At 36.2% G+C, this 52,500-nt stretch overlaps 10 protein-coding genes across 10 annotated transcripts in view; 6 read left to right on the plus strand and 4 right to left on the minus strand.

Moving 5' to 3' along the window:
• The first annotated feature begins 3,480 nt into the window (after positions 1-3,480).
• On the plus strand, positions 3,481-4,260 carry LOC128724331 (uncharacterized). Its single transcript, XM_053818060.1, has 3 exons — positions 3,481-3,760; positions 3,827-3,993; positions 4,066-4,260. The coding sequence occupies exons 1-3, from the start codon at positions 3,481-3,483 to the stop codon at positions 4,258-4,260; spliced, it is 642 nt and encodes a 213-aa protein (XP_053674035.1).
• A 4,674-nt stretch (positions 4,261-8,934) lies between these two features.
• Positions 8,935-16,414, minus strand: LOC128724333 (box C/D snoRNA protein 1). Its single transcript, XM_053818061.1, has 4 exons — positions 16,365-16,414; positions 15,308-16,296; positions 9,130-9,227; positions 8,935-8,982 (listed from the first exon to the last, which is right to left on the minus strand). Exons 1-4 carry the CDS (start codon positions 16,412-16,414, stop codon positions 8,935-8,937), a joined length of 1,185 nt encoding a protein of 394 aa, XP_053674036.1.
• Positions 9,892-11,844, plus strand: LOC128727246 (bifunctional methylenetetrahydrofolate dehydrogenase/cyclohydrolase, mitochondrial). The gene is made up of 4 exons (XM_053821137.1): positions 9,892-10,102; positions 10,668-10,842; positions 10,936-11,554; positions 11,630-11,844. Exons 1-4 carry the CDS (start codon positions 9,984-9,986, stop codon positions 11,773-11,775), a joined length of 1,059 nt encoding a protein of 352 aa, XP_053677112.1. The 5' UTR covers positions 9,892-9,983; the 3' UTR covers positions 11,776-11,844.
• On the plus strand, positions 12,850-14,375 carry LOC128727247 (vesicle-trafficking protein SEC22b). The gene is made up of 4 exons (XM_053821138.1): positions 12,850-13,011; positions 13,087-13,196; positions 13,255-13,510; positions 14,086-14,375. The coding sequence occupies exons 1-4, from the start codon at positions 12,937-12,939 to the stop codon at positions 14,278-14,280; spliced, it is 636 nt and encodes a 211-aa protein (XP_053677113.1). The 5' UTR covers positions 12,850-12,936; the 3' UTR covers positions 14,281-14,375.
• Positions 16,415-18,164: 1,750 nt separating the features above from the next.
• Positions 18,165-20,149, plus strand: LOC128724334 (folylpolyglutamate synthase, mitochondrial). Its single transcript, XM_053818062.1, has 5 exons — positions 18,165-18,254; positions 18,337-18,522; positions 18,584-19,081; positions 19,140-19,474; positions 19,546-20,149. Exons 1-5 carry the CDS (start codon positions 18,165-18,167, stop codon positions 19,964-19,966), a joined length of 1,530 nt encoding a protein of 509 aa, XP_053674037.1. The 3' UTR covers positions 19,967-20,149.
• Positions 20,150-20,938: 789 nt separating this feature from the next.
• LOC128723293 (serine/threonine-protein kinase PLK4) lies at positions 20,939-23,720 on the plus strand. The gene is made up of 5 exons (XM_053817018.1): positions 20,939-20,968; positions 21,149-21,244; positions 21,333-22,517; positions 22,608-23,133; positions 23,221-23,720. The coding sequence occupies exons 1-5, from the start codon at positions 20,939-20,941 to the stop codon at positions 23,511-23,513; spliced, it is 2,130 nt and encodes a 709-aa protein (XP_053672993.1). The 3' UTR covers positions 23,514-23,720.
• A 789-nt stretch (positions 23,721-24,509) lies between these two features.
• LOC128725577 (sperm-associated antigen 7 homolog) lies at positions 24,510-25,762 on the minus strand. The gene is made up of 4 exons (XM_053819331.1): positions 25,548-25,762; positions 25,321-25,477; positions 24,925-25,259; positions 24,510-24,857 (listed from the first exon to the last, which is right to left on the minus strand). Exons 1-4 carry the CDS (start codon positions 25,624-25,626, stop codon positions 24,748-24,750), a joined length of 681 nt encoding a protein of 226 aa, XP_053675306.1. The 5' UTR covers positions 25,627-25,762; the 3' UTR covers positions 24,510-24,747.
• Positions 25,763-27,541: 1,779 nt separating this feature from the next.
• On the minus strand, positions 27,542-39,291 carry LOC128724335 (uncharacterized). Its single transcript, XM_053818063.1, has 4 exons — positions 39,202-39,291; positions 38,825-39,136; positions 31,304-38,764; positions 27,542-29,648 (listed from the first exon to the last, which is right to left on the minus strand). The coding sequence occupies exons 1-4, from the start codon at positions 39,289-39,291 to the stop codon at positions 29,121-29,123; spliced, it is 8,391 nt and encodes a 2,796-aa protein (XP_053674038.1). The 3' UTR covers positions 27,542-29,120.
• Positions 39,292-44,594: 5,303 nt separating this feature from the next.
• On the minus strand, positions 44,595-46,689 carry LOC128725328 (charged multivesicular body protein 7). The gene is made up of 3 exons (XM_053819061.1): positions 46,647-46,689; positions 45,992-46,547; positions 44,595-45,932 (listed from the first exon to the last, which is right to left on the minus strand). The coding sequence occupies exons 2-3, from the start codon at positions 46,481-46,483 to the stop codon at positions 45,045-45,047; spliced, it is 1,380 nt and encodes a 459-aa protein (XP_053675036.1). The 5' UTR covers positions 46,484-46,547; positions 46,647-46,689; the 3' UTR covers positions 44,595-45,044.
• A 3,707-nt stretch (positions 46,690-50,396) lies between these two features.
• The window catches only part of LOC128726042 (barH-like 1 homeobox protein), a 7,539-nt gene continuing 5,435 nt past the window's right edge, over positions 50,397-52,500 (plus strand). The window contains exon 1 of the mRNA XM_053819825.1: positions 50,397-50,463. Coding sequence (XP_053675800.1) covers positions 50,397-50,463 — 67 coding nt within the window. The remainder of the gene's footprint in view (positions 50,464-52,500) is intronic.

Genomic DNA, 52,500 nt, shown 5'->3' on the forward strand with positions numbered 1-52,500 from the left:
CTACGGACTTTAAAAGTTGTGAAAATAATTGCCTAGTTTAGTATTCTCTACTAAATCTACTAACTGCTATTAGTCATTTCAATCCGCGTCTGGCATGGTTTATAGACGAAAGATTGGAATTGGAAAGATCTAGAATTAACTTAAGGACTGGGTTACACGGTGGTATTCTAATGAAATGATCAGCTGCCCAGAATGCTGGCGAGTCTAAGTCACGTCCATCCGTTGACGAAGACTCTAATGATGCTGAAAATAGTTTGTTTACACTTAATATATGTTTTAATGTTTTGGACATTCAGATCATTCAATCGTTGCTTCTCGAAGTGGACGGTTGTGGAGTCTATAAAGAAGTGGTCAACCTTTGAATATATTAGAAGTGACTCTTTGGAGAATTCAAATATAGAAGGCTACATCCTATTTTACAAAGAAGATGAAGAAGAAGCAGAAGGACATGCAATGACACCGCTGTGCGCGTCTTTCAATAAACAGAGGGTATCCGATGAATGAAGTCATGTTATGAGTAATTAATTTGGAGTAAAATCTCAATCTCGCAACTCTTGTAGAACTTATCGTGAAAAAAAAGGTTCCCAAATTATTACTTATTTAAAAAAAGCTACATTAAACGGAGGTTTTTATTTTTATTAGTGTTTTTTTTTATTTTGATATTTTTGTATTGAACAATATAAAGTTCTTAAATCAATTATTATAATAAAAATACCCATAAGCTAAATCGTTTAAATCCCAAATTGTATAACTCTTCAACACTGTTATAATTCTATACTGTTTCGTAATCGCTAAAAGTAGTTTCATTACCCAAACCCATTTCTAACGATCCATTTGGAAGAAAAAATGGTCAATTTATAAAACACTGTTATGTTTACTAAATTTCATTGATAATTTTCAATACAATTCAATGTCTATACAAGTCTATATAAAAAATACCATTAATCGAATTACCGTCTTAATTTAAGTTTTCACCAATTAGAACTCAAAGAGCCCATCATTGCAGGGTTTTCTCTTGTTCTTCCTCACACGCGGCGTCAACACATTTCCAAAGCTCATCCTCACTAAGCTGCTAAAATAATTTTGGACAGCGTCCGTGTCTCAAAGGAGTATGTGAATACTGGCACTGTTATTTTTTTGTATAGCTCCATTATCAATCACCGCGATATGTAGATTGGGTAAAAAAGTTGCTTCGGGCTGTACTATTATTAACAGCATAGTGACACAAGCGTCTTTCTTGGATTTTAAATCTACATCTCAAACGCATCGTCTTCGTCTCAAACGGCTCAGCAACCATTTTACCATTTTATCATTTTTTTAGCAACCAGCAACCATATTCTTGTTAAGGCTTTCTATGACTTGAATTTTTTCTTGTAGCCCGATAGTCAGTCCTGCGTATACGGGAGTCCAACGGATCTGTGAAGTGTTTTGCACTGCATGCTAAAGCTTGTGATTGTTTCTTATAGTTCACTTTAAACATTAGTCCAGTGGAGCCATTCTTTTAGTCCAGTGAGACAATTCTGGAACAAATAAGTAAATCTCAAAAATGTAAATCTCAAATGGCACGGCTCAAAAATTCAGTTACCTGTTTTTTCATGCACAACTCCGTAACATGACATGTGACTTAACTTCATTAGTTATTGATAGGGCTATGGGTATCGTTGGTAATTCATATGTACTTTATATATCACTTTCGAATAATTTGTTGCATGTTTGCTTGCTGTAGAATATAAACAATGTACCTTTTTTTTCATTGATTTTCATACGATAAAACGATGTGGAATCTTAGTTTGGTACACTGAATCTTAGAAGTAAACTGAAGACAACATAAAAATGTACAATGCCTTGCAACTAACCGACGTATAACTTTTCAGGTTTCACCACCAATAGGCAAATATTTGTCTTGCTACCTACATTAAATGTTACCATTAAATGTAAATACTTATCTCAATGTCAATGTCATGCTCCCCTATGTTATCCGAAATCTTCTTTAATTTTCCCCTTTTCAAACCTACGCCTACAATTTCTACTCCATGATCCGCTCTCTTTTCACATTTTTTCATCCATTCTTTCCATTTCATGTACTCTTCGCTTTCACTATTCCTCATTGTAAGAAGCTAGGTTAGCTTAAGTTAATTTTCGTAGGCTAATGAAAGACTTTTACAATGAAATCCAGCAAGAACCGACGAGAGGAGCATCTGGAGGAATGAGGAATGAAAACTGGCGAAATTCGAATTTATTTGGTACAAAAACTGATTTAAGATATGATACAGTAATTTGGGAAGAAAGGTCCTACAGCTACGAAGATTATAAAGGTTAATTTCGCCATGAAAAATGTGGAAGGGAGTTCGAAAAGGTATATAGTATAGAAGGTTTAGAGGTATAGAAATATAGAAAAATGTTTAACCGATTTACAGAACGCAGAGAAAAAAATTGGTGTAAGAAAATGGGGAAGAGTAAGTAGTGCCTTAGTATACTGATGAGAATAAGAAGAGCTAGAAAATAATGTAAACTAAGAAAAACTGGAAATTAATACGAAATTATCAAATAATAATAATAAAACAATAATTAGCTTAACCGGCTTAGCAACAAAATATTTGCCAAAATGAAGATCAGCAAAACTACAAAAGGATGGAAAAGTTATAGAAATTCGTAGTTAAATATTTTTTTTTAATTTCAAAACTTGATTTTCATCAACGTGTATTTAGCTTAGAAAAAAAAAGTGCAACTCCGAAAAGTAAATAAATTTGATCAAATTGACAAATGACTGATGAAAAAAATAGAAAAGTATCTTAAACTAAAGTATCCCTCAGTAAAGGAAAATCGATATCGGTTGCCATAACCTTGTGATATCATACTGATTTAGGCCTAGTCTTAAGTTGATACGCCACTGCCCAAAACCCTAAGCTTTTGTACCTTTAGTACATAATTTTACCACACCACCATTTAAATACAATACGTTCAAAAAATTCACGGTCATAGCCAGCGATAATTGAACTATTTTGTCACACTTTACTGAGAACAAACAATACTAACAAATGCAGAGTCTAACAGAAATGCAACGAACCTTAAAGAAGATCTTTAAACACAATACAGAACCAAGTACGACATGAAGCCATCAAGCCATTACACTGTATTTTAGTCGTTTTTTGCTTGTGTAGCGTGTACCACTCAATACACTTATACTTTTTTGGCCAGCCTCAGTTCTCAAACAAAAAATTAACCTTTTGTTTTGTCGACTGCCATGTACCAAAACAGCAAAGTATGGGCAATTATTATTCAGCCACTTCCAACATGTTCGATACCAATAATGTTTCATCTGATGTTATAAAGAGGGTAGTGTTTAACTAACTATAGATCAGTGTTTCACCAACCTAGGATCGAGTGTAGTCGATGCAAGAGTCTGGAAGTATATAAGAAATACGTTCGTGCTTATAGGCGAATCATTTGAAGCAGTTTATTCAACTAGCTAGCAGTGAAATGGCATTAATATGTGCCAGAAAGTTTTTAGACTTTTCAATACTAATATTAATAATGTTTGTGATGACTGTGCGAAGCATTGGAAATGTTCAACCAATTCCTTCCCGTGAGAGTGAACGATGGAAGGGCAGCGATTTACAAAAAACTGGTTCAAGTTCGTTGTTACCCGAATATTATGATCCTCCATATGGACATCGGAAAGATTTTATTACTTCTAGTTATGAGGACAAATATTCGAGTAATAATCCTGTATTTCCTAGCAAAACTAGGCAAGGATTCTGTATGTGTAATTTTACGTTTTCATAGGTATATTAACTCAATTACCTTTCTTCTTTTATTATTTAAGCGCCTTTTAGTAGTGGCAACTTTTATGCCCCAGTAGGGTCGTATGATCGAAGACCATTTATGGGTGTTACACGACCAATTGAATATGGTGTGCCAGATTTTGAAAATCATTATGACAACTCTCTACAAGGTCAAGGTTATGGCTTGAACCATTTATATGGTGCCAAAGTAAGTATTTACAAAGTATTTGCCAAAGTAAAGTTGATGTGAAATAAAACAAGACTTTGTTACGAAATGCAGGATTTTTCAAGATCGCTATGGATACCATTGGCTGGTGCTGCATTATTAGGAATAGCGGCAGCATTGGTTGCCAATCCCGTGTTATTACATTTTGGAGTAACTGCAGGGAAACGAAAACGCAGAGAAATCACAGAAAAGAATGCACATGATTTAGCATATCGTGCATACATACGACGTACAAGGCTTGTGCAATAGTATTCAAAATCATGAAAAAAAAAATACAACAGTATGTATGTAAATTAGGCTTTGTTTGAGTGGTACAGCATACATAAGTATGAAAACTGATATAAAATAAAAGATCCCCTTGCGTGTAATAAGTAGTGGAATAGATACGTTGAACATTTTACAATAAAACTACCATCGCAAATTTTAACAAAACCCTTTAAAAATACAAACGAATTTTACTTTTCGATGGATGAAAAGAAACACGACATGTTACAATGTATAAACACGAGGTTCACTGCATTGCAGTAAGAAAATTGGCGCTCTGTACAACATTTTCAAAAAAATCTAATTGTCTTCGTAAAAATCTAGCTCGACAGCCGAAGCCTTACCGTGCGGCACAAACACACGATAGTATTGGGTTCGAATCTCGACTGAGCCACCCCCGTACGCAGGACTGACTATCCAGCTACGTGAAAGTCATAGCAAGCCTTGGCTTAGCTTCGCAAGGCAGGCCTTGACCATACACCGGTTGTTGAGCCATTTGAGAAGAAGGATAGTTCCATCTTCAACCGTCGCGACAACTAAATTGAGTGAAGAGAAGTTTATTTAGCCTGTAGAATGAATTACTGCTGGTTGGCTGCCAGCACCGTAATTAGACTTTAATGTGCTATTGCTCGAGCTGGCTTTCGACCTAAGATAGGTGAAGTTTTCGAAGACTTTAAAGGTACATTCACTTATCTGTACTTCAGAGTCGCTGAAGCCGTAATATCATTATTTTGGTTCTTGATTTGCAACACGAGGTTTTCTGAAGCCTGTTCAATCCGTTTGTATACTTGTGCTACACAGGAGAACCGAAAACCAATCATGTCTATGTCGTCAGGGTATGCCAGAATCTTATAAATAAAAATGAATGTTTGTATATATATATTTATATATATATATATATATATATATATATATATATATATATATATATATATATATATATATATATATATATATATATATGTGCCTATGCGCGCGCTTCAATGGGGTTTCCACTGAACCGATTTGCACCAAACTTGCTACATAGGTGTATGATGGTCTCGGATTTAGGCATTTGATTTTTTTATTTTTTTAGAGCCCCCCAAAAGAGGTGCTCCCATACAACCCCAATTCGCGACTATTCATTTAAAAATACAAATGATGCCCAATTTGGTTGAAATCTGGTGCATAGACGTTTCATTACTTAAAACTTATACTGGTAAAATTTCAACCTCCTCAACGAACAACAAAGGGGGGCTCTCATACAACCCCCCCACCCCTCCAAAAAGTGAATATTATTCGCTTAAAATTATAAGTGATGCCCGATTTAGCTGAAATTTGATGCATAAACGTTTCATTACTAAAAACTAATACTCGCAAAATTTGAACCATCTCAATGGAGAACAAAGGGGGGCTCCCATACAAACTCCCCCTTCAAAAAATGAATATTATCCGCTTAAAACTATAGATGACGCCCGATTTGGCTGAAATTTCATACATAGATGTTTCATTATTTAAAACTAACACTGGCAAAATTTCAAATCTATAAATGATGTCCAATTTTTCTGAAATTTGGGAAACATATTTCTTTTTACATTCGGCAGAAGTATTCATAGCTTCATCCACCCTCGTGAGATAAAAAGGGGGGCTCCCATACAAATTTCCCCCGTCTAACAAATCTATAATGATTACTAAACAATACAAAAAACCACCGGTTTGACTAAAATTCGGGATGCCTGTATCTTTTTCAATTTTAAAAAGAATCCAAATCATCAGATACTCCGGCGGGGAACAAATGGGGGCTCCCATATAACCCCCTATCAAAGAAGGCAATATTATTCACTTAAAAATAAAAAACACAGATCTGGTCGAAATTTAGCACAAATGCATCTATTTATATTTTGTAAAAGAATCAAAAGTTTCGGCAGCCCCGATCAAGAAAAAAGGAAGGGCTTCTATACAACCACAAAAAAGGGGGCAAAAATACAACACAAAAACACAACCACAAAAAAGGGGGGCATAATACAAATGAAGACCGAAATATCCGCAATTCGACAAACATGTTTCTTTTAACTTTTTCGAGCAGAAGCTTAAGCTTCTGTTACCCCGAAAAAAAAACTTGCAAGTTCTATACCACTCGCTACCCTTATTATGAAACAATATGTAGGTCTATTAATGGCTATAAAAAATTCAAACGATGATCAAATTGTCTGAACATATTTTTATAAATCTGTTTGTAAAAGGCCTAACCCTCCTGCCCCCTCAGAGGATAAAAGAGTAGGGGGTCTTTCATACATTCCCTTTCACAGTAATTGAAAATCATTGAATACAAATGACATTGATTTAACCTAAATATTGCGTATGCATTTCTTAAAACTCTCTATACAATATGTGATGAAGTACAAGTTTCCCGGTTTGGTATATCTTTTCATCATAAAATATCACTGTGAAGTACATACGTCGTCGAAATCAACTAAAATTTTATCACTTAATAAAAAGACTTTCAAAATTCCTGTTCTACAAGCGGATAACCCTCTCCCTCTACTAAACACAGAAAAGATATTGAAAAATACATATGGCTTCCAATTCGATTGAAATACGGGACAAATGCTTCTTCCTATTCATAGTGCGACGAAAATTCATTTACGCCAGTGCGAAACAAAGAGAGGTTTCCAAAGAACCTCCTGTCTGTATCACAAAGAAAATAATTCGGTCATAGCAATAAAGCTTGGTCCGGATGGTTTTAGGTGAGGATGATTCTTTTCACACAAAATTTAAAAACAGAGCTCCCATACGAACTTTTCCTATTAGAGTATTGGAAAATATGGTTAAGAATAGCAATCATGTCCGATTTAAATGAAATGAGGCAAATTCCTTAAAGTGTCCATATTTACTGGAAAATTAGAATGGTGACGTTGCAGCTCTCCCGGGTGGAAGCAAATTGGTGGGGGGCATACAATACCTATTCGGAAAATTGGAATAAAATATGCCCAAAATAACAAATATCGTCTAATTTAACAACAACTTTTCATGTACGCCTTAACACAGTCTATGCAACAAGTAGCAAAATATCATATTCTCCAATGCGGAAACAGCGGTATGCAATCCTTATTTATTGAAATGTGCAAAAATCACTCATCGATACAAATGTTTTTTTTTATTCTTTCTAACGAGTGACTTTTACATTATGGACGGGAAAGGAATTGCCATTTCCAGAATAAAAGAAATTCACAAAAATGTAAAGACGTCAACAAACAGTTCAGTTTCCTGCAACATTTCTATCTTCTACCGTTTATTTAGACACTAAACTGCAATAAGAAACTCAACTCTTCTTCGCTCCACGCATGTTAAAATTTAAAAGTGTAAAATATTTTTCAACACATTGTTGTACACAACGCTATGCCCTTATTCAATAAGATTCAATTTTAATTTGTGTTGAGTTACGTTGGAAATGTGGTTGCTGTAATAAATTTAAATATGGATTTCAGAGCAGAATGTTTTCGAACATGGAGTGGCCTTTTGAAAGTAACAGCAATACAGATGAAATATAATAGAAATGGAAAATTGTTTGCAGGCAGCATCCGTGACGAAATAAGAATAAGTGATAGAATAGTAGACAGAATTTGATCGTCATACATGCTCAAAATGGAACCACATACTACTTTTCCTCATTTTTATGCAAATAAATTGATATGACGCAGCCAAGAAAAATGGTAGTGATAAAAAAGGATTTTCGAAAGAGTTTAAGCGGAAAACACTAGGCATAAAAAATAGGTTTTACTAAATTCATGACGTGAAAGATGCGAAAGATAAGGGAGGAAATTTTTGGTAAGAACGTGTTGGTCATACGAAGCGAAGATTATGAAGAGAAATGGTAGCGGTGACACAAAAAGAGAAGAAAGGGTTTGATAAATAATCCTTTCCTTGATAGCTAAGATGGTTTGAACGGTAGATTTGTTTAAAAAGGAGTGTAGGACAGTTTGAAAAAGCAACGTATAGCCAATTGGATAAGATGTGCCAAGATCAACAGAGAAAGATGAATTAAATGAAATAGAAAACCTTGAAAGACGAAGCTAGGAATCACGTAAAAACAATGGATACAACTAAATGAAAAAAAAAGATATACACACCAAAAATTGAACTACACCAGTATACGTAAAAATGACCCTTTATGTTTCCTAAAACTACGTCGACCCGAATGAAATCGGGTTTATCAGCTAGTCTAGAATAAAGTTTTTTGACTCACGTGACGAGAGTGCAGAAGCAAGCAGGATAAAAAACATCGACTAGAAACTAGATTTTATCATGGAACTTTGAATAGAATTCTTTGCTTCAGACAAAAGAAAACTTCATAATATAATTGATAATTTAAATTAAGTTAGAATTTAAATTAATAGACTTCATTGATGTTGAAAACAACCAAGTAGTGTGTAAGTATTTTTCTGAAACAGTGAACACAATTATCAATTTTTTAGCATAAAATCCCAAGAAACAACCTTTTTTTAAATCGTTTTAGACAACGTTTTTTCACAAAACACTAATAAAAACGGGTGATAAATTGTTGAAACATCATTCCAAAATCGAAGGACCAAAATTAATGCCGGTTAAATCATTTTCCGATCATCTGTTGGCGAAATGTCCATTCTCATCCCACTGTGAGCACACGAGACGGCGCCGATATTAAACTGTCAAAGTGAGCAGGAAAGCCGCTTTGTACGTTGACTGATACTGTGAAAAGATAAAGAAACATCACCGCATCAAAACAGCAAACATTCAATCTAGTGCGACTAGTAAGTGGATTTTATTGAATACATTAATCTATAGTACACATATCTGTAAAGTGTCAGTACAATTCAAAACGTTTAATCGCCTTACATATTTGGAGGTCAATGAATCTTTGATCCCAAAAGAGTAATAATCGCACAGTGCATTAACGATTATGCTTTCTGCTTTTCCCTTATTCCCAATCGTGTGTTGTGATTACGAGTATTGTGTTAGTAATTTGCCTCGTTTTGCGCACGTGTTTTCTCGCGCAATCAAAACACACAGTTGACCTACTGTTTTCATTTGGCTAGAAAAGCGCAATTTTATTTGTGCCGCATTGTCACGTGAAATAAGGAGTGTGTTTTTCATGCTAAAATATTACGATCGGTCAAGTTTAAAACATGGATTCAATGTTAAATCCGGTTATCTCTTTAATTTCAAGAACACTTGATAATTCATGGATTATAAGAAAACAAGACGAAATTCAATGCTAAATGGGGCTTTTGTTGTATATGCCACAAAACAGTAGATTAGAAAACATACAAATAGACTAGTTATTTACTATTACTCTTTTTCTCTCTTTCTCTGTTACCCTCTCTCTTTCTATCAAACATACTTTCTAAACTAAGGCGAGAACTATACTCGCTCTTCGAGATGTAATGACGTCTAGCGTAGATTTCAACATGTTATTGCATCGGCTAGTGACTTCTAGTTGGAAACTGCATGCTCTACAGTGTGTTTCCAATAACATGTGCGTCGCAACTCTAAGCGATAAAGAACAGACTATGACCACCAAAGCAAGATCTGATTGCCACAATGCCATTAAAATCGATCACCCGCTAGCTAGTATATTCAGTACAAGATCAGCATCAGTCATCGAAGACAGAACTAGATCGCGTAAAAAAAGCTTTCTAAGCGTGAAAGCTGAAAAACATATTTTTCACATTCGCAATAGAACGTTCAAAATGGTGCATACAATTTCTGGAACACCATGTATTAAATTGAATAATAACGATGCATCACCAAATACTTCGATAAATCGTTCGTATCACAGTTGTCACAGTTTGTCCGTTACGAATGGCAGGTAAGCCAATTGCATGTATTTGTCTTTAAAAAACATTCGGATTCAAAGTTATAATTTTTCGCATGTCTGGCAACCTTGGAGTCCCAAAATAGTAAAGAAATCATTGGTTTTTCTCTAAAAATTCCATTTTAATCACTAAAATCGGCTTCGAAATTATCAGTTATTTCTATGAATTTAATTCCAAAACTTCTGTTATCAAATGAATCGAAAATGAAAAATAACGAAACGATAACTATAGACAGTATACACACTTAAGAATTCCCACACTCTAGTTGATAGCGTGCTCTTCCTCTATTTACACCAAGTGCACCATCGTGCAACGTGATAGTGTCTATTCTCAAAAGAAATTTCACTTTAAATTTCTCATCGTAAGTTAAAGTCAATTGGACCAATACTGATTGTCTCTAAAGAGAATGTGATTGTATATGTAGAAGATTGAGCGGAGTGCTAACTGTTCCTAAAGTAGTTTGAAATCAATTATTGAGGTGATATGTGTGCGTGTTTTAATCGATTTGAAGACGAAATGATTGACTAAAACATGTTGTATCTCTATATTCGTATACAGTATACCTAGGATGGCTCAGTTGATCGATGGTAAGCAGATCGCGAGTGAAATACGAGACGAATTACGGGAAAAAGTTGTTAAATGGAAAGCACAAGGCTACCGTGCACCCCAGCTAACTGCCATATTGATTGGAGAAGATCCAGCCAGTGCTACGTACGTTAGCAACAAAATGAAGGTAATTTCAAAACCATGATTCGAGCTTATTGCGGTGCCTTGAAACACCCGTCGTGCTGTCCCATTTATAAAAAAAGGCTCTAATTATTACCAGGCGGCTGCAGATGTTGGGATTACCAGTAAAACAGAACGATACAACACGGATATAACTGAACAGGAACTGTTGGCTCGAATATACGAGTTAAACATCGATGATACTGTTGATGGGATTCTGATACAATTGCCGATACCTGATCATATTGATGAAAGAAAAATCTGCAACTCAGTATCATGCGATAAGGATGTGGATGGGTTTAACGAACGTAATATAGGACGTCTCTGCCTCGATATGAATACTTTAATTCCTTGTACACCGCTAGGTGTGCAAGAACTTCTGAAGCGAGCCAAAATCGAAACATTTGGCAAAAATGCTGTAGTTGTAGGCAGGTCGAAAAACGTTGGCATGCCGATAGCTATGCTGTTACATGCAGATGGACGAAATGACACATGTGCCATGGATGCTACAGTGACCATTTGTCATCGCTTCACTCCTCCTGATGAGCTTAAAAAGTTTTGTCTCTCAGCTGATATAATAGTTACAGCGACTGGTGTGCCATGTCTAATCAAGGCTGATATGGTTAAAGAAGGTGCTACCATTATCGATGTTGGGATCACAAGAGTATCGGATCCAATGACAGGGAAATCAAAACTTGTGGGTGATGTCGATTTCGATGGTACGTTTAAAATTAACGAAATCGATGAAACAGTTTAAATAATAATTGTTGAGTTTTTGTTCCTAATAATTTCAGAAGTACGTAAAGTAGCCAGTCATATAACCCCGGTACCTGGAGGTGTTGGCCCAATGACTGTTGCAATGTTGATGAAGAACACGATTATTGCTGCGATGAATTTAGCTAAGAAAAGAAATCAACTTGGAGTTGGTGAAAAAAAATAAACTTGTAGCATTTAATGCTATGTATGGTCCACCCAATTCATCATTGTCCTTTGATAGGAACTGTTATATATCCCATTTGATATATTAAATATAACATTTATAAACAAAAATATTTTACGATTCTGGTGTCTAGCTTAATGTTTCTTTCTGTATTAATCTGCGATTAGAATACCGATGATACTGTACTACTGCTTGCCAACCTTGATTAATATTAGGACCGGCAAAATGTCTTATTTGTCTTACAAACAGTAAATTATGTGTTGTTCATTAAATAGACAAGGCTTGGAATCTCGCAAGCTATTGATTTGCAATAAGACGGTAAACTAATTGCAAGAATTGCAATTTGCTTTAAGCTGTAAAATTTTGCTTTAGCTGTAAAATTCAGGGCTTGAATATTTGTAATAGTTTTTAAGGACAAAATTAACACTAAAACTAGCTGTCGTCATTCGAGATGCCGACATAGAGGCTACGAGAATGCCGACTAAAACTGAATACTTGCTAAAATTGGATAATGCCGACTGTTAGAGAAAAACGATAATCCGGACGAAAGACTGCGAACACTTAAAAAAGTATTATTTTAATAAAGAGTTCCCTCTTACCTAAAATACAAAAAAAAGTCAAAGTTTCATTTTTAGTTAATCAGGATGTATCCTATTCGACTTCCCTTTCTGTATTACAAAATATTTCGATGTGTTGGCCAATACAAAAAGCAGTAAAGTTTCAGCTTTCTAAAAGTGGATTTCCTGTACAAACCCCTTTTTAGAATACTGAAAAAATTGCCTAAAAATACAAATCATTTAGGGGTATGTTTACCATAATCTATGCATAGGTCCTCCAATGGACGTCGTTTCCATCTGCTGGTATTTGTACCAGCCTTTCGGTCATTGGAACGTCTTCATGTGGAATGTATGACCGGGAATGTTCGATAAAGGTCTAAACTTGTGTAATATGGTCTAAAAACGTAGTCTATGTGCCTTGCTCTTCTTTTGACAATTGCAATTTGTTTTCGCAGCTGACGTGGACGGAGGTTTGGATCTACCGCAAAACTTTGTTCAGTTCTCCGTAGATCTTTTATGTGTTTGAAATACAAAGAATTTAGGCGTGAAATAGTGAGTCTCGCGTCGTAAAATAACTACAAATAAAATACGAACCAGCTAAACCATGGCGCTTATGACAATGATCGCCCGTTTCGTTGATGGTCTTCCTTTAGTAGGTACAATGCAGGAAGACGAGCAGGTAAACATACAAAGCACTAGTAAATAATCTTTAACTTCAAAATAAATTATGATTTAATTGAATATAATATTACAGTCAGGAAGAAGTGTTTTAGAATATCAAAATCAGGCCAAACTGCTCTTCAGGAAACTTGGCCCAAATTCTCCAACGCGATGCAGCATAGAAACAGGCCCTTACTTGTTTCAGTAAGTATGACTGTTGGTTTTAAATGAATCAAATTTTCAACATTTTTTAATATTTCAGCTATTTGATCGAGCATGAAGTTTGTTACTTAGTTATGTGTGAAAAGATGTTTTCTAAACGAATTGCATTTAGTTATTTGGAAGACATTGCTCAAGAGTTCCACAATAATTATGGCCGTCGAGTAAACACAGTTACCAGGCCATACGCTTTTATTGAATTTGATATTTATATCCAGAAAGCTAGAAAATCCTTAACTGATCGGCGAAGAAATATCAATACAATCAACAATCAGTTACAAGACGTTCAGAGGATTATGGTATGTAAATTTATTCATCGTTTTAAAGATTCGATGTTAGTTTTTTGAAGTATTGCATATGTTTCAAGTAGAGATTTGTCTTGATCAGTTAGTTTTTGCACATAAGTTTTTCTAGCAAATAGATACACAATAACAGGTTTTATGACCCTGCGATTAAGAAAAAATGAGCAAATCATAAATGTGATTATATTACCTAAATGTAGGACTGTCTGAATACTATTTACTTCTATACAAATTAATGATATATTTTATTTAAGCTCTATCTGTTCTCTAAATTCTGTCTCTGTTCTGTTATAGAATACATGAAGCATGCAATTGATAATATGGAAAATAATTTTGTTTTGTGGAAAAAAATAATTTGTTAATAAATAAAGTTTGAACCAGGGATTATAAAATCTAAATATTTGCAGTGTAAATATAATTCGGATTGCATATGCATATGTTAAACTAAAAATGTACTCAATTTTGCTACTTATTTTTTACAAAACACAATACGAAATCTCACATGTAGTTTAAACTAGTAATTTACCAGGTTCGAATTTCATGTTATCTTGTTTTTTCAACATTTTTTGTAGGTTCAAAATATTGATGACGTATTACAACGGGGTACTGTATTATCAGAGCTCGATACGAAAACGCAAAATTTGTCAATGCTTTCGCAAAAATACAAAAAGGATGCATCATATTTAAATCGGAAATCATTATACGTGAAAGGCGCTGTTGCTGCAATTGTATTAGTTGTATTTGTATTATACTTTTGGGTTATTTAATATATATAAAAATGACGACGATTATCGTTTGAAAAGAAATGGTGATATATGAATATTGTTCTTAAACATTAGAAATTATTCTTTGTTTGGTTTATTGCGCGTACAAGGGGCATTATTTAATAATCCTAAACTTAAATAAAATCTTGTTTTGTCTTTGAAATAAAAAAAAAACATAATATGTACAGGCATGATCGCATTTCTTATAGACACCGTGTTACTTAAAGTCTTCCTACTCTAAAGTGCGGTTTTAATCCTCTCTTCAATCCATCGGGATAGCGGAAAATGGTTCAAAAATAGAAGTAATAAACGATTTGGCATCTAAATTTGCACATTCTTTATATTACTCTTTAGAATGTGTGGGGTTATTAAGAAAGTGAGAAGAAAGTAGTAAGTTGTTCGATAAGATGCAGGGTTTTAGGGATATATTTAAAAATAGTTGTTGACTATGCTGGTTAGGCATGCGAAAGAAGACAAAAAAATAGGAAGAGTAATATTGAGAACAACGGATTAAAGAGAAGCGGATGAAAACAGGTAGATTGTTTCAAATAATTGTGTATACCGCAAGGCACGTTATGTTATAAGTTTGTTATTTGGTTATAGTTGTTTGGTTCAATTATGTTAATCATTTATTTTGACACATTTTATATAATATCTAGAAATATTTGAGATTGTGCACAACTAATCAAATTCTGATTTTATTTAAATCCCAGGACAATTACAATAAAATAAAAACACATTTTTTATCAAGCATTAAGTTGTTTAAATTCAAATTATATTTCATTTTTGTTTACCAAATTCGCAATGTACATAATCAATTGAAAAGCCCTTACCCTTATCCAGAAACTTAACAAATTATCAAAATTTCATTCGCTTGTATTCGTAAACATTACAAAACGATATTTTCTTATCGTGCAGCAAAGAAATAACAACTTCTTTGTATTACGTAGCAGTACAATACCAACTATAATGATACAATGCTACATTTAAATTAACTAACTTGGTTTAACACGTTTGAACGAATCCATATCTTCTTCATTAGAATCGGATAGTTCAGCCAAAAAACCTTCATCGCTAAAAAGAAAATTTGAAGAATTTTCATGGGAGTGTGTATCATATTTCCGTTTCTCTACTTTAGTTTTATCGATTTCCATTTGATCGAATTGGTTTTCTATCAAACTCGTATGACTAACAGAAGGATCTTGTCGTGTGTCGTTTTCCTCATTTTCGTAATTATTATACTGACGCATTTCTGCCTCTATATCATCGTCACTATCTACAACATCGAATTGTGCCAACTGATCTTTTAACACTACGTATATCGTGGGAAACTCTACCACAATTTTATTTCGTAGTGACTCTCGAAGAGAATCATTTATGTTAAGCAGCGAACCTCGATTACGGCACTGTTTTATACCTTCTGCTTTAAGTAGCAAGTGAACTCCAGAGATGCTCGAGGCTTGATAGAATTCGAGCTTCGACGCACATGGAATTTTACTTTTTGCAGCAGGTTGCAAATATTTATCAACAACGTCGTATAACTTGCAAGTTTCGCTCACATTATCATCTGTAAACACAATTGTTTCATCCCCATTCGGGAAGCACCATTCGATTCGCCAAAAGATAGTTGCACTTTTGGCGTCTAGATGTGTTGTATTCTTTTGTCGTTTAGTGAAATTTTGCAATAGAAATTTTAATGTTGTTCCACGAGCTAATGCGGCTTGACGAAGGCGGACCATAGAATTCGGCAAATGCTTGTTATAACATGTAAACCGCTTTCGATTATCGCGTTTGCGAGCTTCGACGAATTGTGTACATTCTTCCAAGAAGTAATAATCGTTCATGAGATCCATTCTAGTCATTTTTACTAGAGGAATGTACTTTGTACGATCACGAATTCCATCACATTTTAGCTCACGTTTGTGTATATTAAGACACGCTAAACCACATGTTTTAACCTCGCATCGGGGGCACGTGTATTTAGCTTCCTTAATATTGCATGTCTCGCATGATCCTAACCTACAGATTGATTGAATGAATTAAACAGTAAATAATTTTGTTTGTGTTTAGTCAATAAAATAATTCACCTTATTTCGCAGGACAGCTGCTTTTCTTCGCATTCACTAACATCACTCATAATGACGGAAACAACTAAAGGCTCGTATTTAACATTAACATTAGTATTCTAGGTTATTCACAAATATGCCGGAAATAGTGTCGTAGTACTTGTCTTTTCTTCTTCTTCTTTTTGGTCGAGGTTTATTCACGATCGTAATGCCGAAAACTAGTTTCTTTTACCTTTCTGTAACAATCCGTGGCTAGAAGTATCAGCAATTGTTGACAAAAATGGCGCAAACAAATGACGGTGATAGTTTTGTTCGAAATGTCAATTCAATTTCGAATGCGAGAGCTGTACAGCATCCAGTATATCCCATAGAAACATCGTTGGAACATAAGCATGTTGCTTCACTCTGAATTACCATCGCTCTCATCATTGCGTTGATTTAGATCAGTTTTCACGAATGTTTTTGCTCTATTACTATGACTACAATTATTATGCCGCTGACTGGCTTCTAGTCTATTAATGAACATAATTTTATTCAAGTTTATAAGGAAGCTTCCGTCTCGTTCCATTTTGCATGTATCACTTAACTTAATATCATAAATTTTAGGTCTTGAACCTTGTTTTGCAATGCTGCCCAATTTTGTTTTGTGCCTGGCAGCAGCATTTAATCATTGAGCAGCATAATCACTGATACACTCAGATACACTCAGTGTTGTAGTTATCACTTCCCGAGCATTATTGCGACGTTGAAGATTTCTGTGAAACTTGCTTTTGCAACAAACAAGTGGGTTTTGAACCTTAGATGCTATTAGTACTTTCTTCTCTTTGATATTAACAATGACTCGCAACAGAGTGTTTAAAAACTGATGATGAATTGGAGAAGCAGCTTCTTCTTAAAGAACATGAATGATAATCATGTGAAGAATCGGATCCCTTGTGTAATATATATTTGAACCTATTAAGCCTATAACATTGTTAAAATGTCACATTGTTACAATTACAATGCCTACAAGTTACCCTAAAAATTTGAAGAAATGGATATGTTTTTGGTATCATGGAAAACTCATAGTACGTATGCAGCGCCTGTGTAATATAGATTTGTACCTATAACACCAGTAACCTTTAAGAATTTACTTAAATTTGTGCTAACTTTGCGCCCGTCCTACCAGTTAAGTTTGACCAGCTTGACCAAATTAGATTCTTTCTTCGCAATTTCATTTCATTTTTTCAGCGTGCCCGTTTGGAGAAATTCAGCGTGTTTGCATTTATTTTATTTCGCCATTATGTTTTTTATATATGGACATTCACTCAAATCGATAGAAACATTGATTTCATACAGCATGAAGTCTTATAATAACATTCCCCGTTCGATTCCGTACAATCTGTAACCAAGCCATAACGCTCTTTCGGGAGATACAGCATGAGTTGGCTACCAATCCGTGGAACGTTTGAACTTACCCTCAGTGCGAGTGTTTGACAGCTTTTTCAATTCACCATATATAAACATTCGATTTCAACATAGATAGTTGTTTACATTCTCCCAATAATAACGAAGAAAACCGCGCTGATAAGACAGCACATATATACTTTTGTTTGACTTACATCTACGAGTAGCGAGTTGTGGTAAGAGAGCAGTGAATATGAATTATGACAACTTTATGCTATTATAGTCTTTCTTTCTGCGTTTTATTAATGTTTTATATTTTATGCAGACCGGTATACGATTGCTTGATTCATGCTGTACTTCATGTTGCGGTTGGCAAACATAGCTAGATATCGTGGTGTCATGGTAGAATCTTCTGTTGCGAAGGTAGAGTCAATAATGTTACCCCAAGCTTCTGGCATTAGAGAACAACAATTTTCCACTATGCGAGAATCGAACGAGTTAAAGAACCTTGAACAGAATTACGAGGTAAGATTTTTTTCAATTTATTTGATGATTTAAATTTTAATAAAAGCATCTTACCCTGCATTACATGCGATCATTTTATCAGAATGCCATTCTAGCATTAAACCGCCTGCAGTCAAACTTTAGTGTCCTTAAAGATTCAATTGCAAAGAAACACCAGAATGAAAACAAGCATATTAGCGATACAATAAAGTATCTTGAACGTGTGGACATTTCTCTAGATATGCTAGACAAATTACCGGCAATACACATATCAGGAACTAAGGGAAAGGTAATAACATTCACATAAAGAAAAAAATCAGTTATTAATTATTTTTAATTGTTGTTGGTAGGGTTCAACATGTGCTATGGTAGAATCGATTTTAAGAGCGAGTGGATATCGCACTGGTTTCTTCAGTTCACCACATTTAGTGTCTGTTACAGAACGCATTCGTTTAAATGGTATACCAATGTCAAAGAACTTATTTTCCGAACATTTTTGGAGAATCTATAACGCAATATCAGCATCCCGAGACCACATTAATGATGTACCGTCATATTTCTGTTTTCTCACTATATTGGCGTTTGATGTGTTCTTACGAGAAAAGGTTGATGTTTGTGTGATTGAAGTAGGCATTGGGGGTCGATATGACTGTACGAATGTCCTACGGAAGACGTCTACAATAGGTATATCGTCGCTAGGATTGGAACACACCAAATTGCTAGGAAGCACGCTGGAGGACATTGCTTGGCAAAAGGCAGGTATCATTAAACCAGGATCGGAGGTTTTTACGGTAATACAACCATCGCAGTGCATAGCAGTTATCGAAAAAGAGTGCCGCAAAATGCAGGTAATATTGAAGATAATGTGTATTATTTTGATTACCAACTTATTTTTCTTTCAAACAGAGCAAATTACACATAACACCTTCTCAATTGGCAGAATACCAGTGGAATCCGAAACATATGATATTGACAAACACTAGCAAAGTTTTTGAGCTTAATACATCCCTAGCTATTCAGATTGCTACAAACTGGATACAAAAAACCTGCCCTAAATTTCAACCGAAACCCGAAACGATGGTGATATCAAAAGAGATTGCTTACGGAATTAACAATTGTTTTTGGCCTGGAAGGTTACAGCAAATATCGCAAGATAGCTCAAAAACCCTGTATCTCGATGGGGCTCATACTGTGGAAAGTATTGTTATATGCGGTGACTGGTTTCGTTCACAGTCCGATAGGTAAGCTTAATATCTTTTAAAATTATATAGCAGAGATTGCACGAATATCTACTAGGTATTTCGTTTTTTAGTAAACACAAACGTCTGCTAATTTTTAATACAACCGGTGAGAGAGATTCCAGCCAATTGCTATCTACACTTTCACGGATGATACAATTTGATGCAGCATTCTTTGTTCCAAATGTGCCATCTTCCGCTGGAGTGTGGGCTGATGCCATAAACCACAATTTTCCACTTGAGTTACAGTTGCAGCGATGCAAGCAGAATTGTGCCATATGGGTTGATACATTAAAAAATATGCATGCATACGTGCATGATTCAATCGAATCTGTATTTGAACAAATTGAACGCGAGACTCTACATGTAGAGGAACCATGCGATATTTTGATAACCGGTTCTATTCATTTAATAGGCGCAACTTTTACAGCACTGAAATTGGAAAAGTACGTTTACCCATCTACTTTACAGAATCCACAGAACATACCTAGTTAGCTTCATACAGTATATGCAGAACCTCAAACTTAGAACATGTGCAGTTGAATAAGTAAATCGGCTGTATAATTAAGAAGCTTTATACAAATTATAACACAACTTCGACAATTCCTAGTACACAAAAGAGATAAAAAATACATATGTTGTGACCTTGTCATGTTACATATAATTATATAGTGTCTAAATGCCTAAAAATAAATATTTTTCAAATAACCGGTGAACGTTGTACAGTTATTTTGTTTTTTTTTACAGATATCTTTATCAACATCGTATACTAGGATCTGGTTTGACGTGAAGAAATCAGTCCCATAAGCTTCCACACCTGACTCTCTAGCTCTGGGTTGTAAGAACACAGCCTGATCTTTCAAGCGTAGATCGTTGGCGGTTACAAAGGTTATTTACATTAACACCGCATTAAAAGGAGAAAGAACCTGTGAGAACACGTTATTGAATATAAATACTAGAAATTGTTCCTAAGATAGGTAATTCATATTTATTACGATACATGTAATTTTAGTTATTTTTCAATTTATGTATTTTATTTATACCGTTTTTATTTTAGACCTATTTTTTTACTTATCTTTTTTTTAAATGATCTTTACTTAATATTTTAATGTTATCTGATCAATTATTTATTTATTTTGTCGAGCATTACTGGGAGACCGTACACTGCCCATTAGTATTTGCTTTATCACACAAAATAATTCATTTTCAAAGTATTCATATTGAATCTTCCAACGAAATGTTCTAAAAACGTCTAAAAATGAAAGCTGCGTATCCATTGTTTGACAGAACAACTGTCAAAATAACCACAAAAATTCGAAGCTGTATTGTTTAACGTAAATTTTGTATCTCAAGCGTTCCTCAAGCGGGAGCTTGACAGCTTGTTTACAAAATCTTTCCAGCCTATTCGTACTTTTATTTTTTCGGATTTGTGAGAACAGTATACGCGACAACGCCTATTTTAGAAACATGTTTGGAGTTCTTGGCAATAAGATAGAGGTATGTGTCTTTCCCTGGCATATGAGGAAGTGGATGTTTGTTTTACAACATTGCCGAGACAGGCATATGGCTTGGCCGTTTTTCATTCAATAAAACATTTTTAGAGAGCTTGGTGGCTGGTAAATAATACTAAGAATAACTCAGTTCCCATTTTAACTACTTTTATTTTGGTTTTTACAGAACTATGAAGTGTATGAGATCCTCGGTAAAGGAGGGTTTGGGTGCGTTTATCGTGCAAGATGTATAATTTCTGGGGAAATAGTTGCTATCAAAATGGTCAGTATTTGAATCCAACCAATTATTACGATGGGTTGGACATAAATAAACTTATTTTCGTCGATTTTTCTTTATTCCTAAATTATAGATTTCCAAGCAAGCAATGCACTCCTCCGGAATGACCAATCGTGTTCGACAAGAAGTAGCCATACATTCTAAACTGAAGCACCCATCTATATTAGAGTTGTATACATTTTTCGAAGATTATGATTACGTGTACTTGGTACTGGAACTGGCAGAAAATGGTGAATTACAACATTATTTACGCAAAAGAATGGCCCCTTTCAGCGAGCATGAAGCTTCGTTAATATTACGAAAAATAGTTGATGGATTGTTGTACTTGCATTCACATAAAATCCTTCATCGTGATATATCGTTATCAAATCTATTGCTGACTAAGGACATGAGTATCAAAATTGCTGATTTTGGTCTCGCTACCGAATTAGATCGAGCAGATGATAAGCAGTACACCCTTTGTGGAACTCCTAACTATATTTCTCCCGAGGTAGCATCGCGTGTTCCGCACGGTTTACCAGCGGATGTATGGGGCTTAGGATGCATTTTGTACACTCTCTTGGCTGGAAAGTCACCATTCGATACGAACGAAGTGAAATCTACTCTAGAAAGAGTGGTTATGTCCAAATTTATTATGCCAACTAACCTTTCACCAGATGCCTGCAACCTTATTGAAAGGTTACTAAAGAAAAATCCCAGTGAACGAATTAAACTTGAGGAAGTGCTTGGACATCCATTTCTTTCTCGATATGAGCACGGATCAAATATCAATCCCTCCAGCGTTAGTAGAAAAAAGTTCTCCGGGGTCGATAGCGCATTGGGGACCATCTCCAGTGGAGGCTTTCCTAATTTTTTAAATGTTCAATCACAATTGACGACAGAAAACATGAGATACATTAACCAGACAGAAGAACAACTCATTAATAGACAGTATGCATTTGGTCAACAAGTTCGGGAAAAAGCTCACCAGTACAAAGCCGAAAGTGGAATATTTGGATCAACCAAATCGGATGCGGAATCACGTATATCATTCTTGGATAAATTCAACAGTATCGAATTAATGGAGAAATATAACATTACTAAAGAATATCGAAATGGACAAGTCACTCACGCATCAACGCAGTTACAGCCATCAACTCCGTCAACCGATTTTTATACGTTACGCAGTAAAAGCAAAGAGTTAGCCGTACTCAATAGCAATGCTACACACGATATTTTGCCAAATCGTCAGCAGTTTTCAGCAACACAAACAGTTTCTGTAAAAAATGTAAGCTTAATTTTGTAAACTATTCAACATTTAGATACCTCGTTTTATTTATCACTGACTGACGGTTTATCACATTTGCAGGAATTACAAAACATACACATGAACAGCGAACATACGAAGGGTGATGCAAGCCATACTAAGAACGGGAGCAAAAACCAAGTAGGAAAGCATATTCAACTACCAAGCAGATTGGATACTCTGCGCTTATTGCCCACTAGACACCGTACGAAACATGTTATCCTGACTATTACATCCGAAGGCAGTGAGGTTGTGTTGGAATTTCTAAAAACAAAAGGTCGACTACAGGAAGATCGTGTTGTGGAAGTGTGCCGTATATCAGGTGACGGAATAAGATTTATGCTATATCAGCCAGCGGGCAGCCGCGGGGTACCCATAAAAGACGAACCTCCAGATTTACCGACAAGAGGCGTTGATGCAATATATAACTACGAGGATATTCCAGAAAAGCATTGGAAAAAGTACGTCTATGCCGCTAGATTCGTGCAGATGGTGAAGGCAAAAACTCCAAAAATTACATTGTACAGCGAAAAAGCCAAGTGTCAATTAATGGAAACCATGAAAGATTATGAAGTAGTTTTCTATGATGGTTAGTGATACGAATTGCTGCAGCAATAGTTACAATGCATATAGATATATTACATTATTCTTTTTCTATCATCATGTGTTCTTGTAGGTAGCAAAATGGTGCAGTCCTCAATGGATAATGAGATGAAGATGTTCGATATAAATGGAAAAGTGTATCGTGGAAAAGCAACAATATCAACTGAAAGCGTAATTAAACTCGAACATTTCCAACAGACATATGAACATTGCTGCATGATCGACAAAATGCTTTCTACCGTTGGTCACAGTGGCACAACGTTTCCGATTATTATCGGGAGACGACCGACAACTTCTACCACTGGTACTCCAGTAGCAAAAGGAATTTTTAACTATCGCTTCAACTCGTTTAATGTACATACATGATTAAAATGATTTATTTTATTATGAGTTGCAGTAACCGGTTTTACGTCTATTTTAATCGTCTACAAATTATCAAAATGCATTGACTGCTTATTAAATGAATGGGATTGATAACAAATTGAAACAAACTGTCACTACCATACAGTATAATTAAGTTTTTACGAACAGTGTTCTTGCATTATACTGACATGGATTATTGCAATATGTTTTAAACTCTCAGTTTCGATAGGGTTATTGGGAAAACATATTTTATCGTACTATTTATGGATATACTGTTTTTACGATTTAAATATATGTAAAAAAATGAAATAAATATGAATGTTTGTATATTTATAAGTATATTTTACACAGATAAATTTACCTATAACCATAAATCTCAATAAAAGGGAAATAACTAAACTTTCACTGGGCCAAATGTATGGAAAAACACACTTATTCACATATACATTATTCACTTTGGCCTGAAATTCACAATCATGAACATATGTACGCATGATGTGTGGCGCCTTTTATTCTACGTACACTGTTCGGTTTATCGAAGCTTTACGCGAAATGCGGTGTAGCCGCGTGTATCGGCACAGCATGGTTGCATTTACGTCCGAACTTTTGAAACGGCTTTACACGTCCAACTCCATACAAAAAATGCCATTCAGCCAAGAGAGGCTGAAAATTTATGATCGGGTGCAAGAAACGTTCACGACGAATATTCATAGGCTGATGTGTTTCACATTTCATGTTTCTTCCAACTTCTCTCCTACGGCTTTCCAGATGCCATCCAACTGCTCCCCTTTTCTTTTCTTTGCCCATACTTGCAAACAACCACAAAAAAAGCATTTTCTCTAGAGTTAGTCAAAAAGCACCGGTCATCAAAACGTATTTCTCTACAATCAATGTGATGTAAATGTTGCAGTTCCTGCACCACGCTTTTCTTTTGAAGCTAGTAACTTTTCTGTCATGAGTTAGCATTGGATAATTGACAAATTCTAGCTTTTGGTCCTGAATTAATGAAGTACTATATTTTATTTACGAAATAATCTTAATTCAGATATTTGTAAGTAATATCGGGTATACACAGTAATGCGCCATTTGAAGATTTCTTCCGGTTCTAACCATAACCACTTTGTTGTTCTTATTACCGCAACAAATCATCCACCAGGTAATTAGTGACATGTTTTCCATCATCACATCATAGTGTGAATTCGATAGAAATAATGGTAATTTTGGAATTTTTCAGACGCTAATTTTTTTCAGTAATATCAATATGCTCAAGTTTTTGTCTCTTCTTTGCTTTGATATCTGCCATCGTTTGCTCGATTGACCTTAAATCTTTTTTATTGTCACTTGGAACTGCAAACATTGAATACTTGAGTTAATATAGTCAATTAATGAGAACGGTAATGTAAAGCTTGCTTACCGTAACCGTATGACCGGTTAGCCTCAGTTTTTCCCGCATCCTGACAATTCGTGAAAAGATGAACGTACTTTTGTTGGTAATTAAAACTTGGGGATTCTTCCACGATATTTTTTTTAAATATTCTCTCTTGCTGATTTTCAGACTGCTTCAATTTCAGCAACTGGCGTTGTTCGGCGTACTGTTTCGCAGTGTCTTTGTTCCAAACATCCCCGTTTTTCCGAGCGTTCATTTCATCTTCGCATGGCGAATGCTCTTTTTTGTACACTACAATATATCGATCAACATCCAGCCCAAAGCTCATACTGATAAGTCCAGCCGTCTCTGCAACATCATGGCTACAAAAAGTGTATCAATTAAAATATGAACTCTGTACCAGCAGCGGTTGTTTGAGCATACACGATAGATCGGTGTACTTGATCTAATGGTTGAAATTCCATAAATTTTCGTGCGTTATCTTTTATCAGACGGCCTAAGCGCTCCTCAACGTATATCCGGAAAGAATTTAATTCCTCTCGTTGACGATTTTTAATATTCTGATAAGCTCTCTTCTGATCTTAAATGAAAAATCGATAATGAAACAATACATTGCATGCGGTTTTTTATACCCAAACAAATCCTCTTACTCTCATATGTGTCTTTTTCTTTCTTGTCTCTTGTAGGAGGTTTATCCATAGAACCTAATATCGATCCCAACAGATCCATTGCCGAACAGAATCGAATGTGTACGAATAACTGATGAAACTGCGATTTTGATAAACAAAATTTAACAGATATGAGGTCTAGATACGATTTGATAATAATGCAAATCGCCGCTCAAACCTATGTTGAATGATTGATAATTATCTCAAGCCAGCATATAGCATCGTAGATTTTTACATTAAAAAACGTTTTTAATACTACGAAAACACTGGTGGAGCTCAAGTTTTTCGCAAAACAAGATTCTCTTTGTTTTGTATATAGCTAAACATTCCGTTAACACAATTTCACCCAAACACTTCTTAATAGAACATCATTAGCATACTTGATCAAAATAAAGAGAGGCTGGAAGGGAATAAATTCTACTCTGTTGAAAACAAGATGACATAAAGTTGTTTTCCACGCCGCCATATTGGAATATATTTTGACGGCTATGTTACCATCAAACGTTTTTTTTTTCAATAGAAATCATCAAAGATTTAATACAATTGAAAGCATTTTTTTGGAATGGTTTTCATAGAAGTTATTGAATACATATACGCATTCGGAAACATTTTTTTTAAATAAGCATTTCTGTAAATTGCATCGCATCATATTCATAACTTTTTCTGTACAAACGCAAATGGTCAGCTGAAAAACTCATGTCAGCTGATCAACAGAAATCGTGCAGTTACGTGCACGAATATGTCAATACTACATCGAACTAGCTTGAATTTTTTAAATATATTTGCCATTCTCATCGCAGGAAGAATTTATGTACAATATGATGATAATGACGATATTTTCAGGGAGCGATAATTAGTTAATTTAATAGCTTTACATACTGGCTGTTAATTACATCTCTAGAGCTATTCAAATTTAACAACGCAAAACTAAACTATAACATAAGATAAGCGTAGGTAAGAGCCGCTTTCGAGAGGAAAAAGCTCCTCAAGCCCCGAAGTGGCGCATATGCGAGTAAAACAATGGAAGAAGCGCAACAGCGACGAATTGTTAATAACTGGTATTTTAATGTTAGACTGAGTTCGACAGAATACGGATAATATGTTACTTTCCGAATCGGATCCTCCAACCCAGCGTTCACTCAACCGCTAGTGGTTTAGTTTTAGCTAAAGACCTGATAAGTAACCATGCAGATGTGTAGAGATTACCGAAAAAAAAATCGTAAGCCTATATTAATCAAACCACAGCATTCAATGTATAGAGTACATTCTGTTCAGTTACATCGATGGTAATTTAAATTTCCAATTTTGGTACCAAGTAGATGTAGCATCATCCATAATAAAATCGGTATCATTATAGGTAGATAGTAAAAGTACACATGTGCGCTTAATCCTTCCAACTGAAGGTTGTACTAGTTGCATTCTTCGCTAGTATCTGAGACGTTTGCAACAACACGCTTTATATACAATACTAAAGTTGTTTGTATTATTGAATATCACTAATATCAAATGATATTTGGGTTTTCGAGCGAAGATTTAACATTTTCTAATGCAACAAATTGTGTAGAAGCTCAAACAGGAGGGTAACGAACGCGGGGGTTGTAAAAGCAATTTAAAAAAATCCAATCGGATGATACGGGATGGCTTTTACATTAAAGTTAAGTTATTCTTGACGGACGGTTTGACACTAAATAATCGTTTTCTTAATGGGTGATTCGTCTGGTCTATTATTAGTGTCGATATAAATTCTTATAATTATAAACTTTAAATAACACGAATACTATTAAAACGAAACTATAATAGAATGAACTAATAGAGAATAATGTTTCTTTTCATTGAAATTCAAACAATAAATTCAACAGGCGTTATCCTGAAGGAGCTTCCAGAAGGAATTCGGAACACAATCTAGCCAGTGATGTTTTCCTCATACATCGTATAAATTCGTCTGACTGTAAAGCTTTAGTTGGAGTAATTTCCAGTATTCTTGAGAAATTTATTTTTTCTGTCTATTCGTCATTGACTGTATACGTGAAATATTAAAATGTAGCATTTTGTTCAATTAACTAAAAATATACGCGGTTTAAATCGTTGTTATTTTATTTTTCCAATATATTTGATGTTTTGTATATTATTAGCTATTCATTGTGTCTCACCGTACACGTTTCGTTACTTGGTTACTTTATAACATTTCATGTTCGAGAATGTCTACTAAGTTCCTTAAACAGAGAAAGCTACCATCTTGCTGTCATTTAGAATGATTGTGGTACTACATCTTTTCCACAAGAATTGAGTTCGATCACGCACGCATGTAATTTCACTATGGCGAACGTGATATTACTAAAAGTAGCAAATTTTAAAGAAAACTGATGCTCACGTCGTGCGTGTTATAACACATACCTAAAATCGTGAGGAGATTGAAATTAAAACAATATCTAACCACAATCCTAGAGTAACGGTACGGTATGACGACATTGTGTGTTATATTTGCTTCATATAAATATTCGAAATAACTAGATGCTATGAATATTGTTAAGATAAGCTCGTGCTCGAGCTATCGTTACATGAATTCAATTCAACATTTGTTGAGCTCCAGTTTTTGAAAGTGGATGTGGCTGTTGTTCATCCTTTAGAACTTGTAATTAACCGCCTTACTTTAGCTTATTGGTAATTGGTAGCTATATTCATAGTATCCAATTCATAAAAAGCATGTTATTTTTCTATAAATTTGTATCGGCATTGTGAAATGTGTAGTGAATTGCCAATTGCCTTTTAACTATTCCATGCATCTGCGAACCACTGCACTGCTATACCTTATTTTGTCCCTGTTTTCCACAGAACATTGTGCAACATTTTCAACATACGACACTTCGACTTTATATAGGATAAATATTTGTGGAACAATATTTCCCGCAACCGTAGAACCATTTCTTCTGGTAGCACGACAACTAGCTTCAGAACATGTCAAAAGTTCCTTGCTGATGTTTCATCCAAAGCAGCTTCCAAATCTGTTGCCAAATTGCCATGAACTTGAGTTCACACGGAATGAATTTCTCAACTTCTATATTGGTAGTCATTTTAAAGTGAAGCTCAGTTTTACCGATGTTTTCACTACTCTCTCGTTCAGCATCTTACAGCAAATCAGTGAATTTTTCGTTTCTATTCAGTAGATTATGGAGGCAAATAGTGGTTACTAGACGGATATTAGACGGTCAAATTATGGACAAAACAATCGAAGCTTTCTTTAGAGATAAAAACAAACACCTGTAATATCTTCTGGTAAATCAAAACACGAGTAATAATGAGCATATATTTAAATATGCCAATGTTTTGAAAAACCTTTATGTAGTCAAAACTAAGAAAATGATTGCTACGAGATATAGCCGTGCAACATATGCTGCGCTTTCTAAACAATTCATATCAAGTCAAGGTAATCATAACTTAAGCACGTATAGAATATTTTAGTCATCGCATATCCATTCAGAACCAATCATCGTCATAGACATATTCACTATTTGTATCCTCGTTCAATCGTGAAGTGTTGCGCATGAATCTAGCTAATTAGCCACGATTACCACCGTAATAGTGTTTGCCTGAATTGTTTACACCCTGCCCGACATTGTTACCTCCGCCGGATTGTTGACCACTGCAATTACCGGTACCTTGTTGACCGTGGCCTATTGGTCGATTGGATCGTTGCTGATGATGTTGTAAACCTTGAACCTGTACGTGTGAAAAGTTCGTAGGTCGTTGAATTGGAGATGGATATCGTTGCGTTCCAGCAACACCAGATCCTTGAATTTGTACAGGCCCTCGGCCACTACTGCTTCCAGTACTGCCATTCGCACCGTTGCCAACAATAACTGCACTTCCAGTTCCGGTAGTATTAGCGCTACAACCAACTAGCTGATTGTGTCCCTGATTAGAGGACATCATGTTACGATTATGGTTCGCTGAGTGCTGATTTCCTTGCGGCTGTTGCTGACCTCCGGGCACAGTTGATAACAACGTTTGTTGTTGAGATGTGACTGACTGTTGTTGATTAGATATCTGTTGTTGATGTTGCATTAGTTGGTTCTGCAGATCCCACTAAAATACATAAAAATTATTAAAATATATTAAAGAACTAGTTAATTATAATTAAGTACAAATCGATCACAACAGCACATGGCGAAAATTTAATAGTTTATGGATAAACTATGTATAATCAAAATAATTAAAAAGCTCTCAAATTTAGAGTTTTGAACAATAATTGTAAGTGATTTAAATATAGTAATAAAAATTGTAATACCAGGGTTAAATTCACAAAAATTGAAAAGAATCAAATTCACTATATTTCAGTAAAACATGTTTCAGAATGGCAAAAATAGATCACTACATGTGATCATTTTTTCTTTGTGAGAAATAACCAATACTACTAGCATAATCAAATGAAAAATAATTAAAATGAGGGACAGGGTGCTGATCAACTCATTTGAAATAAGTAACTAGATGAAATTAAAAGCAAAGATAGCCAGCCATTAGTGCTTTTATAAGAAAAACGAACAAAATGCTTAAACAAGATTAAAAAATGAAAGAATTTAGAAAAATGTACATCTTATTGAATTGAAAACATTTCGATCTCGAGTTTGTGCTCATTAACTTTTTGATATAATCTATTATTGGAAATAATGCTGATAATTATGCATTTATCTTTGCTGTATTCGGTAACTTACATCTACATTTACTTAGCTTGCTTTGGTAAGTTATTATTCTACGATTATCGATGTAAGTGTTTAAGAACGATAAAATAATGAAAAATACGTAGGTTTTTTTAAACAAATCAATGTCGTTAATGAATAAATCAATTTTTTTACTACGGATGGATTTAACTCTAAATTAAGGCGCTATCTAGGATGTAATAAATGCTGTAAATTGATATTTTTTGTTGAACTTTTTGTAACGAAGATCATACGAAATCAAAAACATACCCTATAAAGATACTAATAGTTACTTGCATATAAATGCTATGCTATGCAGGAAATGGAGTTAGAGCTCAAATATTAGAGTTACGTTCAACAAGAAGATAAGCATTTCTAAACCACAAAAAATGAAAAATGATTAGAGAATTAGCTAGCAACACCCTCAACAAACCGACATACTAAGTGTACAACGAAATAAAATCCTAGAGCACGTTTAGATATATTTTATTCAAGTAATAGTGTGTGTTCCATTTTCTATTCAAATAGTAAAAGTATAACACAGAGATGTAATATAGGTATAAGGCTTCAATATCATTAATATTGAAACGCGGTGAGCCGTTTGACACGAATGCTCTACATTTGAATGATAAATTGATCTCAGGAACTGTATAGCACTTACACACAAAACATGTATGTAAGAAGTTCCAGAGGAAAGGAAACGTCGAAAAGAGAAAATACGGGCGGATGATAATAAACAATGATATAAGGAGAAACGCATACAACTCAAGGGTCTTATTATTATTTATCAATGCAAAAAACTAAAGCAAAAATATGACTATAATAATACGACGTTCCTAAGCATTAGCCTACGAATATAATTTGCCATTTTAGTACAGCACCAATCAAGAAACACGGATTAAAAATTCAATAGCTTCACTAACAGCTGCTTCTGATTATGTTTGTCTTGTCTTACTAGATCTAATCTAACTAACATTCACGCATGTAGCATCATAATAGAGCCATAGCCATAGGCTACTTATGATAGAATGTATAATAACTCACTGTATCCTGCTGCTGTTGCTGTTGTTGCTGCTGGATGTGAGATGATTGTGGAGATTGGTTTGATTTAATATATGCAGCAGCAGTTGCGCTCGACTGCTGTGAGCTATTGTTCGGAGCACCTCGATATTGTTGTTGGCCCATCGTCGGATTGGTAGCGGTTAGAAGCGGTGAACTTAAAAATTGAGAACTATAACTAGGCATCTGCTGCTGTGGCGGTGGAGGCTGAGGCGCGTTGGAAGGATTTTGTCCTCCGTGACCTCCAAACATATTTGCAGCGGCCACAGCTCCTGCCGGTATACCAAACGCATTTTGCGCAGCTGCACCTGCTGCACCAGCCGAGCCGAAGAATGCGTTCTGACCACCAGCAGAGTTTGAGTAGTAACTAGCAGCCGTGTTTTGCATCGGTGCAGGCGGGAACATGTTAAGATATTGCTGTGCGTACGGTGGCTGTCCAACTGAGCCCCCACTTGGTTTTGGCTGCCCAATCGCACCAATCTGTTGTGTCGAAGATTTTACCGAAGAAGACATAAGGGAGCTGTTGCTTGACGAAATTAACATCGTATTTGGATTGCCCATCTGAGTTGACTGATTGTACGGTGACTGAACAGAACCCATGCGAAACTGAGAGGAGAGACTCTGAAACATTTCGGGCGTAGGCCCCGTTTGCATATTAGCTGGTGTAGGAGTCATGTACGCGTTGTATGGAGCTCCTGTACCAGATGTACCGTAGTGACCTGGAAACTGTGAAAACTGCGAACGACCACTAGGTTCGATTTGGAATGCGTTATAAAGACCAGCCTGGGAAGTAAGGGCTGCAGGCGAATTGTACAGGACAGCTGGCGGTGATGGAATCGCTGATACACCATATTGGGCCGGATAAAATGGATGCGGCGCAGATGGAATCGAGCTACTCTGCATCTGTGGCGGTGGCGGCGATAGTCCCAAACCGCTCGATTGATGCATACCGCTTACACTAACACCACTTCCCTGCTGGGTCGGTTTAACCTTGCATACGTTAACGTTGTTTGCAGCAACGGCGGCTGCTAACACATCCGTGGCCTGGTGTTTATTTAAGCTCATTGTGACGGCTGCCGCCCCTTGATGCTGCACATTAACGGATGAAACATGTTGTTGCGCTTGCTGTTGTTGATGTTGAACTTGAAGCGGTTGTTGATGATGCGATTGCTGTAGTTGTTGTTGATGTTGTACAGGAAGCTGTTGCAGCTGCTGTTGATGTTGCCCCTGTTTTTGCGATTGATGTTGTTGCTGGTGCGGTTGCGAATGTGCTGACGGCGGTGGCTGTTGCGGTTGTGACTGTTGCTGCGTTTGTTGCTGTGACTGTTGTTGCGACATTTGTGGAGGCGGTTGTTGCGGTTGCTGTTGTGATTTCATTTGCGCCTGTGATTGCGACTGTAACTGCGCTTGTACATGCTGTTGCGATTGCGCATGTGACTGCGATTGTGGAGACTGTTGTTGCGATTGCTGCAGATGTTGTGGCTGATCCGGATGTTGCTGCTGCTGACGCGGCTGATGCAATTGTTGCGTATGTTGTTGTTGCAAGGAGTGCTGTGCTTGCTGTTGATGCTGTTGGAGCTGTTTTTGCGTTTGACGCTGTTGTGACTGCTGCGATTCCTGAAGATGCTGTTGCTGTCGTTGAGCTTTTGATTCATGCTGATGCTGATGAATTTGCTTCTGTTGCGCCTTAGCAGCCTGTTGTTGTTGGAGGGGTTGCGAATGATGATGACTTAAACCATACACACCGTTAGAACCATCGTTACAATCGGTGGCGAGGGTTGTTCCAGCTGTCATGTCACAACCGTCAGCTGATGCTACTGAGTTCGGCACATTGCATACATTGGTTGAACTGTTAAAATGATCTACTAGAGCATCTGAATCCGCACCGAAAGCAGCTCCATAAGTAGAATTAGCACCGTGTGTTTGATGCGAATGGTGGCCGCTTCCTCCAGCATGCGGATGCTGATACTGTGCCAGATGTGGTTGATGATGTGAGCCTGGCACGAAATTTGATTTTAAATGGACATTGTTGCCACCTCCACTATTCCCAGTGCCACCAACAGAATAATCATTAGTCACACTAACATTGCAAGCAACATTACTTCCGACGCCTGGTTGCTCTGGTACAGTTGGCATTTCCCAAACTTTCTTTACACTCGCTATTTTCATATTTAAATCAACAGTAGACGGTGAGATCATGTTTTGCACCGAAACTGGGCCTCCTACATGACTACCACCACTCTCCACATCGATTGATTTCGACAAACACAAACTGCTCGATACTGATGATTGTTGCTTGACACCTTTGTCACCATCAATCAGATGACTAATATCAGTTTCAAAAGCGTACGATTTCATATCTTTTTCGTAATCATCCCCCTTTTGGAAGGAAATTCCATGTAAAGAGTTTGATATAACACTACAAGACGTCTGTGGTTGCTTCGAAACACCCGTCGATAAAACATTTCTCTGGGTATTACTTACAATCGTTTGCGGGAAACTATTATCAACTGATGACGTTGAAGCCACAGGGCGATGAACAGAAGAATTTGATGCAAGCGGTTTAATAACTGATCCTACGGTACCCGAAGAGGACTTTTCGCTGATCGAACCAGAGCTTACTTTCAAACCAACATTAACGGCGCTGTTGCTAGTAGTTTGCTGACGTCTAACCGTCGCATTAGTAGTTCCGCTGGTATTGCTACTATCTCCAAGCACTGCACTAGGACCTCCCGTACCTAACGCAGATACCGTTGTGCCAGATTTGTAGTTCGTGTTTTCAAAGATAATTGTGTTGACCGGTGGAGTATTGCCGTCCAGATGATGCTTATCATTATCAGTCTTGGCGCTTACTGAGGAAGAAACAACGGCCAGTTTATCCATTACAGCCTGCTGTGATGACAACTGATGTTCTACACACACTCCTTCTCCTTCCGTGGACGAAATTGAAGAAGGTGTACACAGAACTGTAGCTGACATATTTGTATTATCTGAAATATTCGACAATGCCACTGTGGGGCCTGTTTGATTGGAATTGGATCCTCCCGGTGAAACTAAACTTTCGCCACTAGAATCAGTGCTGTTGAGTCTTACTCGTTGACCTCGTGTAATAGGAGCCTGTTTTGATAAGCGTGAAGGCATATGGTTGCTGGAACCCACTCTATAACCTCCACCACCAGAACTGCTTCCGATAATATTGGAGACATTCGCATTGCCTCTGTACACCACAGAGCCGTCTTGGTTAGTGGTATTGACACTTACATTCGCCCCAGTTGAAGAGTTTATGTTCTTTGGCTGTTGCTGAGTTGTCAAGGAGCTACCGCTTTTCGCATTTACCAACGTATTTATGCCGCCTTTAGATCGCATCTTATCATCTTTATGAGTACCATAAGATAATTTATTAGAATCATTCGCGCAGCTGTCCTTCAAAGGATTATCATCTGCAATACTCGATCTGTTTCTTGTTTTGTGAGACACTCCTTTGTCATCACTGGAATGAGATTCATCCTTAAGAATGTCCATCATCGTGTTTGATTTTCGATCTACAAGCATCGCAACAGATTTTGCTTGATCATTACTTTGTTGCAAAACATCTTCAGTTCCTTTGCTCCCTATATTTGTTGAAAAAGGTCTGATATTTTTATTTCGATCATCCCCAGCAGTTGATGTAATGGCAATGCTGCTGTTTATACTGTCACCGTCAGAGTGGTGTTTCATGTCTTTATCATCAATGCAGCTCGTGCCGCTTCCGAACGGGCTTTTGGACTTTGGTGGACCATATCCTTCAATTTTTTTACAAACATTTGCACCGCTATCAATTGAAGATCCTCCACAACCATCAATCGTAGGTGGTTGTTTTTGTCGAATGATAGCGCTTGATGAAGTTACAACACTGGTTCCAGCGCTACCGCCGCCTCGGCCCCGACGGGATGGTTCTCCACGTGGAACAAATCCTTCCTTAGTAATGCCAATGTTAATAGTACCAACTGTCGTTGTTTGTATTCCACCAGCCGCAGAAGATGAGTTATTATAAGATGTTTGATGGGGAAGCAAATTTTGCTTAGATTGTTCTTCTAGTCCTTCTTCTGATATTTCAGACTCACTCCAGCAATCTTGATTGTAGCCACGAGTCCCTCCGCCAATTCTACCACCACCACGGGATCGATTCCAATTGGTGTTACCGCCTCTATTGGATACACCGCCTGGGCCTTCTCCACGATGATATCCACCAGAATAGCTACTTCCGCGAATCCCGGAACGAGCATCATGATTTCGATTTTCTCGTGAGTGTGCTTGCTGATTTGACGCAATTGCTTTCTTTTTCCCACTTTGCTGACCTGGCTGTATTACCGCAGATATGGACGATGCATGCTTATCATCTAATTCTTTTCCGCTGAATGAATTCGAAACGACCAAAGCATCTGTAGCAGCCGATTTCGGAGAGCTATCCATTCGTGAAACGTCATTTTGGAAATCATTCGAACATGCTTCTACATTTTCTACGTTATGCTCTACAGTTGCAGCAGAATATTCCTCTGTTTGACGTAATTTTCCTTTTTCTAAACCACATTTTTTAGATTGATCATCTATGTCATCCCACATCCTCGCATTACCACCAACGACATTACCCCCCATATTAGCAATTGCATCCGACGATGGCAGTACCTTAGCCTTTTCGCTTTCTTTGTCCTTTTGTTTGATAGATTCACGATCTATGTTTTTCAGGCCACCATGACTACTAGTACCTTGAACGTCGTCGTGTAGTGTAGACGTATGTAAAGGTGTTGTTTCTTTGACGCGTTGCAATATTTGCTTCGGATGCTCGCAATCTGTACGAGGCGGGGTATCACGTAGTTTTTCACTGCCACTGAACGAAGCAGGTGATGATGCTGAAGAACCCTTTCCTGTATCTTTGTCGCAGGATATTTCTCTGGAATAATTTCCAGAATTGCCAATGTTACTACCAGAATTGCGCGCCGAAGATTGATTATAGAGATGGGAATGTTGTCCATGATGGTGATGATTATCATCACTGGAGCCACTAATCTTTCGATTACCCGATTCCGATAAACTACGAGTCAGAGGCGTAATGCGTTCCCCACTGACTTGCTTCATATGATTGTGGTTGGCAGAGTCTGAATTTCCACTGCTTACTGTATTGATTTGATCCACTTCGGCAGTATCCAGGCGAGATTTCATAACCTCCCGTTGAAGATGCTCACGGTTCTCAAATTGTTGACGCTGGCGTTCATCTCGCTCTCGAACAGAAGAGCTACGTGAACTGGTTGTTACACTGTCCACTACACCGGCTGCTGTTGCACTACGGCGTGACCCACCCGCCATATTATTTGCTGCATTTTTTCCGTAGCTCTGTGGGTTATGCATAAATCGTGGATCATATTGCTGTGCAAAAGGAAGCCCACTTTTCATTTCACCACCAGCATTAGTTGATGACACAGTAGCGTTACTGGCAGAGCTCATGCGAGATACAGACTGGGGGACAGTTGAATTATTATTTGTATTTGCATTGGCAGCCAATAGGTTCGTTCCAGATGTATTTCTTTCCAATTTACGCTTCTGGAATCTCGGTGGTAAATTTGACTGGAACGTCTTCGAAAATCCTGGCATGTCCCAATTACTACTAGAACTACCGCTGATAATACTAGAATCACGATCGTGCCGTGAACTACCACCAGCAATAAATTCATAGCGGACTTCCTTCACATCGATTCGTTCATCGCTTTTTCCTCGTATTTTAACAGATATAGTACGTTCGCCAGCCTTTTCCATTATGCTGTCTTCCTGTAATTTGCCAGATGGAGATGTTGTTATATTTGCAATAGATGCAGCAGTAGCATTTATATTATTAGTTATGTCGTTATTGCTTTGATTGGTGTCCACCACATCATCAGCTTTTTTCCGGCTAAGTTTTTGTTCCAGTTCTTGCAACTTTCTAGCTGCAGCCTGCTTACGTTCCAATTCTCGTCTTTGATCCTCTTCACGACGCTGCTTTAAGCGCTCTTTTGCCTCAGCCGCATCGAGAGCTCCTAGGCTCACGACATTTGTGGTAATTAAACCACCATCGCCAGATCCAACAGCCCTTCCACCATATCCATTCGATTGCGCCAAGTCACGATCCTGATCATGACCATGATCCCGATCTCTATCGGTAATACGATCACGTCCACTGTCACGGTCGCGTATCACTATACGTTCATGGCTGCCAAACCTCTCTTGATCGCGATCTTTCACTTCGTCGATAGCTGACGTTTTCATTTCTGTTTTCGGAACAGAAATCTCATTTTCCTTAGTTGAAATTGTCGTAGAATTCAGCTCCGATTCATCATCAGAAAATTCCAACTTCTGATTATAATCAAATTCATAATCTTTAGCCCAACCCTCATCCTTCGCGATTGCTTCCAACCTTTGAAGTTCTTCGTCTCGTATGATCGGCCGAACCACCACCTGTTCTTGTTCAGCCAAAGAACCCACACCATATGGTAGCATGGTATTACGATTATCATCATGTATTCCGCCTGGGCTGCTAGTTTCGCTGCTGCCAGTGGCGTTAGCCCCTGTAGAAACTCGTGTATGTCCCATAGAAACGGTGTTTCCATTACCACCAGCCATTGTGTTTCGGTTAGCATATCGTGGTGGTTGGGCACTGCCACCACCTCGTCGGTTTCCATACTGATGATGATCGTTATATGCTCCACCGCCACCTCTTTCGGAGCCTCCAGCACCAGGATTGCCGCTGGTACCAATACCAGCCTTGCCACCAACACGAGCTCTGCCGGACGAAGCTATACCAGAAGCAGTATTGCTTCCACGGTTGCTTTGCTGCTGCTGGGATGAACCTTGTGATGAATTCTGTGCAAAGTGATTTGATATTTGGGCAACATTTCCAACGGTGTTTCCATTTCCGCTGCTCCCAATACTGGTGTTGCTGTGATTTACGATGGAATTGAACCCACCGATGCCGCTGTTTTTGTTGTTGCTCTTGGTACCAGAAGATACATTGTTGTTTCGAGAATCGTGCGGCGACGATGTTGATGCAGCTGAAAAGTGAGATAACTGCGTTTGGGAAGTTTGTCCCGTAGTCGAGGAAAATCCTTCGTTTCCGCTTCCTGTCGAGCCGCTTTCGTTTCCTCGTTGCATAAACGGAGGCAATAATGCCCTGAATTGTGGGGGCAATGGGGCAGTTTGTGAAGGTATCGAAGTATAAGTATTCGACCCAATCTGATCGCTCGCACCTTCTACCATCTCCGTTGTATTGCTGGAACCAGCTAGTCGACCAGCCTGACCTTGTTGATGAATCCAATTCGCAGCATCGGTTTGTGGTCTCAAAACTAGTTGAGACGCACTGGGGTAGTGGTCTTGGTAATTTTGTGCTTTGTTGGCATTTGAACCAAATGTACCAGTCGCATCCAGCAGTGGGAACTCGTTCTAAAACAAAAATAAGATGTTCAGTTTTGTTGTTAATGTTTACTTTTTGTCATAATATACCGTATTCCATGTTGATTCAGAATTTTTTGAGTTATGTAGAGATGCTTGCTGTTGAGAATTCTTATTAGCAATTGAAGTAGTTGAAGATGGAATTGCTTTGTTTGCAGGATGACTTGGGCTATTGATAACGTTTTGACCGTCGGTTTGTTCACCAGACCAACTGGCAAGCTGGTCAGTAGGATTGCTAACTTCGGCCTTCAAGGATGGAAGATTCGCCGGTGCTCGACGGGCCGACGGCACCTTCCCCAAACTTTGCATACCATGTTTACGCGGAACTGCACTCTTTTGGGTAGACGGCTCCAAAGATTCACCCTAGAAATATGAAGATCTTTAGCACTGGTAGATCATACATGCTTCTGCTAACTTATGTTTCTTACTCGACTAGTTATGTACAGCTTGTTGATATCTAATGCTGCGAATTTGGGTTTGGCGTTACGCTCTCCCCTAGTTCCTCCCAAGGCGCTCATACTGCCAGAGAATCTTCATCAGCGAAGAATATACTTTTCGTTATGTTCGACGGTTTTGTAATGACGATACAATACAACAGTTGGTTTACTTTCGTCAAATTAATTATTTATTACCGAGCTGTTTTGTTAACTTCTGTGAATGCACACAATATACTGGATATACCACAATGGTTAGAAAATACACTGTTCTGTAAAACAAAGAAAAATAAACTACTTAAGATTGATATTCAAAAATTAAACAGAATGAAAATCAATTATTTTCTAATTGTTCCAGACAAATAACATAGTAAAAATACGACGCATACAATTTAGTCTAATCATCAAACTTTTTTGATCGGCATCTGAGACGGTCACCCACACGCGTTTTGTATGTATGTTTGTTTGCTGCAACACATATACAAATATTAACTTTAACGACGCATTTCCCAGTAAAACTTAAGCCACGTCTTGCATAGCATGTCACTTAGCACAGTAACTTTGTAAAAGGTCGATCAGTGCTCAAAAATTGCACAACCAATGCCACTGCCATCTAGCATTGATAAGACCCGAAAAGTAAGTCATTCGGCTGCTGAAACATAACAAGCTTTAGTTCTTCCATCATAGAATACAGCCACATACCATAGAATAGCCAAAATCAACCTATGACGCTTTTTTTAAATGTCGCTCAAACCTATCAAAAAAAGACTATGACCAAAGCCATATGCCAGGTGATGGTGCTTAGCAAACTGTCAAGCCACCACCAAAGCTATTCGTCTTTAGGATGGATTAGCCCAGTTCCTTTTTAACTTATCACTACAAAGAATCAATCCAAGATCCAAGAATGAATTCGTCTATCGTCAATATTATAATCCAGATCTTGGAAGACGGCAAAGTATATCGGGTTGGAGATGGCACCACTAGCGGCCTTGCTAACAAATGCAATTGCAAATCTACGCGGGGATGATGTACAGAATGTACATGATGTAGTCGTCAAAAACTACATTACCTACATTGGGTCAAAGATCAACTGCGACAACAGTATTGAATCACGTGCGCATCTCAGATGTTGGCTTTCTCTAAACCTGAGGAGATCTTCTTAGCTGTGTCGAAACGTAAGATGCTTTGAAGGATTTTTGGCCCAGTATGTATGTAGAAGGCACCATCACGACGGGCTCTATTAGATGTAAGATAGCCTCACTATTGTGCAGCGAATTTGACATGCTCCGGTGGATTGGTCATTAGAATGGCACAGGACGACCCAGCCCGTGAAGTCTAGGTATGACTGTCCGCATGGACAGAGAAGACGTCATAGACCTAAACTGAGACAGAGTAATGTCGTATATGCATTCCCCAAAAGACCCTTGATACATAAGATTTTCCTAGAATTCATTTAATGGCCATTCCAATTTATCTTCTGTCAAACTGTTTCTCCTCTTTCTCCGGAAACCTATTTTATACATACATACTACCCCCCTGTAATAAGTCATATTCTACTACGTCAATAAATTTTGCTAAGACAACCTATAGTTTTTTGCTGATTCTCGCCCACCGACTTTTACCGTTTTCCATATTTCTCTCACCCGAACTTAAACTTTTCTGATGTAATTCTAAACCGTAGTAAAATTTATCGCTATAGGTTAAAAAAACTCGGAATATTACCAAAGACCTGAATTCTATCTCAACCTTTTTACAATCCCAATAATTCAACATCATTTAGCAATTATCAATATGTTTCCGCTGTTTTTTCATATATTTACTTCCACATCTTTATTCCCTCTCAGACACGCCTCCCAACAGGGAGGGCAACTTGCCCTTCTCTATTTTTCGTCTCTGTGGCTACTATTTTCTAATACATTACTTCATTCATTTTCAATCCTCACGCGCTTTTCCTATCATCAATATCTCAAAATTTCATTCTTTTTTAGTAGCACAAAAACCGTATATATAAACTAAATATATCCCTTATAAAAAAATTCAAACATTTTGCTACACTCATTCAATAAGAATTCCAATTAATTCCAACTTATGGTAGGTTATTTATAAAATCAATATCATTTTAAAGATAAATGATAAATCATTCAAAAAGCAACTTTTAAAGTTCCTCGGACATCGTGTGAAGCTTTGTTCTCACATAGTTAGCTAGCATCTTCGATGGAGAGTGTGCTGTTCCTATAAACTGTGAGGTAGGGACTATGGTTTGGCTTTTTCATTTCATCCATTGAAATTAATCAACACCCGACCTCCTGTATGTTCTCTTCAAACATACCAGCCAAACATAAATATCAAAACCTTTCAGAAAGTGATGTGCAGAATTAATTGTTAACCACAAAACAAACTGCTTTAATGAGCTGATAAGCATTATCCATCTCTATCGAGACTGTTGCACAAGACCGACGATTAACGGTAAGAGAATTTATTGCAATGGTTTCTGATATGCCTTAAACTACTGTTAATAAGATTTCAACATGTGTTCGTGAGTTGACTAAAGTCAGTAACAAAGAAAATCATTCAGCTTATTGTCAAATTTGAAAACACTTCTTTGATAAACCACCTTGCAGGCGATTTTGCATCGCGTAATTTTCATCTTTTTCGGTCCTTCAAATCCATCAACATTGTACCCCGGGCAATCAATAAATTAGCACCATCAGGAGATTGTTCTTATTTACCGAAAAGTAAATGGAATACGTAATGCGAATCCGAAACGACGATTATGTTAAAAAACTTTAAAAAATCACTTCTGGCACTATAGTTCTTGTAATAAAGTCTCATTTAATATGAAAAATCGACCCTAATTTACGAACATCCATTGTTCTCGACGACCTAATGGTCTGGTTGAGTTAGTGTTGTAAAAGAATTACAATTTTACTTTGGCGCATATTGGACCGAGACATCTTGCACCACGTGTGCTCGTACGATCAGAATCAGTGTGCAGAATACTTTTTCATCAATCAAAACATTAATCAAAACAAACAATTTCGTTTTTTTTCACAAAAATATAAAAATTATTTCACACTTTACACTCTGAAATCACATAAACCTAAATGAAATTAAATATCACCACTCTAGCATGAAAATAATGAAAACAAAATTCAACATCACAATATCGCGTATGATCAAGCTGCAAGTCTGTAAATATTTTAAAAATTATGTTAGAAATTTAAATTTTTGATGAAATTAATTCAAGACACATTTTACACTAGTTCACACATAATATTAAGGATTGTGAAAGCAATAAAAGAATTTCAAAATCTGCAGTAGGCATTGCAATTTGATTCGTTTAATAAATTGATCGATTTCTTAGAATATTGTCCAACACTACTAGAACAAAAAGAGACCTAATTTGTCTCTTTCATCCCTACTTTATTGATTCACACTACTACACCACCGCTACAGGCATTGGTAGACATGACAGAAGGGAAAACTTTCAACAGTACGAAAAAAGAGATAGAAGCTCTGCCGACGCGTGCCGTACTCTTTATTTCATTCGTATTTTACTCCAAACCGAGCAAAATGAACGCGCATAAAATTTTTGTTCGTGAGTGGCTTTTAGATGTGTAAGTGATTGCAACTTAAAAAAAGAAAGTGCCAGCAAACACACGCATACTAACTGCTCAAAATCACGTAGTTCTGTTTTAATCATAAGTACATATTTTTTAAGCTGTTACTTACCTATATTTCCCAAATTATGCCGGTCGTGAGTAGTAAAAATCCGTTTTTGCAGTCACTTTCACAGAATTGCTACTTTTGAAACAGTAAGGTATGACTGGTTAAGCTGTAATAGCCTAATGTGAAAGGCCAACTTTGCCTCTTTTAACGACTATAGCGAGTAGCATGTACCCAATGGTGGCCAGTTACAGTCAACTGTCAAAGATGGAACAAAGAATAAAAATGGCTTACTGAAAATATACGACGCAGGCTGTGCCAGTAAATGTTCGATGTAGCTGATTCTTGAGTTCATAAAAGACATAATAACTTCAGTTCCAGTTTATGATTTAAGATGAAAAAAGAACAATATTTCTGAAAATGGTTGTCGATACTATCGTTCACATATCGTTTTAAGAAGAAACAGGCATTTTCGGCAAGACGTACATCGTGTTTTCAAGAGCAAAAAAATAAGAAAAAATGCCACACGCACTCACTACCTCACTCACACACGCACGCATAACAGAATTCATTCACATACACACAACCACACACTAGTAAAAATTCGCTTGATGGCGGAACTGAAATCACCGTTCACAAAAAATTTTTGGTCGCCAATAACCAATATAATCGTACACGATGAAACAACAATCCTACTACCATTTCAGTTTGGGTAATGATTTCCAAAAGTTCAAATAATAGATCATAGAAACTCAAGAACGATGGCTTGGATAGTACCATATAAGAACTCTTGCCAACGTACGCTAGAGGTGAGCATAACGCAAAATGTACGATTACATACTTTACCAATGCTGCGACAACACTTCACTATTATTCAATGAACCGGCTGAGCGGGAAAGTATAGTTTGGAAATAAGTCTTCCTATTCCAAATTGCCTCGAAACTACACGCTTTCAACAGCTTTTCTAGCAGCACGAATCGCAAAATTTCTAAAATGGCGTCTAGTGAAGTGCAAAAGTCCATCGAATGCAAGTCCGGGCTATGAATTACACCTTGACAGATAGTCATCATTGGTGAAGTATTTTATTGACGTTTCTCGACCGCTGTCATAATTGAAATTGTTTCATCTAGACAAGAATAAATTTAAACAGTATATGTTACTCTAATAAATAATATTGTTAACAAAGTAATTCTACCCTAATTAGTAACTCGTTTCCCACCTGTGAAAAAGTTATTATTTCATAAAGTATACATACAAGACAAATTATTTATAGTAAAATAATTGTATCCACAGGTCACTTGCATGCAATTTGATGGAGTATTCCTGTAATAGTCCGAGTTTCTTCCAGCAGTCTGTCATGTGACCCTTAACAAACGATCAACCTCCATACTAACGGTTACCTAATGATATTTGAATCTTAACTCTACTTATTTTATGCGATGCAAACGGCTTAATATGGGGTGAATTTGGTTGAATAGGCTGGCTGAAAGTTGGTCCACATCAATAGAAATATCGATTTTCTATCGAATGATATGAAATACCCTGATTTTTATCAATATGCATTTGTGTGATGCAACCCACAGCTGGATTTTTTACTCTTTACAGTAAATAAACACTCAACTTAAAAATGAGAACAAAGAAATTGAATGACGATGTATGGATTTCAAAAAAATGTTTCTCTTGAAAACAAATTTTATTTTTTTTTTCAAATAATTCTGCAGATCCTGTGACTTGTAGACTTCTTTCTTTGAATGTGCTCATGAGTTTTCATTGAAAAGATTAGGTGTGTTATTAATTATTTGTATAGTGTGATATTTAGGCCGCTAATAGAACATAGACCCGGACAACATCGTGTAAACTAGCTAGTTTACAAAACTAATTACAATTGTCAGAAAATGTGTGTTATAAAACTTCAAAGGGAGAAAATGTATCGCAACCGCAATGCTTTGTTGACTGGGTACACCAGTAATGCCTCATACTGGGTGACATGGGTAAATGAGTCTACGATTCTAAATGATACCACTGAGGATGAGTTAACCAGTCTAGTAGCGCAATGCACACTTTTTCTCCCTACCTGTTCAGTTGAAGAAAGGAGTATAATTTTTGTGCTTCATCCTCTATTTGTTCGTCTCCTCTATCTATCTTCTATCCTCTATCTCTCTCTATAAACATTACATTTTCTGATCGACTAATTTATGAACCTCGGATGAATCAACTCTTAACGCTGCAAGTCGTTTTTCGATTTGCTCATCGAAATCTTCCTTCTTTGATGAAGGTATTGCTGGGTCTATGATAGGCATTGTAGGCGATGGAAGCTTGCCTGTTACGTCGATTTTATTTTCTGCAAGCTTCATGTCGATTAAATCACCTAGTTCTTGTTCTAGCTCCAATTCATCTACGTCGTTCACAGACACTGCACCGATCATTGTAAGCACCTCATCGTGTTGCGTTAAAACTTCTTTCATTTCAGCCAATGTTTCGTCGACATGTTCTAGTGTTATCCCTGCATTTTCGAAGGCTTTTTTCAACATTGTTGAACCTAATTTGTATGCTTCTAATACATTTTTATCCGATTGAATATTATGAATTTTGAATAACATTTCTTGTAAATTTTCCAAAGCGCTGATTTTTTGTTGCATGTTTTTTTCTAACATATGTTTCTTTTTTAAAGATGTTTTTGCCATCTGTTTTTGACCATTTCTGACATATTCACGAGCCTGTGTCATAGTTTGATTAATATTACTTTCAATGGCGTTTATATCTTTCATTAACTGCAATTCGCTTAATTCCAGTTCAAATATAGATTGTTCGATCTGTGTTATTGGCTGAGCGACTGCACTAGGTGAAGCAAATTTTATCAATACCGTTTTATTTTCACCATGCTTGACTGTCTCGATGGTCAAACGGTTGCTCTGGGATAACAAGATTAATGCAGGTTGCAATCCGGTCTTCATTAATTTAGATGATTGATTGATCAGATTGGATAACTCATCCAAACTCATCACTTTATTGTACAATTTGTTATTGTTTACAATCTCTTCTACCATATTTGCGTGAAGCTAGAATGAGAAATCAGATTAATCACATCCCAAAAGACTAAAATCATGAGTTATCTTACCCGTGCTACAGGCATTGCTATGAAATTAGTGCTTTCATCGTTATTAGTTGAACCCAATACTGTAGCACGAACGGTTTCATATCCCAACTTGAGCGGTTTTTTTACGAAAATATCTAGCATCCACGAAGTCACGCTAAACGTCGAACCGCTTTGATTTTCAAGCAGTTGTTTTTCTCTTATCAATTCTTCTTTTGCTAACATATCATCAACAACGGTTTGCAAGCAGTGTGGTACTGTATTCTTACGGCGGAAACATTCTTTTAGCATGGAGATAGATACTACACTGGATCCCATTGCTTTACAATACGACATGATAAGGTCTTTCCAAAATTTCATTTTTGTATCATAGCTGACAGAGTTCAATTGCCTTGGACGAAACTCAGCTAATAACACACCCATTCTTCTATCGTCTGTCCAACATTCGGGAAAAAAAGATGATTCCAATAACACCGATGTATTTTGTTCCATATCTTTGCTCAATTTTGATGACATTTTATTTTCAAACTCTAGGATTGCACAACATTAAGTAAAATCCAAATTTTTTCACCACTTTGGCCTTGAATGGTACAAAATTAGTACATTTAAAACATTCATAACGAAAGAATAAACAAAGATCCTAACCTTATGGGTTGCAAATTTTTATAAGTTATATTACCTGCATTCAATCGCGCGCGAATGGATACATAGATATATAATCTGTTTACTTTAATGTCACAAAGCAAAACTTTTCAAAATGTAGGTTTTAAAACATAATTAACGTTAAAGATCAATTTTGCATGTTTCAAATAAACAACAAAATCACAAAATAAGATACTTGTTAAGCTAAAAATATCAATAAACAAAAGCTAACTGAAGTGTCAAAAATATCATGTATTGAACGGACAGTTACCCATCGAAGCCCAGTCTGGCGAAGCTGCTGTGAAAAGACGACTTTTTGCAGTCTTTTCGTAAACGAAAAGACCACAAAAAGTTGTCATTATAAACGAAGTCGAAATACCAACCTTTTGCACAGCATTTTTCAAGATCACGACTTGCAAGATTGCAAAATTAAAAAAATAAAAATATTTCCGCTCTTTTTCAGCAGCAGCAAAGAAATTGGAACAGCAAATATTGAATAATGGCTCGTGTCCATTTAGCAGATCGGACGTTGACTGATTTATTTTTTATCAGACGTTTTATCAGACTTACTTATTGAAAATATTCATGAACCAATAAAGTCTACCAACATATAGTTTAATATCTTAGAAAAGATACAAACTACTCACTTATAAAATTGCTGTTTATATTGAATAGGATACAATTGAATAGGATTGAGTAGGATAGGAGAAGAACTAGATTTCAGTTAATTCTAAAAGATTACTGATCTTATAGTATCGAATCTATATTCCAGAAGTGATGCATACGTATCATGTTTTTTTCCTTGCTCAGGTACCAGCGTTTGGTTTAACATGAAGATCAGATGCTTCACTGAATTATAATTAATGTTCTTTGAAAAGAAGATGCTTCTCCAATACACCATTAAGTTTCAAACACCTGTTGCGAGTTATTTTGAATATTCAATAGCTGAAAGTACTAGTAGCATCTGAAGCTCAAATCACACTTGCTTGATGCAAGAGCAAGATGAGTTTCACAGAAATCTTCAGATCAAAAATGCGTTCGCATACGCAAAGAGTGTAAATGAGCACTTTTACGAGGCGGAATTATCAGACTGAATTTAGAGTTTCATAATTTTTAGGCGTACCAGTTGGGGAGGAGCAGTTGTTACCTGGTAGATACTTCCTGAAAAATGTGTACTCAGTTCATTACAATTGCGAACAATTGTTAAAAACGTGCGTGTTGTTATTCCTTTTTCTTTTTAAATGGATCAACAACCGGTGTACGGTCACCAGGCTTGCCATGCTAAGTTAAGTCAAGGCTTACTATGACTTCCACGTAGCTGGATAGTCAGTTCTGCGTACTGTTGTGCTCAGTCCAAGATTCGAACCCGATGCTATCGTCTGTTGGTGCCGCATACTAACGCTTCGGTCATTGATCCCCTTATTATTCTTTATATGGTGATATTTATCATTTCTTCGCTTATTTACCCACTTATTGGTTATAATTACTGCCACGTTCGCTTTAACATTGCATTGAGCATTGGACAATGAAACCACGAGTAACGAGCTCGTTTTACTTTGTTCCACACTAGTTGCGCTTCCCTTTTTAATTTTTACATCGTAGATGTTTTCCAGTTTATAAAAACTGTGGTACACAATAGAGTTGAATTTATTACGCATTGCTAATAATTTTTTGACGTATGGATTCAAAACTCTGACTATTTGGATTATATCTATATGCAAGAAGCGATTAATTTTGAAGATGGTAGTGTTGGTTGTTGCCAAACGTGTTTAGCACCTTGCATGCCCAAGAGGCAAATAGCCACGTTGATTCAAAGTCTTTCATACTTTAAGTGCCAAGCGTTTTTTTAAAGAAATTTCACAGAATGCCATGATTCAAGCGCTTGTTGCTCATATGTCATAGCCACGATTGTACTGGCTCTAATTCTTCCCGTTCTTCGTTAATGACGAAATTTTGACTTTCATTACGTTCATTCGTGTTTCTGTTTGGTCATACATTTGATATTTAAGAATAATAGCTGTTCTAAATATTCAAAAATTGCATTTTAAAATCCAGCGTTTTTGCCGTCACCCAAAAATGGGTGTCATGGCGTTATGGAAAGTTTGCCGTCACCCACTTTTTGGGTGACGCGGCACTCAAGAGTGCAATTCGGGCATAACTGGTTCAAACATATAAAAATGAATTATAGAAATTTAATATAGCTGAAAACAAGTGAATGTGGGAAATCTTATATATCATCTATTATTTTATCAACCTAAACCCAAAAAGATAAATTATAGATCTAATAAAGATAGATCCAAATGAATATTTCATAGTGGTGGTAAAATAATTATGACCACGGTTTGTTTCATGCTGTCCCACAGTGTCCCAGTGTGCTCTGTTAAGATTGAGTCTAAGGCGGCAGTGAAATGTATCTTTCGTAAACTCTACTATAGTGAGAAAAACCACCGTAGTGAGTTTTTTACAATGTCACTTGAATATTGAGTATGCTGTCTGCGTAAAACTCATTCTCACGTTTTCATAGTGAGTATGATAAAAGTTGCTCCGCCCCTTATTTTAATTTGGAGAGAAAAATTGTCTGCGTGATTTGTGTTACAGAAGAAAATGGCTATAATTTATCTGAAAGAGCACACAATGCACAAAGTCATTTGAACCATATGCTCAACAAGAGGAATTCTTAGATGTGCATTAGACAGTCAAAACTCCATTTCATAATAGAATTTGACAGCGCAATTTCAACTTTGATGAGCTATAGGAGCATGTTTAGCTAAAATTATTCAAGTTATGTACTAATGCTATTTATAGCAAGTGATGTATTTACTTAACTGTATTTCTTATACAAAAATATTTCAACTACAATAAACAATATAACAATATGTAGCTTCAAACAATTTTTTTCAATGTTAGTAAATTTTTCTAAAATTAATTTTATGCTAAACATATGTAACATATATAGCATATATAAACACTGCACTTCTATCAAAAAATGGGTTTAATGTACATATGCATTTGTATGATCCATTTGGATAAATGTACATATGCATTCAAAACATTCTTTGCCTTTTTTGTAATCTCAGTACCTGTGGATATCAAGGAAATTTCCTCCGTTTTACTTAAAGTGAAAATAAAAAAACGATTGCACTTTTGTAAATTTGCATATTTGTATCTTACAAGAAGGCTTTACTTTAAAATGTCTCCATTGGTAAAATCTTTCTGATCTCCGCTTGTCTCTTTCTCTCTAACGAGATGGATATAGAGCGGTTTATCTTTTCCTCTATGTTCATTCCAGGATAGTGATCCTCCCATTCATCACGGCATGCGCTGAAAGCCAACCATCTATAGATGAGTAGCACACAGAGATATACTAACGCATTTTCGACCTGTGTTGTTTGCTCATTTGCTGCATAAAGAGGCTGCGGTGTACGTTTTAAGCGGTTGTTACTTAGTTCAATAAATGATTTCAACGTTAACGCATGGAAGGTTTAATCGTGCTGTTTCTATACAGTAATATAATATTGCTAGTGTGTGTTTGATAAACATAATGGTTTTTAGTATTTTGTGCAGAAGTTATTAATCACTAATGAGTTAATGCATTTGCTACGTAAGCAACTTGTTTCATGAAATTATACATAAAAAAATAGCAAAAGTTACATGTTACCATCACACTTAACCAATGATGAATGTTTAAAAGTACATAGCTTTAATTTGACAAGTTTTGTTTTATTTTATTTATGATTCTCTGAACATCGTGCAGTGTAATTTATTGGTAATTGTGACTTTTTACAATATGGAATCAAGTAAATCGTTTTTTATACGTGACTTACTGGGGGATTTAATCAGTAGTCGGCAACCAGGTAACTATGCAGTATTGCTATGATATAAATTTTCCTTAGTTTTCATTATTGTAATAGTATGATATTTCTACATGAAGTATTGTTACAATACAAGGTTTAATATCACTATTACGAAAAGATAGCTTTATTGTTCTAGCCGAACAATCTCACATAGAACAAGCGATACGGCTAATAGACATCACAGTATCTGGACATATGGCCATTAGTTGCTGAACTTCTGCATCGTACCGTTTTAAAACCTTACTTAAGAAGAAGAAGAAGAAGAAGAAGAAGAAGAAGAAGAAGAAGAAGAAGAAGAAGAAGAAGGAGAAGACATCACAGTGAATGAAAAATGTAAAATAAATCATCAAAAACGATTAGGCAAACCATATCAGCAATGATGTCAAATTCGAGAAAATTAGTGCTTCAATCTTTTTACTATTAAAACATTCAAAATTCATTAGTTATGAATGCAATCATCAAAGGATCGTAGTTTAAAAAATATAATCAATTACAAGCAATTGTTTTTAATTATATACTTTTAAACAAGAATCATGTCTCGTTCTATCTCATAGTTGTATCTTGCAGGACTCTTACAATTCTGTTTATGAGTTACAAAAAGGAAGCAATGTCGCACATGATTTTATGGATAGCCTATTCGTGTTTTGTACTCAATAGCTTATGTTAAAACAAATTCAGATACAATTTTACATTTCAACATTTACTGTTATTTTTCATTTTTTACATTTTGGTAAATGCTTTCATGAAAACTAATAAAATTGAACAAAACAATGACCATTGTTCTTGGAAATAACCATATAGGTTACACAAAACTAGCGTAATGTTTTGTGATGTGGCTTTTAATAAACGTTTCGATATTGTTCTGAAACATGCATTTTGTCTCTAATTCAAATCGTGCAAGTTTCGTTGCGATGGATCTTATTTATATGGTGCTATTATTTTATGTGGAAGAATGTGTTGCTAGTACCGGGTAGTCTTTCTTCTGATTTGTTTTTATTTTAGGTACGATTGAAGCAATGCTATTACATCATTTGAGACAGAAATCTCGTCTTTTGTAAGAAATTATGGTTGTATGAATTGTATGTGTTGTGTGCTTGTCCTACGACCCGATTGTTCAAAGGTCAGCAAAGTGTTATTCCAGTTAGTTAAATGAAGTAGTTTCCAACACATCTTTAACAATTAAAACTCTAGGCAGCGTTGCCGTAGTGCTTGTACAAATCTTCAAGGAACATTTTACTAAACTAATGCAGTGTTTCTGAAAGGCTGTGACATCACAACGTAAAAATTTGGTAGATGTTTAATCATATTTTGTTGTTTCTTCAAGAATGTAAATTTCATGGACTAATAGCAGTAACAAGAATGCAAATAGTTAGTGGTTTACAAAATTGCTCAAAATCTTTAAAAATGATTTATCTGTATTTAATTTGTATTTGAAGGTTGGAGATGTCGTTTCAAATGGTTTGGGTAATTTTTAAACCTCTGACTATATGAAATTTAAAGAAAGTTGAATATCAATTAGTTAAACTTTTTTTAAAAGGTGGTTAATTATTTCAATTCAGCAATTGAAGATCAGACCGTATTTTGTTAACACTACTATTATTACTATTAAGTTATATTTATTACTATCAAGTGGTGACTGGGCAACTACAACAGCCACGATTCACCTTATTGTGGGGTACTCGGTTAAAGCGTTGAAAAAACAAAGTGAATTAAATACCCGCAAAGAGTGAAGTATGAAATAAGTGAAATAAATAATATGCAGATCGTATTTTCAATTATATCTTTTTAGAAAATGTTAACATTAGTTTATCTCATGTAGATGATTTGAGGTGAAGCTCTTCGGCGGCAATCCAAATTTAAATGTAAAGTACAGGTGTCATGAATAATCAATTGGTGTTTTAAAAATGTTAATCTAACTTTAAAATATTAAAACCTAAGCTGCGAACTACTGGTTTGTCCAATATACTCTTATAAATAACAATAATAATATGTCCAGAAAAACCCTTCACTCTCTACTAGATATGTTTTTTTAATATA

The sequence above is a fragment of the Anopheles nili genome, chromosome 3, assembly GCF_943737925.1.
Source record: "Anopheles nili chromosome 3, idAnoNiliSN_F5_01, whole genome shotgun sequence".
Taxonomy (NCBI): domain Eukaryota; kingdom Metazoa; phylum Arthropoda; class Insecta; order Diptera; family Culicidae; genus Anopheles; species Anopheles nili.

Coding starts and splice junctions, on each gene's coding strand:
- LOC128724331 (XM_053818060.1), top strand. CDS start 3,481: ATGGCATTAATATGTGCCAGAAAGTTTTTAGACTTTTCAATACTAATA. Junction 3,761..3,826: donor CAAAACTAGGCAAGGATTCT/GTATGTGTAATT, acceptor TTATTATTTAAG/CGCCTTTTAGTAGTGGCAAC. Junction 3,994..4,065: donor ACCATTTATATGGTGCCAAA/GTAAGTATTTAC, acceptor TACGAAATGCAG/GATTTTTCAAGATCGCTATG.
- LOC128727246 (XM_053821137.1), top strand. CDS start 9,984: ATGGTGCATACAATTTCTGGAACACCATGTATTAAATTGAATAATAAC. Junction 10,103..10,667: donor TTGTCCGTTACGAATGGCAG/GTAAGCCAATTG, acceptor ATTCGTATACAG/TATACCTAGGATGGCTCAGT. Junction 11,555..11,629: donor GGGTGATGTCGATTTCGATG/GTACGTTTAAAA, acceptor TAATAATTTCAG/AAGTACGTAAAGTAGCCAGT.
- LOC128727247 (XM_053821138.1), top strand. CDS start 12,937: ATGGCGCTTATGACAATGATCGCCCGTTTCGTTGATGGTCTTCCTTTA. Junction 13,012..13,086: donor CAATGCAGGAAGACGAGCAG/GTAAACATACAA, acceptor ATAATATTACAG/TCAGGAAGAAGTGTTTTAGA. Junction 13,197..13,254: donor ACAGGCCCTTACTTGTTTCA/GTAAGTATGACT, acceptor TTAATATTTCAG/CTATTTGATCGAGCATGAAG.
- LOC128724333 (XM_053818061.1), bottom strand. CDS start 16,414: ATGAGTGATGTTAGTGAATGCGAAGAAAAGCAGCTGTCCTGCGAAATA. Junction 16,297..16,364: donor CAGCTGTCCTGCGAAATAAG/GTGAATTATTTT, acceptor ATCAATCTGTAG/GTTAGGATCATGCGAGACAT. Junction 9,228..15,307: donor ATCCGATTCTAATGAAGAAG/ATATGGATTCGT, acceptor CGTAATCACAAC/ACACGATTGGGAATAAGGGA.
- LOC128724334 (XM_053818062.1), top strand. CDS start 18,165: ATGTTACCCCAAGCTTCTGGCATTAGAGAACAACAATTTTCCACTATG. Junction 18,255..18,336: donor ACCTTGAACAGAATTACGAG/GTAAGATTTTTT, acceptor TCATTTTATCAG/AATGCCATTCTAGCATTAAA. Junction 19,475..19,545: donor TTTCGTTCACAGTCCGATAG/GTAAGCTTAATA, acceptor TTCGTTTTTTAG/TAAACACAAACGTCTGCTAA.
- LOC128723293 (XM_053817018.1), top strand. CDS start 20,939: ATGTTTGGAGTTCTTGGCAATAAGATAGAG. Junction 22,518..22,607: donor CAGCAACACAAACAGTTTCT/GTAAAAAATGTA, acceptor TCACATTTGCAG/GAATTACAAAACATACACAT. Junction 23,134..23,220: donor TGAAGTAGTTTTCTATGATG/GTTAGTGATACG, acceptor GTGTTCTTGTAG/GTAGCAAAATGGTGCAGTCC.
- LOC128725577 (XM_053819331.1), bottom strand. CDS start 25,626: ATGGATCTGTTGGGATCGATATTAGGTTCTATGGATAAACCTCCTACA. Junction 25,478..25,547: donor AGAAAAAGACACATATGAGA/GTAAGAGGATTT, acceptor TTTTCATTTAAG/ATCAGAAGAGAGCTTATCAG. Junction 25,260..25,320: donor CAAGTACACCGATCTATCGT/GTATGCTCAAAC, acceptor CACTTTTTGTAG/CCATGATGTTGCAGAGACGG.
- LOC128724335 (XM_053818063.1), bottom strand. CDS start 39,291: ATGAGCGCCTTGGGAGGAACTAGGGGAGAGCGTAACGCCAAACCCAAA. Junction 39,137..39,201: donor AGCTGTACATAACTAGTCGA/GTAAGAAACATA, acceptor TCATATTTCTAG/GGTGAATCTTTGGAGCCGTC. Junction 29,649..31,303: donor AGCAACAGCAGCAGGATACA/GTGAGTTATTAT, acceptor TATGTATTTTAG/TGGGATCTGCAGAACCAACT.
- LOC128725328 (XM_053819061.1), bottom strand. CDS start 46,483: ATGTCATCAAAATTGAGCAAAGATATGGAACAAAATACATCGGTGTTA. Junction 45,933..45,991: donor TAGCAATGCCTGTAGCACGG/GTAAGATAACTC, acceptor TTCTCATTCTAG/CTTCACGCAAATATGGTAGA.